Here is a 72,089-nt window from a genome sequence, read left to right on the forward strand (position 1 = left end):
AATACGTAATTTGACTAAAAACTACCAAATTAACATCTAAATTAACTAAAGACTAAGCTAAAACAATCTAAATTAATCCTAAAAACCCTATATAAATGGGAGCTATCAGTGTACGCCTAGGACGCCACGCGTAAATCCTAACCTACGGAACCACCAAGTCCAGGAGCTCAACTGTGCGGGGCGTAGTCCCGAAGACGCCATGCGTAAGGGCCATCAACGAGCGTCCCCAAGTTCAGAGACTCAAACACGCGGGGCGTACTACGCTGGAGACTGCTTCTCCTCCAAGTTCTCACCATGTAGGGGGGACCATTTCTACTCTTAATAATTACTATTTTGTCATCACTCCTTATTTACTAGACTACCATTATTCCCTAGCCTTCCCATCTTACCCTTGTTCCCATGCTTTGTTAAGAAACCCTATTCAATGGTCTTTAGTCTTTATTCACATGTTTAGAGGAAGTATTTAAGCCTCTCTTTTTGTAATGTTGGGCAACTTTTGATAATATTGAGTTTGGAAGCCTCCATTAGAGCACCAAGGTTCATCCTTGTGGGTTTATTCAACCTTCTAGTTAAGCTAGAGAAGTTTGTAATCTTTGTTGGTTTACGATTAAAACCTTCACCGACTTCAATCTACATCAGTTGGTATCAGAGCCAAGTCGTTTTCCTTCCCGGAGACTTCTTCTCGGAAATGGTTCAACCACGTATCACAAACGAAGCCACCGGATCCATGGAGCAACGAGTAGATGCACTAGATGTCATGGTGGAGCATCTAACGGAATCTCTAAGGGCGTTGGATGAGAGATATGCTACGAGTACCTGAGATATCCTTCTCGCCATTGAAGGCTAAAGCTTGAGGGTCGAAACAGTCAAGCTCTCCTCACTGGAGAGCCTCACCGGCGACATGAGGAGCAAATCCGCCCCCAACTTGAACGACAACCAACACCACCCCCTAGAAGAAATCATGCACCACAATCAATGGACCTTCAGGTTCAAGAGGTAAGACGAACTAATCCCGTGAACATTAGAAATGTTGATAGTGATAGCGATGGAGATTTATTTGATGATTTTGAGATGCCTAGGATTGCTAGGAATATGAGGATTAGAATGGATGATGATGTTTTGAATGATAGGCATAGGGATAATATGCATATGAATGATGTTGTTGGTCCCACGCATGTGCGTGCCGGGAATATGGATATTGTGCATGATAATGTTGTAGGTGGGTATGAGAGGGAGAATGTTGGTTTGAATGACCCGTATGGGGGTCGAGGTAATGATAGAGGTAGATATAGGGGGGAGCCGAATTTGAGAATGGCCTATGGGGGAAACTATGAGAGGGATGATGCCTTCAAACTAAAAGTGGATTTGCCAACATTTGGGGGAGAACTCGACATTGAAGGTTTTCTTGATTGGTTGCTAGAGGTGGAACAGTTTTTTGATTATGCGGGAATACCATAGGACCGAAAAGTCCATTTAGTGGCTTATCAGTTGAAAGGAGGAGCTTCAGTTTGGTGGGATAACATGAAAGAAGGAAGAAGGAGAGGAGGAAGGGAGCCGATTAGATCTTGGCTTAGAATGAAGTCGATGTTAAGGGAGAGATTTCTGCCACCCGACTATGAGCAATACATCTACAGTTCCTATCGGAATTGCTCTCAAGGTGCAAGGAGTGTGCACGAATACACCTCGGAGTTCTTGTGGATTTCGGCTAGGGCTAACTTGTCGGAAACCAAAAGCCAAAAGACTTTAAGGTATCTTGAAGGATTGAGGTACAACATCCAAGACCGGATCGGAACACAAATGGTGATTCGGATGCAAGACGCCCGCAATTTAGCATTGAAGGCCGAGTCACAGTTAAGTGTGAGGGGACGTGAGGGCTATAGAAGAGCCGGGGTTGATAATACTTATGGAAGGAGAGGAGCTCCCAAGGTGATTGATAAGGGCAAGGGAATTGCAAGTTCAAGCGATCCCAAGGCTCCAAGTGCGAGAAAGGCACCCAGTGGGGACGTGAGGCCTTTTAAGGCAACACAACCCCCTAAGGGAAACAACCCCTATGCGAGACCGGCCCCATTCAAATGTTTCCGATGCAATGAGCCGGGTCACCATTCCAATGAGTGTCATAAGAGGAGAAGTGCCAACATGGTTGAGCGGTATGACGATGATGAGGAGTACGATGATGAGGGGGATGTTTGTTGTGACCCGATTGATGATGATTATGAGGGAGAGTATGAAGGTGGGCAAGCCATATATGTTGTGAGAAGGCTCTTGATCTCGAGTAGAGTGGAAATCGACCAAAGACATCAATTGTTCCGAACCCGATGTCTAGTGCAAGGGGTGAAATGCAATATGATTATCGACAGTGGCAGCCAAGAGAACATCATTAGCGACACCACGGCTAAGAGGTTTGGGTTGGTGATTGAAGCGCATCCTAGTCTGTATAGTGTGGGGTGGATCAAGAATGTAGGGGAGATGAAGGTCACCCACTGATGTAAGGTACCTCTTGAGATAGGGGAGTACCGGGACGAGGTTTATTGTGACATTGTGGAGATGGATGCTTGCCACCTATTGTTAGGACGTCCGTGGAAATTTGATAGGGATGCTACCCATTCCGGAAGAAAGAATACCTATCGGTTTTTGAAGGATGGGGTTCGTTATGTGCTCACACCTCTTGTAGGGGAGTCCAAGGCCAAAGGAAAATCTACCTTGATCGTTTGCCCAACTCACAAGGCGTTTATTAACGAGTGTGAGGAAAGTCAAATGGTCTATGTAGTGATGGTGAAATCTAGCACACCATCGGAGGGGGTAGGTAGCGAAGGTGAAGAAGTTCCGGAAGAAGTGGGAAATTTGCTTAATGAGTTCTGTGATGTGTTCCCGGAGGAGTTACCATATGGGCTACCACCCCTACGGGACATCCAACACCATATCGATCTTGTGCCGGGAGCTAGTTTGCCTAATCTTCCTCACTACCGGATGAGTCCCAAGGAGAGTGAAGTGATGAAGGAGAAAGTGGATGAGTTGCTAAGTATGGGTTATGTTAGAAAGAGCATGAGTCCATGTGCGGTGCCGGCTTTGTTGACACCCAAGAAATATGGTTCGTGGAGAATGTGTGTGGATAGCCGAGCCATCAACAAGATCACCATTCGGTACAAATTTTCGATTCCCCGACTTGACGACATGTTAGACCAATTGAGTGGGTCCAAGGTCTTTTCTAAGATTGATTTGAGGAGTGGGTACCACCAAATTCGGATCAAAGCGGGAGATGAGTGGAAAACGGCGTTTAAGATGCGTGATGGATTGTATGAATGGCTAGTGATGCCATTCAGGATGACCAATGCACCGAGCACTTTCATGAGGTTGATGAACCAAGTCTTGCGTCCGGTGATTGGGAAGTTTGTGGTGGTTTACTTTGATGATATTCTCATCCATAGTAAGACGTTGGAAGAGCATGTGGAGCACTTAAGGACCGTATTAACCTCACTCCGGGAGAATCAACTTTTTGCCAATACTAAGAAGTGTGACTTTTTGATGGAGAGTTTGGTGTTCCTCGGGTATGTGGTCAGTGGGAATGGAATCCGGGTTGATGAAGAGAAAGTTAGAGCTATTCAGGAGTGGCCGACTCCGAAGACCGTTTGGGATATTAGAAGCTTCCATGGGTTGGCTAGTTTCTATAGAAGGTTCATCTGGAATTTCAGCGCTATTGTTGAGCAATTTCCGCAAGTGCACGGTATACGTTTGTAGTAATAAAAGATATCGAACCCACAGGGAACGCTTTTTAACTAAAACTTTATTTAATTCGGTTTAGTCACGTGTTTAGGTTTAACAAAAGAATATCGTTTAATTGATTAAATTGGTTTTGGTAAATTAGGATTAGATAGAAGGATTATATTGAGTTTAGAGAACAGTTCCGTCTTTGTGGTTTTGATTACAAGACAGATATTTCCGCAATTGGAATAAAATAGAACTTATTTTCATAAAGCAAAGAAAACAACTTTAACTTTGTAAGATTATGGACATGTAACAATATAGCGATTTATTCAATTAAATGGCTTCGAACCATAGAAATCCCCCTGATGTTGAGGTGATTCCTACCTTAATCAAACTAGTATTTTATGTCTGATAAGCCGCGATCAGCGATCATGTCATCCATAAAAACTAAATCTGTCAAGTGTTCAACAAAGTTCTTATATGAATAAGATGGAATAGAACGTTTTAATAAAAACACCAATTTATCATTTTGAAAATCATTTTGTCAGAACGATATCAAAATAACAACAGTAAGAATTTATTGAATAAATAAGTATATCATTAATGAAATGTGAATTTTCACAAGTTAACAGAGAAGTAGAAACTTGGATAGCATTGTAACGAAAACTTTGAGATCCGGGTCGTCAATCTTTCTCTCAAACTCCGTAGGTTCGTCAAACCTCATGCGCTTCAGCCTTCAATTCTTCTCGCTGGATCTTCGGAATAGAGACTGATCTCGTCCACTACCAGAATGAAAACTAAACTAATACTGTTTATAACTAATCTAATAACAATTCGTGTACAACACGATTGTTTACATAGAAATGAAGTCTAAACTTTCTGATTCTTTTCTGAATCAGAAACTCAACATAATAACTTTCTTCTCTAATTTCTCTAACTTTTTCCAACCTTGATTTCTTGAAATGGATCACTTATTTATAGTTGTTGAATGGTTGTAAATGACGGGTCGTGTCCACTGGTGAAGGGTTGCTTTTATCCGAACGAACAGACGCGTTTTTCCGATTTAAACATGTGTTTTGTGTGCAGAAGGGTTCGCTGTCGCGACTGAGATTCTGAAAATCTCAGTCGCGACAGGGGGTATAGGGACGAGTGAAAACTTCATTTTTCTCCCAAGCTGGCCTCCGCAAGTCGCGACTGAGATTCTCGAAATCTCAGTCACGACAGAGAGATGTTTCCCTGTCTCTCGACTGCTTTTCGTCCTCCTTGAGCGTTCTTCTGACTGATATGCATTCTTGGTACGTTTTTTAGGTTTTTCCTCCATTTTAGCTCCGTTTTGGCTTCGTTTTCGCTCCTATTTGGATTTAACCAAATAATTAAATACCTTGCATCAAAGAATTAAATAAAGACGTAAAAGTATTCCAAATGAATATAATTAACATGATTTTAATGTAAATTTAACGTATTTATATATGATATTTTAGGTATATTTTGGGCTTAACAAACTCCCACACTTAAGCTTTTGCTAGTCCCGAGCAAAATTTCACTGAATTTATTCTTTAATCAATCTCTTTATAAATAGAATATATATCCATATATTCCTCTTTGAATTAGTTAAACCAAAAGATAAGCTTTTCATGGTAAATTTATACGCAAAGTATCAAACTAGCTTGTTTAAAAGAGATATATTACTCGTCTTGTATTTCAATTTTTATATTGAAGTATTCGGGACGGTGTAAGCACGCATGTTTCTGAATCTTTCGTCTCAAGGCATTTCTAAGCACAAAATTTCCTTTCCAAACCTAAACTATTACAAATATAGATTTATTAAGGATTTAGGTTTAATATATTTGCTTAGTTACGCCCAAGATAATGGTGGTCTCGATCGTAACTTTATACGCATTAATTTGATTTCATGTTCGTTTAAGAGGTACCGACCATGCCATGGGTGGACGCAATCGTTACTTAAAACTTTAAACACGTTTAATTTTTGCTTTAATTTTGAACGTTCCTTTCATACCTCGACCGTGATAAGGGTGGTCGCAATCGTGGCCAAAAGTAAACGGTACTTATTGTTCTTCCCTTTCATACCTCGATTGTGATAAGGTTGGTCTCAATCGTGGCCAAAAGTTAAGAATACGACTACTTGATTTAATTAACATGAAAATAAAATTGGGAAAGAAAAATAGCACATTCATCCTATATTGACTTGAAATTCAACATGTATTATGGCTAAAGTTTCCTTAAAAACTTCAATTGGTTTTTAATGTAAGACGAAAAATAATATCGAGCTAAAAAGCTAAAGTTGTTAGTTTGATTTATGCCTATAAACCTAATTGAAAATTGAAAATAAGATTTATATTTATCATGAATTCATGATATAAAGTAGAGAATTGAAACTAAAGAAATTTTACTTATATACATTTACTCGAGACGTTTTGATAAAATCGTATCGGAGATTTGTAAAAAATATTTGTAAAAATATAGCCCGTATAGAAATATTATTTCTACCAATAATGATAACCTTAAAATATGTTTAACATTATTGTGAAAGTTAAATTGTTTGAAACATATGAAATCAAAAATATATGTTTATGAAAAATAGCTATTATTTTTGAAAAGTGTTTGCACATTATATGAAAATGTTGCAATTGTTTTTGAAAAAAAATGTTGCATATTATACTTGAAAATTGAATAAAAATTGAATAACAATATGCATTTATACTTAAATAAATAGCATTCATTCGTACTTTAAAAATGTTGCATATTATACTTGAAAATTGAATAAAAATTGAATAACAATATGCATTTATACTTAAATAAATAGCATTCATTCTCATTCGTGGCATTCATTCGTACTTTAAAAATAAAATGAATATGATGAAATACCTCCTCCCACACTTAATTTGGACCATGTCCTCATAGGTGCAAAAAGCGATAAAACACGAAAAATAGTACGAAATAAACCATACGAATTAGAAATGAAAAATACAGTACCATAACATTCAAACATAATAATAAAGAAAATTGTACCAAACATAATTTTAAATAGTGTACCAAATTGAACAAGACATAATAATAATAACGAAAATGAGTTAAAGATGGAAAGGATAAAACCGATCAAGGTGAAGGTGGTGGAGAAGGCGTAGTCTCAACTCCTTGGCGTCGGAAGAAAGAGAGCAACCGGCGACGAGTAGATTTGTGCTCACGACTCAACGTAGTGATCCTTGAACTCATTTCGGCATTGGTGGCAACGACTTCATCTAACCGCAAATTCATGTGACGGTTATGCTCGTTCATTTGTGTCAAAACACGTTGCCATCCAACTTGTTCTTCTTCATTTGGTTCCACATTTGCTTGCTCGGTGGTATTAACATCAACATGTTCCTCCTCCTCCTCCTCTTCTTCAAATTCCTCTTCATCCTCCTCATCATCATCTTGGGCACCTAAACCTTGAGAACCCGAGGCTTCACTACTCATGGTAGCAAAAACACGTCTTGTGCGATCCGTATAAGAGATAAAGGCGGGGGGTCCTAATTTCTTCAATAAATTGGCTCTTTGAAGTGCCGTGAGATCCAATGAAGGTAAACCAACATGAGGCATATTTTGATAATCCGCTAATTCACCTCGAGCGCCCAAAACAATGCCGGTAATTAAATTACCCATAGGCACTTGCTTATTGCGGGACTTGGAAGCTCGAACTAAATTAGTAAATATCATCTCAATACTATCAATTGTCAAACCCTTAAAAATAGCATCAAACACAACCAAATCACGAACTTGCACTTTTGAACTTTCAACCCGACCAAATAAGGAAAATGATAAAAACTTGTGAAAGAAGAAGATACAATCATCCTTAATTAGCTTACTAGATGTATTCTTTGGACTAAAAACATCTAAACCGGTTAAAGTATTCCAAACCGTGTGTGAATCAAAAGGCTTTGGTTTGGAATAAAAATTCCGAGTAGGAAAACCAAACCAACGGTTCATGGCCGCATACCCAACATCATAACGAACTCCATCACTACGAAAAGAGATAACTCCTTTCTTCTTGTCATAGGTTAGAGTAACCAAAAACTCAATAATATGCGATTTAAGACTAGGAAAACGCATACTAGCAAATCGTTTCCAACCAAGAACGGTAAGAAATTCATCAATACGCTCGGTAAAAGAAAGTGTGTTTACCGTGTCGGTATCAAGAAAAAGCATGTCGACGAAATCTATTTGGACATTAGAAAATCGGCGATATTTGCGTCCTTCGGCTTCCGTCGCAATATCAAATGGTGCTCCATATTGAACCCGTAATCGATTGATCTCGGTTGCCTTGGCTTTGTTTGCAACGGTCTTTTGTTTAGGCATAGTGATTTGTTTGTGAAATTTGTGAATGGAAAGAAGAAAATACGAAAGGATGAAAGTTAGAATAAAAGATAATGGTGGTGAATTGAGGAAGAAGAAGATGAATAGGGTAAATATTTATGGGGAAGATGAGTGAATCTTGATATTGGGAAAAGAAAAGATGATGGATTGGTGTAAAAAGAGGTGATTTAAATAGGTGTAAGTAATAGGTAGTGATTAGGATAGTTGAATAGGTAGTAAATAGAGTAGGAATAGGAAAGAGAGTGAAATTTCGCCCAAATCCCGTCCCTGTAAGCCGCAAGTCGCGACTGAGATTTTCAAAATCTCAGTCGCGACAGCAAGTAGGGAGAGGAACGAAATTTTGCTGAAAAATTTTTCCACTGCTGTCTCAACTGAGAATCCGAAATCTCAACTGAGATTTTGAAAAATCTGGGTAAAATTGGGACTGTTTTTTATGATTTTAACACTTCAAAACCAATTCCTCCGTGAAGTAAGTGACATTAATGTGAATATTAATCCCTGAAACTGAGATAAACAAAACTGAAATATTAAATTAAAGGAAAACCAAAGGTTGTTCCTTAAATGAAAGAAATAAAATAAGGAATTAATGCACTTTTATTCACTATTATAAACAATATCATAATATATATTTACATAGAAACATTATGAAAACATAAATTACAATCAAACACTCATATATATATTAAAAACAACAGACAGAAACGCATAAAATATATCCCTAAGTAGATGACAGACGACGTGCATTGGCTCTGTTAATCTTCGTTTGAACGAAGACTTGCCTCTCTGGTGCAGAAAGGAATGTTGGACCAGAACGGAAAACATTAGAATCTTCGAGGAGTTCACTGAGTTGCCTTAGAAAATGTCGCCCAACACATAAAGATCAGTATCTTTCACAACATTGCTACTGACTCGACCAAAAAGGCTATGACAGAGGAATTTGTGCAGATACAGCATGGAATTAGAATTAATGGATTTGCTGAAGGCAAGACGTGGATTGAATTGCCAAAAGCCTGTTAGCATCCTCCATATGTCTCTAGAAGTCATATCCCTTCCAGGATGGTGTTGAGTTGTGTCTCGGGGTGGAAATCCAAACCAATTATGTAGTTCTGGATATCCAAAAGTGAATACCTCCCCCTCACAACGAAAATTGAGACGAACACGTCTCTTGTTGACGAACCTAACGGTGGAGAAAAATTCCAGAACCCAATTTCCAATTATAGGAAATTTCATAGAAACAAATTTGGTCCAACCCAAATTAGTCAGATAGCGATCAATGTCTTCGCTTATCCCGAGTTCCTCGTTCAGAAACTCGTCCAGATACATCATGCCAAAGAACTGAGCATATCTGAATTGCATAAAGCGTTTCCCCTCATCATGGTTATAAATGGGAAACCATGCACCATATCGATCGGAGATATCAACTTTCCCTTTTTGAGAAGAAGTGTGGTTTTGAACATGTTTCAGAGACTTAGTCATGTCTGTGAGAGAAAAGAAAATGAAGTCTGTAGGATTTGAGAATTTGAGAAAGAAATTCAGAAAGATGAAATAAAATGGAAGAAGTCTGATCCTACAGGAATATATAAATCCTATAAGTGAAAGGTTGTGTCTGTTAGAAAGAAAAAGGTGTCAAAGTGATACCTCTTTGATTCAACTGACAGAAATTTTAAAGAAGGAAGACTGTAATCCCTTACAGTTATTTCAATTGTAAAAAGACAGAAAATCTCAACTGAGATTTTCGGAATCTCAACTGAGATTTCCAAATCCTGGAATATGAAAAAATCTCAACTGAGATTTCTGCATATTTAATTTCTCAATAACACTTAATACTTAATGAAATCATTTTCAAAACATGACTACATTAAAATTTTAATGTTAACAAAACTCATTCGTACACAAAAAATAAATATATAAAAATAAATAAAAATTAAAGTAATTAAAATTAAAAATAATAAAATAAATAAATAAATTAAAATTACGAACATAAAATAAAAAAACTATAAATTAAAACATGAAAACTAAAGAAATTAATTTTCATAAAATTTATCCACGGATTCAATTGCTTGAATTGGAGCTCCGTCGAAGTAAATCTTGCAACGATTACCATTGACCTTAAATCGTTCGCCATTAGACTTTTCTAGCTCCAATGTTCCGTAATCAAATGTATTAACAACCAAAAATGGTCCAGCCCATCTAGATTTTAGCTTACCTGAAAATAATTTTAATCTCGAATTAAAAAGTAAGACCTTATCTCCAACATTAAAGTTTTTAATTTTGATTTTGGCATCATGCCACTTTTTAATTTTCTCCTTATAAATTCTTGCATTTTCGTAGGACAAATAGCGTAATTCATCCAACTCGTTTAAGTCAAACAAACGCTTTTTCCCTGCGCTTTGCAAATCATAATTAAGGGTTTTTATAGCCCAATATGCTTTATGTTCTAATTCAACCGGCAAATGACAAGCTTTACCATAGACTAATCTATAAGGTGTCATCCCGATAGGCGTTTTAAATGCAGTACGGTATGCCCATAATGCATCGTTAAGTTTATGTGCCCAGTCTCTTCTAGAAGACGAAACTGTTTTCTCAAGTATCCATTTGAGTTCTCTATTTGAAATTTCTGCTTGACCATTCGTTTGAGGATGGTACGGTGTAGAGATACGATGGTGTACTCCGTATTTTCTCATAAGTGACTCAAAAGCTCTATTTACGAAATGGGTACCACCGTCGCTTACCATAACCCTAGGAACTCCAAATCGACAGAATATTGAATTTAAAAACTTAACAACTACTTTAGAATCATTTGTCGGGGTTGCAATTGCTTCAACCCACTTTGAAACATAATCTACGGCTACTAATATGTAATTTTTGCCAAAAGAAGGAGGAAAAGGACCCATGAAATCAATTCCCCATACGTCGAAGATTTCAACTTCCAATATGTTCGTAAGAGGCATCTCATCTTTCCTTCCTATATTCCCTGTTCTTTGACACTTATCACAGCGGATAATAAATGAACGGACATCTTTAAACAGAGTAGGCCAAAAGAATCCGCATTCAAGTATTCTAGCTGCTGTTTTGCTTACACTATTATGACCTTCGTAAGCGCTAGCATGACATTCTAACATTATAGAGTCATATTCAAACTCACTAACACATCTCCTAAATATTCCATCGCCGCATGTTTTGAACAAGAATGGATCTTCCCAAAAATATTTCTTAACTTCTGAAAAGAATTTCTTCTTTTGCTGAGAAGTCAATCCATCTGGCACAACATGTGCGGCTAAGTAATTGGCTATATCCGCATACCATGGAGCTATGACACTTTGTACTTGCATGAGATGTTCATCGGGGAAATCATCTCGAATGCCTGATGTTTCACCGATGGGACCGTTTTCATCCTCAAGTCTTGATAGATGATCGGCGACCAGGTTTTCAACTCCCTTTTTGTCTTTAATCTCAATGTCAAATTCTTGCAATAGTAAAACCCATCTAATAAGACGTGGTTTCGCATCTTTCTTAGCAAATAAATATCGTAAAGCTGCATGATCAGTATAAATGATGACTTTAGATCCTAACAAATAAGATCGGAACTTATCACATGCAAAAACTACTGCTAACATTTCTTTTTCAGTTGTGGTGTAATTTAGCTGTGCACCGGACAAAGTGTGACTCGCATAATATATAACATGAAGTTTCTTATCCTTCATTTGACCTAATACACTCCTATAGCTAAGTCACTCGCATCACATATAATTTCGAAAGGTAGATTCCAATCGGGTTTCGATATTATAGGTGTACTGACTAAAGCCGTTTTCAAAGTATTGAAAGCTTGTAAACAATCTTTATTAAAATCAAAAGTTGAATCCTTCATAAGCAAATTAGTAAGTGGTTTGGAGATTACAGAAAAGTTCTTTATAAACCTTCTGTAAAAACCTGCGTGACCTAAAAATGATCTTACTCCCTTAACAGTGGTTGGTGGGGGTAATTTTTCTATAACTGAAGTCTTTGCTCTGTCCACTTCTAAACCTTTTTCAGAAATCTTATGACCTAAAACAATTCCTTCGTCTACCATGAAATGACATTTTTTCCAATTTAATACTAAATTCATTTCCTCACATCTAGACAATACTTTATCTAAGTTCTGTAAACATGCATCGAAAGAATCTCCATAAACTGAAAAATCATCCATGAAAACTTCCATTATGTCTTCAATGAAGTCATTAAATATTGCTGTCATACATCGTTGAAATGTTGCTGGTGCATTACATAGACCAAAAGGCATTCTCCTATATGCAAATGTTCCGTAAGGACATGTGAAGGTTGTTTTATCTTGGTCATCCGGGTAAATGTAAATTTTAAAGAATCCGGAGTAACCGTCTAGGAAACAGTAAAATGCATGACCGGCTATCCTTTCGATCATTTGATCAATGAAAGGTAGAGGAAAATGATCTTTCCTAGTAGCTTTATTTAGGTTCCTATAGTCTATACAAACCCTCCAACCAGTGGTGGTTCGTGTAGGTATCATTTCACCTTCATCATTTCTTACAACAGTTATGCCTCCCTTTTTAGGTACACAATGGATTGGACTAACCCATTCACTATCCGAGATCGGATAAATGATTCCATTGTCTAAAAGTTTAGTAATCTCATTTTTGACTACTTCTTTCATGTTCGGATTTAAGCGTCTTTGCCTATCCGCTTTAGGTGGCTTATCCTCTTCTAAGTGAATTCTATGCATTACTATACTAGGATTAATTCCTTTTAGGTCTGAAATTTGCCATCCAATACTTCCTATCCTATTTCTAACAACTTCTTTCAATTTTTCTTCTTGATCGCTTGTTAATTTGTTAGAAATAATTATAGGTAGAGAATCGTCTTCGCCTAAGAAAGCGTACCTCAAATGATTGGGTAACTCTTTAAGTTCTAATTTAGGGGGTGTTACAATTGAAGGCGGAACTGGTCCATCTTCTCTAATCAAAGGCTCTGGGTCCTTATCATCTAATTCCTCATCTATTATAGGTTCAATCATTTCTTCACTTTGAATTACATCATTGACACATTCCTCGACTAAATCAAGTTTCATACAAGCGAATTCCTCCATATGGTATTTCATCGCTTTGTTCATGTTAAACTCGACCTTATCTTTTCCTATCCTTAAAACTACCTTCCCTTCTTACACATCTACTAGAGCGCGTCCCGTGTTTATAAACGGTCTACCGAAAATTAAAGGGCAATTTACATCACATGCAAAGTCTAATATAACAAAATCGGTAGGAAAAATAAATTTATCGACTTTGACTAAAACATCTTCAATTATACCATACGGCCTTTTAGTGGTTTGATCCGCTAATTGCAAAACCATATTGGTACGTTTAATATCTTCTTCTAAACCTAACTTGTTAAAAATAGACAATGGCATTAAGTTTATACTTGCTCCTAAATCACAAAGACAACTTGGGAATTCAATATCTCCCAACTTACACGGAATAGTAAAACATCCGGGATCCTTGAGTTTAGTGGGCAAATTACTTGATACTATTGAACTACAGTCTTCAGTTAACAAAATGGATGAAATTCCTTCCCAACTGATTTTCTTTGAAATCAAATCTTTTAAAAACTTACCGTAGTTAGGAATTTGTGTGATTGCATCCATAAATGTCAAATTGATGTGAAAATTTTTAAGTTTATCCAAAAACGTTAGAAGTTGTTTATCATAGTCCTTATTTCGGACTTTGTGTGGAAAAGGTGGTTTGGGTACAAAAGTTTTGGTACCTGCGTCAAATGGTGAATTATTTATGTTTAAGATATCTTCTTTGGACTTTGGTAAATCAGTTCCCGGAAATGTTACATCTTTGGGCATTTCAGGCCCTTGATAATTTTTTCCTAAACGAAGAGTAATAGCCTTCACCTACTCTTTCGGATTTTCTTCCGTATGGCTGGGAAGACTTCCCTCTTTTCGGGATGGAATTGATTTAGCAAGTTGACCAATTTGAATTTCCAAATTATGGATGCTAGATGAGTGGTTTTTAATAAGCTGATCGAATTTATTTTCGATCCGTTTAAAACCATCGTCGTGATTACTTATTTTTCCACTGATAGCATCTATAAACTTGTCGATTTTAGAAGATAAAGTGCTAATCGTATCTCTTAACTGATTTTGATAATTAGTGGTACGATTTTGATTAGCACTGGCATTATTGTTACTGTTATCTTTCCAGTTAAAGTTAGGATGATTCCTCCATCCAGCATTATAGGTATTAGAATAAGGATTATTAGTTTGGTTTTGCCCTTGGACAAAATTTACCTGTTCGATCTCACTCATATTTTCGTAGTCCATATCCGTTTGGACTGGATTACCATTGGTATCGCGTGGTGCCATAAACTTGTCAATTTTGTGCGATAAAGCAGAAAATTGGGCTTGTAGCATCGCGACTGGATCAAGTTCAACTATACCTTTAACTGATGGTGTGGTTGAGGATGATGGTTTTGCCACCGGCATATGTCCACGTTCCGCGGGCCACATACTGCTGTTGATTGCCATTTCCTCCAAAAGTTCTCTCGCTTGGGCTGATGTTTTCTTCATAAATAGCCCTCCCGACATAGCATCTAATGAACCCCTAGTTGTAGGATTTAGTCCATTGTAAAATGTTTGCATTAAAAGTTCAGCGGGTAATTGGTGGTGTGGGCATAAACGTTGAAGTTCTTTAAAACGTTCCCAAGTTTCATAAAGAGTCTAATTGTCATTTTGAGAAAAAGATGTTAACTCCTTTATGACTCTTGCGGTTTTTGCTAAAGGAAAATATTTAGATAAAAACGCTTGGGCTAATTGTTCTCAAGTGGCAAAAGTTGCGGTTGGCATAGAAGTTAACCATTCTTTGGCTCTGTCCTTCAAGGTGAAGGGAAAGAGGCGAAGTTTGATTGCTTCTGCAGTCACATCTGGAATTTTAAAAGTGTCACAAATTTCAAGAAAATTTGTTAAGTGGGTGTTAGGATTTTCGTTAGGTAACCCGTAAAATGTTACATTATTTTGCAACATATTAAGCAAAGCTAGCTTAATTTCAAATTGGTTTGCGGTGATTCTGGGTCTAACGATACTATTGGTTACACCGGCCACACCTGGCCTAGCGTATTCCATAAGTGTTGGTGGGTCTGCCATTTTTTCTGGCTCGGTATATGTTTTTACTGGGGTCTTATTTTTGTTTTTCTTATTTTTCTTGTTCTTCCTAATGGTTTTCTCAATTTCTGGGTCTATAGGGTCTGGTACAATGCCTGAACTTCGAGAACTGCGCATGAACCTGAAATCTTGCACGAACCGAAACTACCTACAAAACAGAATTTTGAAAAATAAATAAATTAGTAAATGAAAACTATTAAATTATAAAAGTTAAAATAAGTATGTTTAAACCTAGATTCGAAATAAAACACGAAAAATTTAAAATTTTGTCAAAAATTTTGGCGTTCCCCGGCAACGGCGCCAAAAACTTGTTGAGCGATTTCCGCAAGTGCACGGTATACGCTTGTAGTAATAAAAGATATCGAACCCACAGGGAACGCTTTTTAACTAAAACTTTATTTAATTCGGTTTAGTCACGTGTTTAGGTTTAACAAAAGAATATCGTTTAATTGATTGAATTGGTTTTGGTAAATTAGGATTAGATAGAAGGATTATAAGACAGATATTTCCGCAATTGGAATAAAATAGAACTTATTTTCATAAAGCAAAGAAAACAACTTTAACTTTGTAAGATTATGGACATGTAACAATATAGCGATTTATTCAATTAAATGGCTTCGAACCATAGAAATCCCCCTGATGTTGAGGTGATTCCTACCTTAATCAAACTAGTATTTTATGTCTGATAAGCCGCGATCAGCGATCATGTCATCCATAAAAACTAAATCTGTCAAGTGTTCAACAAAGTTCTTATATGAATAAGGTGGAATCGAACGTTTTAATAAAAACACCAATCTATCATTTTGAAAATCATTTTGTCAGAACGATATCAAAATAACAACAGTAAGAATTTATTGAATAAATAAGTATATCATTAATGAAATGTGAATTTTCACAAGTTAACAGAGAAGTAGAAACTTGGATAGCATTGTAACGAAAACTTTGAGATCCGGGTCGTCAATCTTTCTCTCAAACTCCGTAGGTTCGTCAAACCTCATGCGTTTCAGCCTTCAATTCTTCTCGCTGGATCTTCGGAATAGAGACTGATCTCGTCCACTACCAGAATGAAAACTAAACTAATACTATTTATAACTAATCTAATAACAATTCGTGTACAACACGATTGTTTACATAGAAATGAAGTCTAAACTTTCTGATTCTTTTCTGAATCAGAAACTCAACATAATAACTTTCTTCTCTAATTTCTCTAACTTTTTCCAACCTTGATTTCTTGAAATGGATCACTTATTTATAGTTGTTGAAGGGTTGTAAATGACGGGTCGTGTCCGCTGGTGAAGGGTTGCTTTTATCCGAACGAACAGACGCGTTTTTCCGATTTAAACATGTGTTTTGTGTGCAGAAGGGTTCGCTATCGCGACTGAGATTCTGAAAATCTCAGTCGCGACAGTGGGTATAGGGACGAGTGAAAACTTCATTTTTCTCCCGAGCTGGCCTCCGCAAGTCGCGACTGAGATTCTCAAAATCTCAATCGCGACAGAGAGATGTTTCCCTATCTCTCGACTGCTTTTCGTCCTCCTTGAGCGTTCTTCTGACTGATATGCATTCTTGGTACGTTTTTTAGGTTTTTCCTCCATTTTAGCTCCGTTTTGGCTTCATTTTCGCTCCTATTTGGATTTAACCAAATAATTAAGTACCTTGCATCAAAGAAGTAAATAAAGACGTAAAAATATTCCAAATGAATATAATTAACATGATTTTAATGTAAATTTAACGTATTTATATATGATATTTTAGGTATATTTTGGGCTTAACAGCTATTGTGGCCCCTATGACCGAGTGTTTGAAGAAGGGTAGAGGCTTCAAGTGGGGAGATTAACAAGAGAGCAGTTTTGCCTTGATAAAGGAAAAGCGAAGCACCGCTCCAGTTTTAGCATTTCCAGATTTTGATAAGTTCTTCGAGGTTGAGTGTGATGCGAGTGGAGTAGGAGTTGGGGGGGTATTGATGCAAGAGAGGAGGCCCATTGCATATTTTAGTGAGAAGTTGTGTGACTCGAGACAAAAGTGGGCCACCTATGACAAGGAGTTTTATGCGGTAGTGCGGGATCTCAAGACGTGGGAGCACTATCTCATTGGAAAAGAGTTTATGTTGTATACCGACCACCAAGCCCTCAAGCACTTGGGAAGTCAAAAGCAAATCCGGAGCTCCATGCATGCTAGATGGTCCGCTTTTGTGGATAAGTTCCCTTATAAGCTTCTCCAAAAAGCGGGTCAACAAAACAAGGTGGCGGATGCCTTGAGCCGGAGGGTATCCCTTTTGAAAACTGTAGCTTTGGAGTTAGTGGATTTTGAGCATATCAAAGGAGAGTATGATGAGGATCTGGACTTTGGAAGTGAGTGGAAGAAGTGTAAGAGCAGTGCCGACAGAGGCGAGTATCAGTTAGTGGAGGGGTTTCTCATGAGGGGTAGCCAATTGTGCCTTCCGAGTACGTCCATATGAGAAAGGGTGATCCGAGAGCTACACGGAGGGGTGTTAGGGGGACACTTTGGAAGGGACAAGACCTTTGAAGCGGTTAGTTCCCGTTACTTTTGGCCTAGGATGAGGAGAGTCGTGGCATACATCGTGGAGTGGTGTGAGACGTGCCAAACATCCAAGGGGCATGCTACTAATGTCGGACTACGCATGCATCTCTCGATACCCGAAACCATTTGGGAGGATCTCTCCATGGACTTTGTATTGGGGCTACCAAGGACACAGCGGGGGATGGATTCCATTTTCGTAGTGGTGGACCGGTTCTCAAAAATGGCTCACTTTATTCCATGTAGAAAGACGAATGACGCCACCACCATTGCCAAAATGTTCTTCCGAGAGGTGGTGAAGCTACATGGGGTTCCAAAGAGTATAGTGTCGGACAGGGACACGAAGTTCGTTAGCCACTTTTGGCGGACTCTTTGGACCATCCTCGGAACCACTTTGAAGTTTAGTACCACGGCTCACCCCCAAACGGATGGACAAACTGAAGCGGTAAACCGGACTTTGGGAAATTTATTAAGAAGTAAGTGCCGAGACAAACCCAAGATGTGGGATTATATGCTCGCCCAAGCCGAGTTCGCCTACAACTCCGCCGTGAGTTCTACTACCGGGAAGTCTCCTTTCGAGATCGTGTACACCAAGGCACCCAACCATTCACTTGATTTGGGGGAGATTCCCAAGGGGGAGAAGAAGAGTGTAACCGCCCACAACTTAGCCAACGGCTATCATAGAATGCACCAAGAAGTCCGGCATAGCATTAAGGAGAAAAATAGCAAAATTAAGGCCAAAGTTGATGAGCACCGGAGAGACATACATTTTGAGGTTTGGGATGAGGTGATGGTATACTTGGGCAAGGAGCGGCTCATGCATGCCCCAAGTAGCAAGTTGAGGCCGAGGAAGTATGGACCCTACCGGATCACGAAGAAAATTAGTGTCAATGCTTACCAACTAACCTTCCCCAATTGGCTTGGGAAGATGTCTTCTTCTTTTAATGTGCGGGATTTGAGCTTGTGGAAGCCGGATGGGCCATTACCAACCAAGGGATCCGAGACAGAGTCCGACTCTTTCAAAGAAGGGGAGAATGATGAGGGCATCTTGTCCGCAAATATGAACCCGGATACTAAAGACGAGGCACGAAAGGAACCATTGGAGGAAAGCAAGGGCAGCAACGCTCAACCAAGCATGCGGGTGTGTCTAAAGGCGTGCGGAGCGTGAAGACCCCTCTTTCCGAAGGGAAGCCCAGCGACTCAGCCACGCGGGGCGTCCCAACTAATACGCGGGGCGCGGATAGTAGTTTCGATCAAGAATCATCCCAAGAGGTCAAGTACGCGGGGCGTACGCCTAGGACGCCACGCGTAAATCCCAACCTACGGAACCACCAAGTCCAGGAGCTCAACTGCGCGGGGCGTAGTCCCGAAGACGCCAGTGTAAGGGCCATCAACGAGCGTCCCCAAGTTCAGAGACTCAAACACGCGGGGCGTAACTCTAGGCACGCGGGGCGTACTATACTGGAGACTGCTTCTCCTCCAAGTTCTCACCATGTAGGGGGGACCATTTCTACTCTTGATAATTACTATTTTGCCATCACTCCTTATTTACTAGACTACCATTATTCCCTAGCCTTCCCATCTTACCCTTGTTCCCATGCTTTGTTAAGAAATCCTATTCAAGGGTCTTTAGTCTTTATTCACATGTTTAGAGGAAGTATTTAAGTCTCTCTTTTTGTAATGTTAAGCAACTTTTGATAATATTGAATTTGAAAGCCTCCATTGGAGCACCAAGGTTCATCCTTGTGGGTTTATTCAACCTTCTAGTTAAGCTAACGAAGTTTGTAATCTTTGTTGGTTTACGATTAAAACATTCACCGACTTCAATCTACATCATTTTTAAAGTCATTCTATTATACATCATGTCTAGTGTATATATGTGCATCCAATAATTAAGAAATAAACATCTAAATAAAATATATTTCAAGAGATAAGTGTAAATTTTACTTTAAATTTACTCGTAAAATTTAAATCATCGTTATCATATAAAACGGTCCAATGTTATTCCTATAGAAGAAATTCTAAATTAATTTTATCATTTTTCAACACTAATTATCATCAATACATATTTAGAAAATAATAAAATTCAATTAATTTTTTTTATTATAAAAATAATAATGAGTTATTTTATAGGATAATTAAGGATACAATTGATTTTGTCTAATAATTTTATAGCTTAGTTAATCCGTATCCCTTAATTTTTAATAAACATGCACCTAGTATATAATAAAAAGTTCACTATATTTGAAATTTGCAAGTCTCTTAAGTCATAACCTCATTCATATATTGTTTATTCAATTTCGTTAGAAAATTCTTAAGGGTTTGATCAATTATAACGGCAACACTAACTAATTTAATTCCAAGTTTGAATAATTGGAAATAAGATATATGAATTATAGGAAGCCAATATATCTGAAAATAAGAATATATAAATATTAGCTTTTAGTATATGCAGTAACACCGGACACCAATGGGAACTTGGAATTTCAAAATTGACCAATTACTCAAACTCAAACTCGGGGATGTGTAATGTAATAATATTCATTAGTGACCATTTTTATATTTATTTAAATAGAAACATTGTAATCAGATTATGTTAAAGTATTTTATTTTGACTAATTAGAAGTCTATATTCAAGCAAACCGTCAATTACTATGAGAATTACAAAGAAAAATAAAATTGAGTGTCAATTTTGACCAAATGAACATCACCCAATCATCCTACTACCAAGTCTTATAATAATTTTCACTTTTCCTATTAAATTGATTTACTGAATAATATATTAAATCATATCCTAGTTCTGCCATTGATTATATAGGGAAAAAAAGAGAGTAAGAAAATAAGAGGTTTTGAGATTGGAATGTTTAAATATTTTTTGTTAAAAGTTAGTTGGTCTTTACTAGTCGATTGAAATAAAGTTTTGTCTATTAATTTAGAGTCTCATTGTTCCACCCGTTAGAATACAGTTTTCGCCGTTAGTTATTGCAGTTAACTATTTTTTCACTTCAATGGTTAGATTTTTTTTTTGAAAGATACCTTCATTAATGAATCAAAGAATTACAGAAGTTCAAAGCAGATAAGGGAACAAAGCTCGAAATAATATCAAAAAAGAATGGACTAGCATATTGTGAGGCTGCTCTTGCAAAAGCATGGGCAAGGCCATTTGCTAGTCTGCGGATAAAGCGGATTGAGAAGCCGCTATGAGTCGTTAACAAGGTACGGATCTGTCCAATAATATCTCCAAATTCTGACACGTCAGGCTGGTTGGAGTGTACGGCATGTACTGTCACTTGAGAGTCACTTTCAAGAATAATGTTCGTTTCGCCTCTCTCAGTAAGCCAATGAATGGCCTGGAGGATAGCCAAAGCCTCTCCCTCGCGGCTGTCCATTAGACCGTCAAAAGTATTCGTTCTTGCTAATATGATGGAACCGTCCGAGCGCCTGAGTACCGCACTGCAACCCGACTTGCCCAAAATAGTGAACGTACTAAAGTCGGTACAACACGACAGCACCACTGAACACGAACGATGCCACTGGTTTGCACACCTGGAAACAGGCGAGCTGCTAATGGTAGTGCTTCTTCGACGCTGAGCTAGTTGCCATTCCTCAAGTGTTCGTCGACCATTGCTAACGATGTCAGCCGTCTGACTGTGTGTCTGCTTCCAAAGTAGCTCATTCCTCGCGCGCCACCAACACCACAGAAGGACCATAAAAAATTGAGCGCGACCTGGGCTCACAGACCTGCAGAAATTAAAGAACAAGTGTGCAAAATTGTCCGCATCAGTTGCCAAGTTATTTAAATCAGCATACATCCCTGCTTCTTGCCATAACTGCTGGGCTTTTGGGCATAGCCATAACAAATGCCATACATCTTCAACATCGAGTGAACACATCACACAGTCGTCAGCAAGGTCCACCCCCCTATTCCTTAATCTGGCTCGAGTAGGAATGCAATTACGGATCAGCCTCCAGCAGAAGTAGCGAATTTTGAATAGAACCTCAGCTTTCCATATCCCGTGCCAATCTCCTTCAACCCGGTAACTCCGAGAAATCTCGCCCTCCCTCATGGCCATCCAATATGCGCTCCTAACCGTGTATAGTCCCTACTTAGACTCGTTCCAAATAAGTTCATCCTTCCTGTTCATGGCTCGAACCGTAACTCTACTGATAGCAGTGATATCAGCTTCAGAAAATAACTCCTCCAACAGTTCAATGTCCGAATCGACCGAATTTGGTATAAATAAGTCGCTGACTTTTAATTCCTCCAGGCCCTCAATTCTAGAAGAGGTGATTTTTCCTTGCAGCTCGTCACGCAGCCATCTATCATTCCAGACATTTATGGATTGACCATTTCCGATTTTCCATCTGCTCCCTAATTTGAGCAAAGATTGAGAACTCCAGATACTCCGCCAAATGAAGCTAGGAGAGTGTCCTAATTTTGCTTCCAAGAAATCCTCGTTAGGATAGTATTTGGCTTTGAAAATTCTACTGACAAGAGAATTTGGAGATGACTGTAGTTGTCAGCCTTGTTTTCCCAACAGAGCTAAATTAAAAGCAGTGAAATCCCGAAACCCCAGGCCTCCCTCTTCCTTCGCTACACATAATTTCTCCCAGGCCATCCAGTTAATTCCACGACCCCCATCCTTCTTGTTTCCCCACCAGAAGGAGTTTAACATGCGCTGAAGCTCCTCAGCCGTCGAAATTGGTATCAGAAAGACACTCATGTAATAAATAAGGATCGCCTGTCCCACAGCTCTAATCAAAGTTGCTCGACCAGCTTTAGATAGGGGCTTATTACTCCATTGTTGCAGCTTTTTCCACAGCCTGTCTTTCAATTGGGCAAAAATTGCTCTTGTCTTCCACCCCACAAGTGATGGGAGCCCCAAATAGCGTCCAGTATCAAGAGGCTGAGTAACCCCAAGAATGCTGGAGATGCCTTCAAAAACCATTGAGTCAACGTTGCTACTACATAAGATGCCGGATTTTGTGTAGTTTACCGCTTGCCCCGAAGCTTCCTCATAGACTGAAAGAATCATTTTTACCTCCCGACATTCCTCAAAGCTAGCATTAAAGAACAGGAAGGCATCATCAGCAAATAGTAAATGGGAGACAGAAGGAGCCCGACGACAGACTCTGACTCCGTGTATCCTGCCTAACCGTTCCGAGTGAGAGATAAGAGCTGAGAGACCTTCCACATAGATCATGAATAGATATGGAGATAACGGATCCCCTTGTCTCAGACCCCTTTTGGGAGATATGGGACCGACAATCCTGTAATTCACCTTAATCGAATACCTAACCGTGGTGACACAAAGCATCATGTATTTAATCCAGACCGGATCAAAGCCCAATTTTTCCAGTAAAGCAGGTAAATAGTCCCAATTGACCCTATCGTAGGCCTTACTGATATCAATTTTGAGTGCCACCTCCCCTTTCTTCCTTGTCAGATTCCTTTTCATACTGTGAATTACCTCGAAAGCAATGAGAATATTGTCATGGATAGAGCGGCCTTTGATAAATGCTGATTGATTCTTAGAGATCAAACTGGGAAGAACTCCCTTCAGACGGTTTGCGAGCACCTTGGAGATGATTTTGTAGATTATATTGCAGAGAGCAATTGGTCTGAGATCCTTCATAGTACTAGGATGCTCGCACTTCGGGATCAAAGAAATAACTGTGTCGTTTAATCCTGGAGGGAATGTGCCTGACTCAAGCCACATACAGCTAGCCTGGAAGATTTCGGCACCCAACAGATGCCAAAATTTCTAAAAAAAACCTACATTAAAACCGTCCGGGCCGGGTGCCTTGTTTGGACATATTTCAAATAGGCCTGCCCTGAATTCCTCAGCAGTAAAAGCTCGTAATAAGTGCTCATTATCAGCTCTAGTCACTTTTGCAGTAATCAAATTTGTGACGACTTCGACATCACCAGTACCTCCATCAAACAGTTCGGAAAAGTAGTCATAAGCGATAGTACAAAGCTCATCTGGATCAATAACCTAATCCCCTCCCTCCCTGCGTAGTTTACTGATCTTATTTGTCTTACGTCGTCCGTTCGCCATAGTATGAAATAGTTTGGTATTTGAGTCACCATCAGTAAGCCAATCAACTTTCGCGCGCTGGCGCCAATGATCCTCGGATTTAAGCAGGCTGTCAATAACTTGCAATCTGACCGTTTCGTATTTGCTCGCTGACTGAGGCGAGGAGGATTCACGTAACTGTGCTAGACGAGCCATATCAAATCTAGTGTCAGCCAGTTCCGCCCTTAGCAGACTTCGCCCCCAATCATCCAATTTTCCAGCCACTACCGATAGCTTGTCAATGATAGTGAGATTGTTTGCCTCTTCCCACCCCTGCAATACTGTGTGTTCCAGTGCTTCCTCTCGAAGCCATTTGTTTTCGAACTGAAAACGACGACAAGGATTAAATTGAACCTGTGAATCAGTTTGAAATATGATTGGACAGTGGTCAGAAAGGGGCACGCTGATAGTCGTCGACGAACCCTGAGGGAATTTATTCTGCCACAAGCCGTTTACAAACACGCGATCAAGCTTCTCCTGAACCTCGTTAGGCTTGCCCCTGTGCCTAATCCATGTAAATTGATAGCCATTTAGAGGGAGCTCAAATAACCCGCTATCGCTTATAGCTTCGCGAAAGCCCCTGAAGCACCAAGCCGGGTGGTCATGGATTCATTTCTTATCATCGGGCGAGAGGAGGTCATTGAAATCTCCCAATATAGCCCAAGGCAACTGAGATGCTGATGCAAGGCCTCTAATCATATCCCACGACACTCTCCTTCTGCTTCTTTCCGGACAGCCATAAAACCCGGTAACCCTCCAATTACCATTAAGCGGATCTGACACTTCCATATCGATGTGGTTGTTTGAAAAGGATAAAAGAGAGCACAGGCTAGCTACCTTCCAAAAGACGCACAAACCACCACTATGCCCAACACTGTCGACATTATAACATCCTTCATACTTTATCTTATTCTTCAAAAAATCAATACGAGACTTGCAAACTAAGGTTTCAAATAAGAAAATAATATCTGGTCTGTGCACCCGTATCAGGTCACAGAAAACCGGAACTGCCCTGGCGCTCCCCAGCCCTCGGTAGTTCCAACTCAACAGCTTCATATATGTGGGCAGACCCCTCCATTCGGGCCTGCCTGTGTTCCGTTGTTTGGATCGGACTCCAATACTGTGTTGTGAATATCATTTGTTCCTGCCTCCTCCTGCAAAATTTGCGTGTCACAAGCCATAGGGCTAGCGTTGTGACTTCCAGGTATATGATCACTGCTCTCCTCCCTACGTCTTTTTCGCTCTTCCTATAACACAAGGCCCTCATCAGATTTCTGGTTTCCTTGAGCTTGCAGAATCACATCATCCAAGACTAGATTCCTCCCTAAATTTTGGCCCAGTTTGATGACGTGTGAAGATTCGGCTCTCTCAAATTCACTCTCTCTTGCCAGGCTTCCCAATCTTCTGTGTTGTCCCGCAGCCATCTCTCCCCTTCGAGGGGATTGGATTTCCTATTTGGAGCCCTGACAGAAGCGTCCCAAGCCTGAATTATACTATAAAGAGGTTGCTCAAAATACTTCACACAATGCCGATCAATATGGCCGATTAAACCATAGATGAAACAAAAAGTCGGTAGCTTCTCGTATTTGAACTCCTCTATCAGCCAGCTGCCTCCCGCTCGCCTGACCTTTTTTGATTTTTGCAAAGGAAGCCAAATATCTATACAAACCCTAATACGGAAGAAAGTTTTTGCCACAGACCACTTGTTCCTGGGGTCGAAAGCCACAAAAGTTCCAATGAAGTTTCCCAAGGCTTTGCCGACTTGTTCCATGAAGAAAGGAGCCGTAAGACCGTGAACTTGGACCCAGATGTTGGTCAGGTGTAGAGGGACCGTGCTAGGATCGCTACCCGGTGTGATTACTTGCAGTGCAAGCAAGTTATTGTCAAAGGTCCACGGGCTGCCTTTCATAACCCAATGCAGATCGTGTTCGTGATAGAACCGGAACAGAATTAGTTTGTTGCCAAGGTCAGTGATTGTTATACCTTTGCCTTGCCGCCAGATACTCGCCATCCTGCTCTTGAATATATTGAAGTTAAAAGGCCTGTCCGAGATCAGCATCCCGACTAGGCATAAGTTATATGGGTCTGAAGCTGGTAGGGTAGCTTCCTCAGTGAATTCTATACCATCATCGATATGTTGCGGAGTTTGAATCTGGTCGTCCATGGTACCGTAGCCGTCGTCACCGCCGAAAGAGAAGTCGAAACCCTAGAAACCTTTACGTGGAAAGGACGGCTCTCATGAGGAGCAAAAACCACTTCAATGGTTAGATTTTAACTGATTGATAAGTATTGTTTGTAGAAAGAGGTGGCTCTCCAACATTTTAGAAGCCTCAAGCCGTTAATTTTTACACTATTTTTTACATAAAAAAAGTGATTTGGAAAAATTAAAAAATATGCCTTTATAAATTACTTTATATATAGAGTAATTTTTACAAATTAACTAAATCATAAATATTTGTTAATTTAAAAACTGAGTCCGAATCTTTTTAAATTCAAGTTGCATAAGACACAAATTTCAAATTTACATCAAATCTAGTGTTTGAAGATGATTTATTGGTCATCCACCTTATATCTGAGCTGAGCCAGCAACACCAAAGTAACATCCACTTTGATTGAACTCCACTGTAACACCAAAACTAATTAGCAGTGAACATTGTTTTTCTTGTTTCGTTAACATCATAGAGAGAGAAGTTCAGAGATAGAGAGAGAAGTTGTAGAGAATAAATGAAGGATGGAGAAAATTGAAAGGAAATAGATAAGACGTACCGGAAATATAAAATTTTATCTATTTTCTTTTTCCCAATATCTGTTTATCTTATTTCATACAAAGAGGGATTTTATTGACAAACTATCTACCGTTGCAAACGAAATACCCACGAGGATATCAACCGTCAATCATGGTCACAAACAAAAACAAAATTGAAACGTTAGTAATCAACCAATTAAACAATCAAGTGTAGATTGTGTCTAAAAGTATCCATACAAACTAAGAAACGAATAAACTAGAAGGATAATTTTTCGAGTGAGGTTTAGGAAGAATTTTCTTCTCTGGACCACTCCATCGCAAGTCAACAAGGATCAAGCACGACATCATAACTCGCAAGTGGACACGACTAAATAATAAATAAAAAACTTTATAATAGATACATATATATATTTATTTCAAAGTTGACATAAGTATATATATATAAAAAAATCTAACTTATTTTACTTGAAAAAAAATTGTATTTAGCTCTCCATGAACTAGAAACAATAAGATCTCTCAATACAATATTCTCATTATTTTATTAGTACGAATGTACAATATCATTTAAATTATTTAACAAAGAATAAAAAAAATGATTGTAGAATAGAAATCCTATTGAGAATAATAATAATAATGTGTTTTGTGAAAATACAATAGGGTAATAATTTTGTCAAAATAAATAAAAAATCGTCAAATGTTTCAAAACACGTGCTTTTTCGTGAAAAACTCTAAATAAAGAGTTGTTTCTATAAAAAAACAAGCTCACTGTTATTTTATAAACCTAACCAAATAAAATGTTACCTGTTGTTTGGAATGGAAAGCTAAAAATACTCTGAAAAGTTAAATAACTACTTAATGCAGTAACTTAAAGACTGGAAATGTGTAAGATAGTTGATTTTTTTTATATAAAATCAGGAAAATCCAAGAGAAAGAAGAAGATGAAAAAAAAAATTGAAGAGTTGAATGCTAAGTAGGAAAGAGAAAAGCTGCTTCGATGTTATATATATATATATGGTATCTTTTTCATATCTTTAGTCTTACAAAATAATTTATGATATTGAGTGAATTAGAACATATTTTAAACATTGCACCTTAATTTGAGCAAAGCTTCAAGAAAAATAAAAGATTCACATGATTTGCATACCAAACTTCAAGAAAAGTAAAACATTCACAAGATTTGCATACAGCTATATTCAAAATTTGATAATGCTGGAAAATGAAGGTTTACCATATTTTAGACACACATGATACATGCCAAGATAATTAGTGATCATGCATACTACTACTGTATTTCAGAATATTAAATTGTTTTAAAGAAATATTTAGATTTTTGATCAAGTATCTTTGACAAAAAAAAAAAAGATAAAGAAAGCTACACATGTTAAATGATTTTAATATTTACAACTACTTGTTTAATTAGCAATCTGCTGTCCCTTGATTGCTGTCCCCTTCCCTGTCCTCCAATCAATTAATTACAGGTAATCAGTATTTAGACTCCTTGAATGTGTTAACCATGGTTTAACTCTTATTATTCTAACAGATCTCACGTTTCACAACCTTCTCTTTCATTTCGACTTTCTCTCCTTTCTTTTTTACAGTTCTATTTCTCTCATTCTTCAAGAGCAGAAAATAAGCCATTGATGTTTGCTGTTGGAATTCGTGTGGTTTTCTTCAAGTTTCTTTCTCTTCCTCTTCCGATTACTAATTTTGGGAGCAGAAACAATTTCCGTTTTTCATAATTTCTTTCTTTTCAAGATACACGTAACACCTATCTCTCTCGCTTTCTTTCAGTTCAGTTCTTCCTCAACTAGATTGCTCTCTGATTGGAAATCTGGTGTGTGAAAGAGGCATTAGAAGATTGTTCTTTGTTAATTCTTTAGTTTGAAACAGAGGCACATACAGTAAGAGAAGAAAATCTGTTTGAATTCTAAAAACGAGGCACGTATATATGTTGTTTGAATTCTGGAAACAATATCTTGTTCCAGAATAAACATCAATAGAACAGGAGATAAATTTACAGCTAAAATAGAATATCTATTTTGAGATAAACATCAATTTGTTTGTTCGTGGGTTCCTAAATCTGTCGAGTATGAATCGTGACATTACATTTGGAAAGCAGATACATAATTGAGTCTTGAAACTGGGTTTTGATAGTTGTTGTGTCCGTGTACAATCTGCATTGGTTGACATGTATGAGAAATGCAAGGACATTGAAAATTCAGTATCCGTGTAAGTTCTTCGAATACGACTTTAGATTGTTGTAAAGGAATTTGAAGTCTCTGGTGTACTACACATTGTTGATGATGTGATTTATGTTTTTTTGATTGTTGAGGAAGGAACTGGACTCGATGGGATACATTTTCAACCACGATGAAAACATTATCAACTTTGGATTTTATATGCTTAGCAAGCTGCAAATTGGTGCATTCTTTTGTAATAAAATTATAGATTTTATATGTTTCAGTTTCATGTTCTTAATGAATGTGTATTTGAGGATCGGTCATGTTCAACTTTCATAGAATTTTTTTAGTTCGTAATCATCATATGTAGTTACTAGTAAAATCAAAATCAAAAGCACTAGGAATAGAGATATTCTTGTTCGTTTTTGGCCATCCATGTCCTAAATGGTCCTAAACCCGTTTCTTGTGTTTGTGTGGCTTTGGCTTTGGCTTTGGAATAATAATATCACATTAACCTTTATAAACATTTGCAGAAATGCCTATAAATGCCATTCTTCTCATGCCTTTGTGCCAAGAATGCTGTGACAAGGCCTGGTGTCGCCAAGTGTTTCTAGGCAGGGAAAGGAAGCAAACAAGGCCTGGAAAAATGTTGTGACAAAGCCTATTATTGCAATTGTTAGACAGTTTCTTCACCGTGTTACTTCTGTGGGGAATAAAAGAATATGTTGCACCATGTCTTATCTCCTAAAATTTACAATACTCACAACTTTTGAGATTCTTAGTTACTAACTATATGTACGCTAATGGAGTTTTATTGACGATTTGAATTGAATTACTTATCAATAGAGCCATTATTTTGTATACACTTTTGATCTAAATAATTACTTTCTTCTACTAGTTCTATTTTTGGATGGAAAAATATTAACAAATAAGATTAAAATTTTCAATAATTAGAGCATTGATCAAGAGCTGTGAATCTTATTCACGAATGAAATGAATAATTGTAGAATCCTTTGAAAAAAAAAAGCAAAAATCATGTTATAATATGTAGATGAAAATGTCACTCAAACCATATTATTCAATTTTGACAGAAAAACATCAATAGATCAATAGATAATTTACAACCAGAAATAGAATTTGGGTCTCCTATTTGAAGTCATGAATCCCTTTATAGCTCCAGCCTTGTTGTGCCTGCTTGTTTGCTGATGGTGCTTGTTGGGCTTACCCCAAGTAAAATTTATGAAATAAAGCCCTTTCTAGTATCCTTTCTAGTGTCTTTATGTTTTTTCAAGTGAAAAACATCCCACATTGCTTTTAATAATTTTAATATTCTTTTTTATTAATTTCGGAAATAATTTTTTATTTAATTATTTACATTTTGATCCAGTCTTTGTGAACGTTATTCACAACGTCTACTTTGCTCTGAACGTGTCTTCACCAACCCAGTCTTCCTGATTTTCCTCCTTCACCTTCTCCATGAAATCAGAGCTCTCAACAGCTCTTTTTTCTTGTATAAATAGGTGATGAGAGACTGCCTTCAAAAACAATTTACTTTCATTCATTCTTTATTTTTTTTCGAAACTGAGCAAGTAAACTCATACAGAATGATTTTCGTACGGTGCAATACGAAAATCGTATTTAAGAGGGCTGTTTTATCCTGGAGGCGACCGGAGTTCATACTGTTTGCTAAATTCCGGCAGTTCCGCGAACGTCTTAAAGAAAGCGACATTGTCCGCGACTTTGCCCATTTAATTTTGTTCGTTCTGTTCCTATTTTCTGAGTTCGAGCTACAACAATTTTAAGACGATACGATTACTGCTGATGGCTACCGAACAATCAAATGGGATTGCTGAGATTAACAAACCATTCCGGTTTGAAGGAGCTCATTTCCGAAGATGGAGACAGAAGATGCTGTTCTACCTCACAACAAAGAAGGTAGCTTCTGTTCTGACTTCGGAAAAACCAATTATTCCTGAAGATGGTGACGAGGCAGATGTTCGTGCTGCTATTCGTGCTGCTGAGAGATGGACAGAAAATGATTTTCTGTGCAAAAATTATATACTCAATGGACTGACTGACGATCTGTATGATTACTACACTGCTGAAGAAAAAACAGCAAAAGAAATTTGGTAAGCTCTGCAGAGGAAATATCACACTGAGGAGGCCGGATCGAAAAAGTACGCTGTAAGCCGCTACCTCAAATTCTTGATGACTGATGACAAGTCAGTGGAAATTCAATCTCATGAATTACAGAAGATAGCACATGAAATTATTTCAGAAGGTATGCCTTTAAACGATCAATTTCAAGTTGCTGTCATTATTGACAAATTGCCTCCTTCGTGGAAAGATTTTAAAAATATTTTGAGGCACAAAACAAAAGAATTTTCGATGGAAAGTTTGATTACTCGCCTCCGAATTGAGGAGGAAGCTCGAAAACAAGATTTAAAAGAGGAAGTGCTTATTGTTTCTAATAGCACTAAAAGGTCCACTGCGGTTCTGAAACCCACTCAAAAGAATTTTAAGAATCAGAACCGCAAACCAATCCAAAACCGCAACACCCGAGTTAATTTGAATTGGAACCTTCAAAGGAACCAAAATAGGCCACATCAACTACCACCTAGAAATGATGCTGCTTTCCTATGCTTTAATTGTGGAAAACCAGGTCATATGGCACGTAAGTGCAGGAACAGGCCAAACACTACTCCTAGTGTTAACCTGGCTGAAGAGCAACATAATTTTGTTGCTATGATTTCCGAGATCAACCTCATAGGTGGATCAGATGGGTGGTGGGTAGACACTGGTGCTTCTCGCCATGTCTGCTATGATAGAAGTATGTTCAAAACATACAGTGCTGTGACCGAAGATAAGAAAGTGTTATTGGGTGATTCCCATACCACTATTGTTGCTGGAATTGGTAGTGTGGAATTGAACTTCACATCTGGAAAAACCTTAACTTTGAAGGATGTGATGCATACTCCAGAAATGAGAAAAAATTTGGTTTCGGGCTATCTTCTCAACAAGGTTGGTTTTACTCAGACTATAGAAGCAGATTTATTTACTTTGACTAAGAACAATGTATTTGTAGGAAAAGGTTATGCTACTGAAGGTATGTTTAAGTTGAATGTTGAGATTAATAAAGTGAATGCTTCTGTTTACTCCTTGTGTACTTTTAATGTTTGGCATGCTCGTTTTTGTTATGTTAATAAGCGAATCATTAAAAATATGAGTAACTTAGGGTTAATTCCAAAATTGAATTTGAATGAATTTCTTAAATGTGATTATTGTAGTCAGGAAAAAATCACAAAAACACCTCATAAATCTGTTGTTAGGGATTCTGAACCTCTAGATTTAATTCATTCAGATATATGTGAATTAGATGGAAAGTTGACTAGAAATGACAAACGGTACTTTATAACCTTTATTGATGATTGTTCTGACTTTACTTTTGTTTATCTTATGAAAAATAAAAGTGAAGCGTTTGACATGTTTAAGTTGTTCATAGTTGAAATAGAAAATCAATACAATAGGAAAGTCAAGAGACTTCGTAGCGATAGAGCACAGAATATGGTTCTAGCCTGTTTATTGATTTCTATAAAACACATGGTATTATACATGAAACCACAGCACCTTATTCACCAGAAATGAACGGAAAGGCTGAAAGGAAAAATAGGACACTTACCGAATCTGTAGTAGCTATTATGCTTAGTTCAGGTGCCGCCTCACATTGGTGGGGAGAAATCCTTTTGACTGTTTGCTATGTGCTAAATAGGGTCCCTAAATCCAGAAGCAAAATCTCTCCTTATGAGATCTTGAAAAATAAAACACCTAGTCTATCATATTTTAGAACTTGGGGTTGTTTGGCTTATGTTAGGATTCCTGACCCTAAGAGAGTCAAACTTGCTAGTAGGGCTTATGAATGTGTGTTTATTGGATATGCTGTGAATAGCAAAGCATATAGGTTCTATGATTTGAATGCGAAAGTCATATTGGAGTCGAACGATGCTGACTTTTATGAAGATAGATTTCCTTTTAAGTTGAGAAATAGTGGGGGTGCATCATCTAGTAGCATACCTGCTACTAGACCTATAGTGCAAAAAGAGATTGAGGAATCTGAACCTAGGAGAAGTAAGAGACCTAGAGTATCTAAAGACTTTGGTTCTGACTTTTATGCTTTCACAGTAGAAGAGGATCCACTTACCATACAAGAAGCCTTAACATCATTAGATGCTGACTTATGGCAAGAAGCCATTAATGATGAAATGGACTCACTTGAGTCAAACCAAACTTGGCACTTAGTAGACTTACCACCAGGTTGTAAACCAATAGGTTGTAAATGGATCCTTAAGAAGAAACTGAAACCTGATGGTTCAGTAGATAAGTTTAAGGCTCGCCTTGTAGCTAAAGGCTTTAGACAAAGAGAAAATGTTGATTTTTTTGATACTTATTCACCTGTCACCAGGATTACGTCTATACGTGTTTTGATTGCTATTGCTTCTGTGCACAATCTAGTGGTGCACCAAATGGATGTTAAAACTGCATTTTTGAATGGTGAACTAGAAGAAGAGGTTTATATGGATCAACCTGAGGGCTTTGTAGTCTTTGGTCAAGCCCATAAGGTATGTAAGTTAGATAAGTCTTTATATGGGCTAAAACAAGCACCTAAGCAATGGCATGCAAAGTTTGATAACTTGATTATTTCAAATGGCTTTAAGGTGAATGAAAGTGATAAGTGTATCTACTATAAATATGAAAATGGTCTTTGCACCATTATTTGCTTGTATGTTGATGACTTGCTTATTTTTGGATCTAATATTCATGTTGTGAATGCTGTTAAGTCAATGTTGTGTGAAAACTTTGACATGAAAGATCTAGGAGAAGCGAACGTCATTCTTGGCATTAAGATAACTAGGTCTGAAACTGGAATTTCTTTAGATCAATCTCACTACGTTGAGAAGATACTAAAGAAATATAACTACTTTGACTGTAAACCTGCATGTACACCTTATGACCCTAGTATAAAACTTTTTAAGAACACTGGAGACAGTGTAAGACAATCAGAGTATGCTAGCATAATTGGCAGTCTTCGTTATGCCACTGATTGTACTAGACCCGACATCGCGTATGTCGTAGGACTGCTATGCAGATTTACTAGTAGACCTAGTGTGGAGCATTGGAATGCTATAGAAAGGGTCATGAGATACCTTAAAAGAACCATGAAACTTGGATTACATTATCAAAGGTTTCCAGCAGTCCTTGAAGGATATAGTGATGCTAACTGGAATACCTTATCAGATGATTCCAAGGCTACTAGTGGCTATATTTTCAATATAGCTGGTGGTGCTGTTTCATGGAAGTCTAAGAAACAGACTATTCTAGCTCAATCAACCATGGAATCAGAACTGATTGCACTAGCTGTGGCTAGTGAAGAAGCAGGTTGGTTGAGAAGTCTGTTAGCTGAGATTCCCCTATGGGAAAAATCGATTCTAGCTGTATTGATCCACTGCGATAGTACCGCGGCTATTGCTAAGATTCAGAATCGTTACTACAACGATAAGAAACGACAGATACGTCGTAAGCACAGCATTGTGAGAGAGCTACTCACTAAAGGAGCTGTTAGAGTGGATCACATACGCTCAGAAGAGAATTTAGCCGATCCTTTGACGAAAGGATTAGCTAGAGAGAAAGGCCATAATACGGCAAAGAGTATGGGACTTATGCCCCTACAGTGATGAGTTACACACAATGGTAACCCAACCTATAGACTGGAGATCCCAAGAAATAGGTTCAAAGGGTAATAACAAGTTGTGTTGTAATATGAGTCAGATCATGCAATTAGAAGCATGAATATCCTGAAGCGATTTGAGGTTGAGATAATAGAAACTCTTAATGAAGTCTATACTCCATTTGGAGTGAAGTACATAGCTACAGGAGTACTTTTGATAGACTCACCTATATGAATGTGGAAGTGAGGCCGCTTCCTATGAGTTTAGGGCAAAACTCTAGAGCATTCATTAAACCGGGGTAGACGTGCAAGGCCATAAACGCACGGGCTACTAGAACTACACTCTGAAAAGGTTATGGCGTGATATACGTCAGAGATAGAGTTCAAGACTACGAGTCACTCTAGTAAAATCTGAACTATACTCACTACGCAAAGGTTCAAATCGAAAGATACCTTTGTTTATGTCTGACCTTATGTAACTGCTCAGTAAAACGTTTTCAAAAATTTTAGTGGGGGATTGTTGGGCTTAGCCCAAGTAAAATTTATGAAATAAAGCCCTTTCTAGTGTCTTTATGTTTTTTCAAGTGAAAAACATCCCACATTGCTTTCAAAGCACTTGGTGGAGATGTTTATAAAGAAGGTCCTCACATGTTTGGGGTGTGCCCCAAGGGGTATCCACTTTTGTGAAAGGGTGAGGACCTATCTCTTTGGTTGACCACCACACACGCGCGCGCCGTCCGTCCGACCGAACCGGGCCGGGCCGGTGTGGTGTGGTGTAAAATGTATAATTTTTTATTAATTTCGGAAATAATTTTTTATTTAATTATTTACATTTTGATCCAGTCTTTGTGAACGTTATTCACAACATCTACTTTGCTCTGAACGTGTCTTCACCAACTCAGTCTTCCTGATTTTCCTCCTTCACCTTCTCCATGAAATCAGAGCTCTCAACAGCTCTTTTTTCTTGTATAAATAGGTGATGAGAGATTGCCTTCAAAAACAATTTACTTTCATTCATTCTTTATTTTTTTTCGAAACTGAGCAAGTAAACAGAGAGTGTATACAGAACGATTTTCGTACGGTGCAATACGAAAATCGTATTTAAGAGGGCTGTTTTATCCTGGAGGCGACCGGAGTTCATACTGTTTGCTAAATTCCGGCAGTTCCGCGAACGTCTTAAAGAAAGCGACATTGTCCGCGACTCTGTCCATTTAATTTTATTCGGTCTGTTCCTATTTTCTGAGTTCCAACTACAACAGTGCTAACCTTACTGCTGCAATAAGAGAATCTTCTAAATAAATGATATCATGGTGCTCTTCATATTTTGGCACAGCCCTTTAAGTATTTGATAGAATCTTCAATGGAAGGTTCAGGTACAAATCTTTTCTCTCCTTTGTATAAATCTATTCTTTCCTTCGTCTTTTTGTAATATTCGTATAAATTTTCAAACTTTTCCCTACAATTTTTTTCCCACTCCTTTGATATCTATGCTTTTCCGACATTTTTCTAATTCAAAACAAATTCATAATTAGAACAAAAATAGAAGCAACACATAATATTGAACTCTAGAGTGAGTTTCTATGGCATTGAAAATTTGTATTTAACTCAATTTAGCATGCCTTAGTACAAACTTTTGCTAAACAAAAATAAAAACTTATGGGTATTTGCTAATAAAGGTTTAAATGCTACTTAATTATTTAATTAAGCAGGCATAAGGCGAGCCATTACACATTTTTAATTGGGAAAAAAGAGTAGAAATGGAGACATACAACACACATATATTTATATATATATATATATACAAGCAGTTCCAAAAAAATTGAGGCAGAAAAGATCAATAATTAAGCAATGAAGAAACAAGAAAATAAATAGCACTTGAGCATCAGTCTGTGATTGAACAGTCATTTTCTTAGTCTGTAACTTTTTTCCTTAAAGTTCAACAGGAATAACAAAATTAACAATCTGAAAGCCAACCCTCAGTTACTACAATCGTTTAACAAATTCAAATAAAAATCCTTTTAATTCATTCTAATTCTACAGCCAACCAAAATCGTTTTGATAATTCCATATAAAAATGAAATTATGAAAAACGGAAATTGTTTCTGCTCTCAAAATTAGTAATCGGAAGAGGAAGAGAAAAAAAACTTGAAGAAAACCACATGAATTCCAACAGCAAACATCAATGGCTTATTTTCTGCTCTTGAAGAATGAGAGAAATAGAACTGTAAAAAAGAAAGGAGAGAAAGTTGAAATGAAAGAGAAAGTCGTGAAAAGTGAGATCTGTTAGAATAATAAGGGTTAAACCATGGTTAACAGATTTAAGGGGTCTAAATGCTGATTAGGATAAAATTTACACTTGTAATTAATTGATTGGAGGACAGGGAAGGGGACAGTAATCAAGGGACAGCAGATTTTTTTCCAAATGAATCAGTACATGTGATTCAATATCGAGATTTAATGTGATACTTTAAAAAAATAAAAACCTCCATTCATAAAATTAAAAAAAATGAAGAGAGATTCATAATGAAACATAATTATTGTAATAATGTAATATAATTTTGAAAACTAGTTTTGGGTCGAGAGCAAATTTAGCCCTTGCGTTTAAAATAGTGCAATTTTACTCTCTAACGTTGATACTTTTAGATGTTAGAGGTAAAATTGCACCATTTTAGACGTTATGGGTAAAATTGCTCCTGACCCAAAACGTTAGGGGTATTTTTGCACATTAACTTTATGTTACGTTTTGATAAGGAACAAAAAATACTACAAATTTTAATATATATTTCATTGTTTAATTTTTTTGTAGGTTTGTGTTCTCCGATCACGAATGCCATCTAGTGTTCTTGAATCTCAATCATAATTTGTGATTGTTTTTCTTTATATTTTTTTTAAACTCATATTGAGTATGTCATAAAGCCTTTTTTTCTTTTACGCTATTTATTCTATGGACATAAAATGAATAAAACTCGGCTCAGTCAAAATTCGTCAAAGCTCGGTACTAAATAACTCGTTAATGATCCAAAATTCGGCTCGATTCAGCTCGTTTACACCCCTTTCACCCAACCCCTCAATTTCTATTAGTGTCACCCCAAAGCCAACAGTATTCGGTGTGCAAGGAGAAAAAAAAAAGGTTGAAGCTTAAAAAGTTATCAATAAACCTCTTAAATTGATTCCATCACTGCAGGTTAGTATTGTCAACGGGAAAGGAATGACTTTCTTGTCCCCGTTAAAGATCCGTCTCGACGAAGATGGAAAATGCTTGAAATTTTTTTTATCACGAGAGAAGTATGAGAATTTTTTTTGTCTCTAAATTAAGACAAAAAATACCCTCCGCACATTGTGGGATCCAATATCCAATTTTTTCAAAAATCCCAAATTATTAATAAAATCATATATACATTCTTTAAATAATAATATTAATTTTCTTGTACTTAATAAACACAATTATCTCCCTACAAAAAAAAAACACAATTATCTCTAACATAATACATATTATGTGTACTAAAAATGTTAGAATTATTATAATTTTCTTCCATGAGAGCATCATCTTACATTAGCAACACATCATAAGTATCATGGAACGTCATCTTGCATCAACGACATATCATAAGTATGAGAGTCGCAGTATAAAACTCACTCAATAAACGAAATTTCATTAGACTATCCTCATTTATTCTAGTGGTTAAATTCTATAACCACTTCATCAATCATATGAAACTAACCAATTAATTTAAAAATATAGCATATTATTTCTTAAAAAAAAATTAAAAAATATGTCAAAGCAATTGATGAAAGGTTAAGGTCATCAAACTCTCCCGTAAAGAAGAGTCGGGTTAATAAGCTCCTATTAACTCTTATTCTCTAGTGGAGATGCTCTTAATATAATATTTTATTTTAATAAATCTAACTTTTAATTAATATTTAAAAATAACAAACAAAATCCCAACAAAAAAATCCAATCCCCATGGGGACTCTGACAGAATAAGGACAGAAAAAGATTTTTCTCCAATTCATATATGAAAGACGGAGATAGAGATTCCTCGAAATATTTGGAAACGAAGATAGAGGAACCATTCCCCGTCCATGTCTCCGTCCCTATGACCATTCATTCAAAACAAAGCGAATCATTACAACTAGAAATAAATATACAGTTCTAGTCTCTTCTTATTACAAAGTGTTAGCAAAAATCAAGACAAGAACAATCTCCATCCTTGAAATGATGAAACCTATTTCTATCCCCTTATTATCACCTGTCTCCCATATACCTTTGGTTGGAGCTTAATACTTACATGGCAATCACTACATATACGAAGATTCTTTATTATTCTATTTGGGGCACTCGAATCACTCACCAGAACAGCAAATGCAATGGCCAGCTTTTCACTATGGTATGACAAGGCATCTTCTTTCTCTCCCATGATGAACTTCAACATCAACTAAACTACTACCTGGCTTTTTTATGATTCCATTGTCTTTCATCAATTTTCTCACTTTCTTCACATCTTCCCATTTATTGTTGCTCGCGTATATGTTCGACAAAAGAACGTAGTTTCCACTTGTTTCGGGTTCTAGATTATTTAGTTGCTTAAGAGCAATCTCTGCAATCTCTAAATTGCCATGGATTCTTGCAGCTCCTAATAAAGACCTCCATATTATTGCATTTGGCTTCATAGGCATGTTCATGATCTTTTCTTCAGCTTCTCCAATTCGCCCTGCTCGGCTAAGAAGATCAACTATGCACCCATAATGCTCAAGTGTTGGTTCAATACCATAAACCTCTCTGATAGACTCAAAAATCTTACAACCATCCTCTACTAAGCCCACATGAGAACAGGCAGACATTGTGACAATAAATGTTACGATATCAGGAGTTAGATCTTCATGTTTCATGTTCCTGTAAAGTTCCAAGGCTCTGTCTCCTTCACCGTTTATTGCTAATCCCCCAATCATCGAATTGTAACATAATGTGTCCCTTTGAGACATTTTATCAAACACCTGATATGCTAAATCTGCACACCCACATTTTGAGTACATTTCTACTAAAGCAGTACCCACATGGCAGTTCAATCTCAGGTTGTTCTTCAGTATATATACATGTGCCCACACACCTTGACTAAAAGCACCCAAATTAGCACAAGCACTGATTAGAGCTACAAAAGTAATTTCATTAGGCCTAATTAAAGAAGTTTGCATCTCACTGAACAAATATAACGTCTCTATTGATAAACTACAAGCATCTCCATTATCAATGCTAGCACTACGAGCATAAGCCCCTAAAACAGAATTCCAAGTAGGCAAATCCGGTTTACTCATTTCATCAAACAAATATCTGGCAACATCCAATTTGCCAGAATTCGCGTAGTAATTAAGCAACGCAGCCTGAACAAAGTGATCATAGTCGGGTGCAAGGAATTTGAAGATATGGGTATGAAGAATTAAGCCGTATGGAACCCATGGGGGCAACCCGCAAGCTTTGAATAGAGAAGGGTAAGTGTAAGCATTGGGTTTAACAGTGTTGTGAAACAGAATACTCTTGTAAAGAGAGAAAGCAATATGGGAATAGTTTTTGTGATTGACAAGGGACGAAATGACAATGTTGAAGAGGAAAATAGTAGGATTTGGAATTTGATTAAATATAGAAAGAGTGTAGGTAATGTCGAAGGTGGAAGAGATAAGGAGGAGTCTACTAAGAGGGTAAGTGTGGAGGGTAAGACCAGTCCCTACCATTTGAGCATGAACTTGCTTAAGTGTGGCTACGGTTTTGCATTTTTGTAAGATATTTAAGACTGGGTGAGTAAATAAAGGGTTTGAAGATTTCATAGACTTGAAAGATCTTCACAAAAGCGGTAATTTTACACTTCCATTGCTGTGACAAGATTGCACACCTAATAGAAGGAAAATCAATTATTAAAAGAAAAGCAGGAAAGCATATACAGGAAAACACTAAGCAAAGTACTATAAAGAGCATTGAAGATATAATGATGCGAGTATAATTTAATAACACATTAAAGAGTTAAGTATCTCATACCTCAGATCTCCTATCAAACTTTAGGCTTCCATCATAAATCCCTCCAGGAAAATCCAGATTCTTCCCTCAAACTGTTGTGCTTCTCAAGTTTCATATCAATCAAAGCATTCAGATTCTTCTGCAAAGTACACCCCACTTAAACAGTCAATAATCAAGCTTTTTCAGATTCAGAACACACACACATGTGAAGGCAATTAGATTATCGGCACCATAAACTGTTCACAAGCAATCATGTTGTTCAACATTAAATGATCATAATTAATTAAGGCAGCAATCAAACTCATTGCACCAAAAAAAGTAAATTAAGTAACTAGAACAACAAACTCATTTGTATCTTTATACCCCAAATTCCTTTGACCATACAAAATCATCTTCACACCTGATGTAACCATAAACTATATAAATCATCAGTTAGGAATGACATTTCCCACTCAGTAAGTACAATTTTGATCACAATTTTTTTACAACGTAAAGATATGTTCAATTCCAAATAGCCTAACTATGGACTTAGCATTATAGCATGTTATCCTTACTGCAGAATAAAATTATATCTTACACAATGCAAATGACAGCTCCAATATCACAGTTGAAGATAATTCTTCAAAGAAAGGCAGTTCAGAGAGCATACAAATCAGACACAAATACATAAACCTTTCACTCAAATCACCATCACAGGGCAGACACATAAAGTATGTACATATGAAATTATACTCATTTTGTATAAAACAGAGCTTAGTAATTCGGATAACTAGCATATATATGACTGCTTAAGAACATGGTAGCAGTAACAATAGTATTAAAGCTACTCCTTACATCAGAAGGCACCTATGTACCAGAACAATATCACTTAAAAATAAGCAATATCCGAACTGTTTTCTGTGTAGTATTTATATTCCCCCCTCAACTTTTACAAACACAAGGAAGATAAATGTGATTATGAAATAAATAAATGAGCAAAAGAAGATAGGAATGTTAGAAGATGGGATAAAATAGGAAGGTTTAGTAGTGACTCAGGCAGAGGGAATGTAACCCAAGAATGTCAGTAATCTCAGCAGCATATGCATTGAGAAGATCTTGGTTCTTATGAAATACAAGGAGCAGTGCATCTCACAGCTCATCCTGAAACTGATGACCATTGAACGTCCCAAAATCAAGGTCTCTCTTCAGCTTCAAGCATCATACAAAACATTTTTTTATGCCTTGTATTGACTATAAACCAACCTGGAACACTGATTTACAGGGAACGAACTAAAAGATACAGAAACCTATCCACTTAAGTGATTACATGACACTGCTAAATTAATGTTCCAGCAAGCTTCAAAGCAATTCATAAAAAGTATATGGGAATTAAAGCAAGAGACTGCAATCACCCAAATAAACGTGTAGCACTAACGCAAAAGGAATAGACAATTACCTAAGAGATAATCCGTTCCTCGGGAGGATGTGAATCCAATTGACCTTTAACTTATATGCAAAAACAAATCCAACTTAGCTCAAAATCGCATTCGAACCACCGGACTCAAGCCACTAGAATTTTGATTGCCGGAGAATCACTATCAAAGTTTTTGTTAGTGACCGGAACATCATGGGAAGAATGAACCAACACATCTGGTTGGTTGGTGCTACTGTGAAGAATCCATTCATGAAAGTGGAGTTCCATTAATCAAACAACTTCGCCGGTCTGAAGTCACGGAGATGGACAGTGACATAGAGCAAGCGGAAAAAGAGAAAGGAATAAGGGATAAAGTGGAGGCGTCGGCAAGATTTGATGACCGGAGAAGAAGCAGAGGTGAGAGACGGGGCTTCCGATAAGTATTCAAACATAATAGCTTCTAGGGAAAATTACAGCAAACGACCTGTTGTTAATGTGGCATTTTTTGGTGTAAAAAAAGTGTGTGCGACTTTGTTTTACTTTGTTAATTTTTACCATTGGTGATTTGGCTCCCTAAATTAAATTAAGGCTTCAAAAATCATTAATTATGATTTTAAATTAAGTAAAATTTATTAATTGAATCTTTATTCTTAGAAAAATCATCAATTGAAGCCTCATCGAAAATCATTCATTTGAACAATTTCAAATCCTTTTCCCCAAACTCATTTTGAACCGGCATAGAGATTATTACAGTTTATATCCAATAATTACAGTTTCTCATTTTAAGATAGAACGTGAACTCAATTAATGATTTTTGCTTAATTTAAAGACCTAATTTGATAAAGTTGTTATTGGATGTGGGTTTAAGGTCCATAAGGCGGCTTCCAAGAGTTCCAACTGAGTGCAGTCCTAGAAAGGAAGAAACACATCCCTAGATGTAACTCAAAAACGACCCAACAAATGTAACTCAAAAACGATCCAGCAAAAGGTGACCACGTCTTCATTACTCAAAATATCAACATATCTTCACGCATAAAAGTATGCTATGCGAAAATGCGGATGTTCTAATAACAACTTGACACGTGAAAACGTACTAACAGAAAACGGTTACAAAATGTGACTTTAAAGAGCATAATATTATTTTTTTTAAACAAATCATCTTTAATTTAGACTTTAAAGAGCATAATATTAGTAACCTCTAATTTAAGAGTATTTTACCCTCTTTTTTTTTTAAAGAAAATTTTACCCCTTTTTTTTTTGTTGTTGATACTTAATAGTATATGCTGACAAGTCATATTTTCACTGTAACAAATAAGGCATAGACACAATACTTAAATTACAAGTTGAAATGTATATATCAAAATTTTGGCCAAACATGAAAATGAAGTGTCTCTCTCATGTTTGTATGGAATTCCAGTTTCTACCAAGTCAGAGTCAGTTACATACAGTTCCTTTTGAACTGCATTCCACAACCATTTCTTCATCTTATTTACTGCTGCAGTTAGCTTTAAGACACTGTATTTCATTATTCTATTTTAGACCATTAAACTATACAACTTCGATATCTTTTTACCCATTTTGGCACTTTAATTCCAGAACTTCAAACTTTGCAATCTCCAACACCCACTTCTCTCCACTGGTACTATTTCATCTGGGTCTTTGAAATTTGCCTTCTCGCTTAATTCTTCGAACGAATCCACAAGATTCTGAAGCCTCGCAACAAATTCAATCAAAAGCGATGTAAACGTAGCTAGACTCAATGCACTCGCACTTTCATATGTTTTTGACTCCTCCAACTGTGGCGGCATTGACTCACTAAATGAAAGGCGGGCCGGAAAGGAGGTCTGTTTCTTGGTCATCTTGGGCGTGGCTCCGGCGGGGGGAACTGGTGGAGGCAACACAGGCTTTATGTCCTTGGTATTGGTACGGCTATCCCAATTATTTGGCAATGATCTGAGATCCAGCACAGCTTCACTATAGGATTTGTGTTGCAGGAATCTATTTTGATCCTCAATATGCAGAGATTCTTGGCCATCTCCCAAATCATTTATTGAATGTCCAATTTCCCAACTCTCGGAATCAACAAGAATGTAAGATTTCTTGTCCACCTTGGTTTGCAAATTTTCTGCTGCCTCGTGCACCTGATAAAGAATATCAACTCTGCCTAGTTTTTCCATTTTTTTCACTTTGGTCCCTATTGCACGCAACAGTTTAGCCCCTTCAGCTCCCACATTTTGCAGCTCCCGACGGAAAACTTGTCGTCGCTCAGGAGGAGCCTACACAATCAAAGATTAGAAATTTAGCAACTAAATAAGGCTGAGTTGAATAAAGAAATACGAGCATACAATTTACAAATCAAGTGGGCTATGGGGCAGGATATAGTAGGGGCAGGGTAGGGATATCAATGGCAGTAACTCAACCCCTAGGCTATATCACTTCCACCTTATCAGAATTCCTCAATAGCCACCATGTAAAAGTTTTTCTTTTTCAAATTTATACAACATCAAATCAAAATGAAGAATTAAAAGAAAAAATCCAAAGGATAATACAAAAAAAAAAATGCAGGTTATTGTAAGGAAAAAGCTTCAGATGTTTCCGTGTTTCTGAAAAAAATTTAATTCAATGTTGGCTGTCAAATTTTCTCTTCATTCTTTCAATTTACCGAAAAACAAATAAGAGGAAGCCTCAATTAGATTAGTTGTACCAGTCATTCAATTGAGGTTTTCTAAATTCTAAGTCCACATAAAAGAGGAGTTCCAATAAAAAGGTGAAAACAAGCACAAGTTTTCACAATCTAAAAGGTCTTCTGTTAAAGGAAATAATTAACTAAAAAGGATAATTTTATATCATATTCGGTTTCTGTATATATCATCAACACCATAGCTATACAACAAATTGATAATTTTAACATTATAATCAATTATATTATCTTAACATCTCCGTTATGGTTAGAAGAGGTTACTTACAAATAATATCATTTTACAAACAATATCGAAATGATATAATATGAGTAAACAATTCAAGAATCCATGAATTGTTTAAAAGAATCCAAATAATATTTGATCAGGAAATGAACCATTTAAAAATTTAACTTAAAATATTGTAATGAAAAGGATCCTTTCTACTTTTTTATTGAAAGCAGGAATATCTTCAACTTAGTGCAAATAGCCAATAACGCAAATAATGTCAGAACTGTAACACCTAACTCCATAAGAATATAGAGGCAAAGGTTCTATTATAGTCACGTTGGAATAGGTGTTAGCAGCCTCAAAGCATATGGATTATACAAATATCCTATTCATACCAACGAAGCCCGAGATGGAAAAACTTGCGTACCTGTATCTCTGAAAGTATACACCCATGCATTGCCATGACCATGAATGCACAATGCCTAAGTGCGCCACTTACTTTGACATAATTCTTCCAAGGGTACGCAAATGATTTATAAGGACCATGAGGTGGCTCCCAAATAGCAAAACTTAACTACAACCAGAAAAATAAAAATATTAAGATAACGAATTGGAGACAGCCAAACGCATATGTATTGCTTTTGACATGCAATATGTTGCGATCAATAATACCAGTGCATCCTCTTGACTCGTAGATTCTACAGCTGCTCTGTAACCACTATAAAGTGGGTCATCAGAGGCTTGGTAGGTAAGGATTTTTGAAGGGATCCTTTCATATTCGACACAATTCAGGTACCCATTAACACAACCTGAAGATAAGCTCATACAAATTAGTGAAGCCCTAAAATGAAGCTCAAAGGTCAGGGCCTTTCTAGTAAGCTTCCAAACAGTCAAACCAATTATATAACAATAAAAAAAAAAAAAAAAAAGGGCGGCCCGGTCGCATTACGCGTCCCCGCTGAGCGAGGGTCCGGGGAGGGGTCCCACCACAAGGGTGTATTGGGGGCAAGCCTTCCCTTGCCAATTTAATTGGCAAGAGGCCGCTCCTAAGACTCGAACCCGTGACCTCTGGTCACACGACAACAACGTTTTACCGTTGCGCCAAGGCTCGCCCTCACCAATTATATAACAATAAAGCGAAAAAATTCATAACAAATTAACCTTCCAACGAAGTTGCCACACTCATGAAATTTTTTGCAACCAAATTGTGCAAATCCTCGCCAGCCCAAATGGGGTAAATGCATATATTTACTATCAAACCAACAGCAGCGCCCAATGCAATAAGCACAAATCGTGTAACAGCTGTATGAATAAATTCCCTGGTCCTATACCCAGACATCATAACCATACAGTATGTCAACAAGTATACTCGAAAGCCATATTCATAAGGCTTCATAGTTGGGTACAGTTTTGTATAAGATGCAGCAAAACCTAGCAACCAAAGAGCATATCAGAAAAGGAAAAACTTGTAGCAAATAGGGTGGGTTTAGTATGAAGGATGGGTGGGAGGGAGGGGAGTCAGGGTGGGTTAAAACCCAAGGCATGTATGTAAACACAAACCATCCTTCATACCAAACCCACTCTTAGTCTTGTACATGAAACAGTACATAGCATTTGTAATGATGATTTTGAAAACACACCCATGATGAAAATACTGATCACAATAACAATTTCTTCATATTCTCCAGCTACTTTAGACAATTCTGCCACACCCAAAGCAAGGCCTCCTGCTGATAATGTTCCAAGAGCGCGATTAAATCCTTTGCTAAGTGTTGCTCCTGAAAATTAGGACATCAATTTGTTCATAAAGAAAGAAAAACAGGTAAATCTAAGATATCGATGAAGTGATACACCCATGTGCAATGACAAAATTGTAGCTTAAATGCATCGTACCAGAGCTTAATATACAACAAAACTTACCTAAATTCAAAGAAAGCAACTGAAATGAAAAATATGCATTTGGATCATTCGCATATAAGCATACATTAGGAATCCTTTTCATTGAAAAAATGATTGTCCTGAGAATGAACAATAACATCTGTGGTATTTCATCCAAATAATAATTGGAACATCACCATTTTAATAAGAATGCTCTGGAATGTAGAAACTTGTTATCTTCTAATGTTAAGCCAACTAATAGATTCATGGAAGTTCGTTGGAAAAATAAGAAGACACTGATTATTGTTAACATCCGTTACAAAAAAGAGTGTAAAAAGCTTAATCGTTTGGCTTTTCATTATATATATGAGCAAGTTGTAAAGCAAAAGAGTCTTGTTGAAGCTCCCCGACAACAACTTCAGTTGGATCCTTTAAATCTGCTACTCTTAGAAGAGGAAAGCGCTATGTTGTCTCATCTTAGACTTTTATTGAAGAAGAATCTTTTTACATTCAGAAAGCTCGAATTGACTGGGTTCAACTTGAGGATGCAAATACAGTGCTTTTCCATAAACAAGTCAAAAGCAGAAGGGATGTTAATAGAGTAGCTAAACTGACTCTAGATGACAGATTAATTCTTACTGGCCAAGATGAGATTGGGTATGCAATTGTTTCCTTCTATGTGTCTTTGTTGGGGACTGAGGGTGAGAATAGGCAATTCTGTGATTCTTCAGTTTTGCAGCAGGGAAAAATATTTCTTTTAAGATGCAGCCATGTTGAATTCTCCTGTCACTAATGATGAGATAAAAAGAGCTCTTTGGAATATAGGGAATGACAAAGCACCTGGTATTGATGGTTATGGTTTTTTTTTACAAAAAGTGCTGGAATATTGTTGGAAGGGATGTGATGGAAGCTGTTAGAGATTTCTTTGGCACTGGTAAACTGCTGCATCAAATCAATATGACTAATTTAGCTATTATTCCTAAGAGAGCAAATGCAAAACGATTAGGTGACTATAGGCCTATATCGCATTGTACTGTGATTTACAAGATAATTACTAAAATCATTTCTGCAAGACTAAGTCGGGTTTTGTCTGTTATTATGGATTTGAAGCCGTCTGCTTTTAATCCAGGGAGGAAAACTATTATCCTGCTCGCTCATGAACTTGCTGATCCTGCATCAGATACTACTGCCTGCCAGTGCTTGGGAGGTGGTGAAATCTCAGGCTTTGGATCTCCAGAAGCAAGGCTGTATTACCTGACAGCACTCTAAAATTGGTAAATACACAATTTTCAGTGCTTATAATCATCTGATTGTCTCTAAACCTGAAGGTTGTTGATGGAGAGTCATGTGGGACTATCCTTTTATTCCTAGATATAGTTTTATAGTTCGGCTAGCCATTTGCAATTGTTTAGCAGTCAAAAAACGTACTGCTAGATGGAGTTTGGCTTTGGATAAACAATGTGTGTTGTGTAATTGTGGAGAAGAGTCAGTAGAGCATCTGTTTTTTTATTGAGTTGCTACTATTGATGTTTGGAAGTATGTTCAAGATAGATGCCACATCCCTTGCATATTAGGAAATGGAGTCGTATTATCAGTTGGCTATCTAGGAAAGCCATTGATAAATCTGCTACTGCAACCATGAGATGGGTGGTTTTTCAGCAGCTGTTTACTGGGTTTGGAGGGCACGCAATGATTGTATTTTTAATGGGATGGAACTTAATGTGCTCAATGATATAGCTAAGGTTTCTGCCAATGTAAAATTATAATTTTTTGAGTAGGGGGGAGTCTCAGAGATTGTCCTGGGTTGGTTGGCCTTAAGCTCCTCGTCTTTTTTTCTGGTTTTTCTTCTTGTATTCTGGTTTTGGTTCAAAGTCCTTACATTCATCAACAGAGAAAAAAAAAACACTGTGCTAAACGGACAAACTAAGCAAATACAATTAACAAAACAAACAACTTGAGACAGAAAGAAAATGGATTTTACCCAAAATACAGGTTAAGTCAATTTCAAGGCTAAACAAGTTCTAGTTTGATATGAAAAAGAGAACCTCGATTTCACTGCTTTGGAGTTGGGTATCATGAGACAGCATTGCAAATAAATAAAACGGTAGAAAAGCTGGAAAAATGGCAATTAATACGCGCAAACACAAGTTTAAGAATGGGCGAAATACCTATACTGAATTCAAAGACAACGACAACGGTAAGAACAGCCCAAACAGAGTTGCGACTGAGGTCTTTAACAGGCTCTTTCCAGTAAATGAGCAGGGAAAGAAGCATCAAAGAGAAACCCATCTTAGCCGCGAAAACAATTTTCCTAGGATCAGACTTGCCCATGTTATAACCCTTAACTGCAACATCCTGTACGCTTCTACAAAAGGCAACGAGCTTATCGCAACAACAACGATAGCTGCAGCAATTGCTGGGTGCATAATCTTGATCACCCATATGCGGAAACCCAATCTCAGAATAACCCTTGTAATGGTGCCTCTCTCGTTTCTCTAAAAGACTACTTCTAAACGAACCCATTTTCTTAGCCATTGCTCACCTTTCTCCTTTCTCCTTTCTCGTTTTCTCGTTTTCTCGTTTTCTCTCAGTCACGAAGAGAACTGTAATGGAGATTAAAATAATAATGGAGAGATGTCGAAGATTCTGTCAAATCTGAATCTGATAACTCAATTATTAATTTGAGTAAAAGAAGAAACAAATAAAAAGGAAGAAATTGAAGATGAAGAAGTGAATCTATATATTATGGACCACAGTGCAACCGGGAAAACGACACCGTTTGCAGAAAAACGGGTGAGAGTGACAAGCAGATAAATCTTTATCCAATGGCCGAGAAGGTGACACGTGGAAAAGTAAGAGGTTTAAGCTTTCATTTAAGAAATTTCTTTTTTCTTTTTTTTTTTGAGAAATTTCATTTAAGAAATTTCAAATTTTATTTGAGAAGAAGTAAACAAGATTCATGGTGTGCCTGCCGATGATGGACCCGCCTAAAATGTTTTTGCTTTGCTCACCTTGCACACTGAAAAATATAAAAATTAAAAAGTCCACCCATTATTTTCATACTTATTGTATGATTGATTATTAATAAATTATGAAATTTTAATTTCACTATACAAAAAGAAAAAAAATACATAATCAGTTTTGAATTTGATTAATTCAATTCAAACTTTTTTATCTTTTATTCCCTCAATTTAGCTAATATTGTTCATATTCTTTTTTTCATCTTAGGTTTATTCTTTGTAGGAAGCTGTAAAAAATATCTATAACGTTGACAGTCAGTAACAATTTTACTTTTAACGTTTAAAATGGTACAATTTTAAACCTAACATTGACAAGTTAGTCCAATTTTAGACATAACTAACAGAAGTTTCTCTCAGTTAAATATTATGTGATCTTATGTATAAGTGTACATCATATCAGTAGTTGTGTTGGACAAATTAAAAAACACAAATATCATAATCAGGTCTTTTGGATGATGAACATATAATAACTCTGATTGAATCAAATGGATTCCCCATCAGGATAAAAATCACGAAAACATGAAACAATTTAATGAAAAAAATGAATTCCCAATTTACCTTGATTTATTTTTCAACTACAGCCCATGCTATTAGGTATATTTGATTCATTGCATCGTCCCCTACAGCCACCACTAGTAGTTGTCGTCCCCTACAGCCACTAGTAGTTGCCCTTTACAAATATCTTTCAAAAAAACAACCATCAAGGCCAATTATTGGTCTACATCCATTTTTATGTCCTTCCTTACATGCATTAAAACATAAATATATGGGGATGTTTGGTTGCTTCATTTTCACTTCAAAATGAAGAGTTTTAGGTGTTTAGTTAAAGACATCCTGTTTGCGTTTCGCACCTGAAAAATAGCTTTTTACAAAAGCATGGAATCCCTGCTTTTTGAAAAAACAGCTTTTTCTAACAGCAAACAATAGGTAAACCAAACGGACCCATAATCTACAAAATATTCGTTTGCCAACTTTGATTCCTTCTCTTGAAAATTGTAAAACAAATGTGTTACCAGGATTAGTTATACTAAACTCATTCACATATGCTTCCAAACATGAGTACTCTTCCTTGTATCCTCCATCCAACTCTTCAATGATCGCCCTCTTAGCTCTTTTGCACATGCTGAGTGTCACTTTTAACTCTAATGCTTCATTCGTATGATCCTTCATATCTCTAATTGAATACTTAGGTTTTTCCCTAAATAAATCTCTTATGGTATGGCCACATGACACTTGAAGAACAATTTGTTCAAAACTTTCTACAGCATTGGCACACTAGACACTTTTTTGTGCAAGCTGCCCAAAATATCAGTATTGATTGGATGAGAGAGAACCCAAGACCCATCCTTCCACACCTCACTAAAAGTAATATGCTTAGCAATATTGATAGGAATGTAAAATTAGTAGAGTTTTTAGGATCTTTAGCTTAATTTAAGTTTATATTTATATATATATATATATATATATAATCTGAGTCAAATGCATGTTTTGTTCTTATTTTTATTGATTTTTTATTTTTTTATTCAATTTCGATTAATTTCAATCATTTTCGTATAGTTTCAGTTTCAGTTATCAATTTTTATCGGCTTTTTACTTAGCATTTTCATTTAGTTTAATTTAGTATTTATTGTCTTTAACTTTTTCTTAAGTTTAATTAGATGTAAGATAAATAAGATTAATTAATTTCAAATTTTAATTAATTAAACATGTGAGGATTCTAGTTATTAGATATTTATTTTTAAAATTTAACTGTTGAAATTATATTTGATTTATGGTTGGAAATTGTGAAAATCTCCTTAGATGCAAATTTAAAATGAGAGAGATTTGAGCTTGATTTTAGAGATTTCTTCTATTGAAGATAGTTGTTGAGAAGAATTGTAAAAATCTACCCAAACTCGTCAGCTTAACTAGTTAACACGACATGTCAGCTTTGCCAACACGTCATGTCAAGCCAGCAATTGGGAATGGATTCATTTAAGAAGTCTCAACACGACATGTCAAATACTCAATACATCGTGTCAAGAACCAGCAGTGAATGTCTTCGTCCCAACAATCTGACAACGTCGTGTCAGCTTGATCAAGCTCCTTTTGTATTGCAATCATCCAGTACTCATTACTTTATGCTTCTAGAAAGTTCTTAGGTTCCAGATAGGAAACAAATGCAACACTACTCAGAAGTCGTCTTAGTTGACTTTTGGTCTTTACGTTGTTCTGGACAGTGTCAATTATGTTCTCTTCAGAGTGGCCTTTGTGAACTCTTACTTCTCTTGGAAGAGTATTATCTTCTGCTATAGGTGTTTTAACAATACATGCAGAAAGATTTTCATCAACAAATATAATTTTATATTCAACTTTACCTTCAGAGGTTGCGATTGGATTTGGTTCAGCAGCTTGGTTGTTCTCAGTAGGTAATGAGGTTGGTTCTACTTTTGAATCATTGATGAGTTTCACTATAGGGCTAGTGTTGTCGAACTCAACATGTATTGATTCCTCAAGCACATGAGTTTGTTTATTAAAAATCCTATAGGCTCTACTGTTTGTTGAGTAGCCAAGAAAGATGGCTTCATCAGCCTTATAATCAAATTTTACAAGATTGTCTTTAGTGTTTAATATAAAACATTTACAACCAAAAGCTCTGAAGTAAACTATCTTAGGCTTTCGCCCTTTCCATAGTTCATAAGGGGTTTTCTTCAGTATAGGTCTAACTAGAGCCCTATTGAGAATATAACATGATGTGTTAACAGCTTTTCTCCAAAAATACTTCGGAAACTTATTTTTATTTAGTATTGCCCTAGCCATTTCAACCAGGGTTCTATTATTCCTTTTAACTACCCCATTCCGTTGGGGAGTTTTAGGAGCATAAAAGTTATGATCAATGCCTCTGGTTTCACAGAATTCATCAAACAATAGGTTTTTAAATTCTCCACTATTATCGCTTCTGGTGTGAGCTATTTTCAAGTCATTCTCATTCTTAATCCTCTTACAGAGTCCCGAGAATGTCTCAAATGTTTTATCCTTGCTACTGAGCAAGATGACCCATGTATACCGAGAATAGTCATCTACTACAACTAATGAAAATCTTCTTCCGCCTAGACTCAAAAATTAAACATGGCCAAAAAGATCTAGATGCAGTAGCTCAAGTGGACGTTTGGTTGAAACAAGGTTTTTGCTTTTGAAAGATTTTTTAGTTTGTTTTCCTGATTGACAAGCATTACATAGGTGATCTTTTTCAAATTTCAGTATTGGGAGTCCTTAAACAAGTTGCTTTGTTGCTAATTTGTCTAGAAGGTCCATGCTTACATGACCAAGTCTTTTGTGTCATAGCCAAGAAATTTATTCCTTTAAAATTAAGCATATTTCTTTTGAAAATTTATTTTCCATATTTAGCATGAAAATGTTATCTATCCTAGAGCGGTAAGGATTAAGGAATTTGTCTTACTGTTGATTATTTGACATCTAGAGGCATCAAAGATAACCGGTATGCCTTTATCACAGAGCTGAGCCACACTCAGTAGGTTCCACTTCAGGCCTCTAACTAAGGAGACTTCTTCAATAGCTGGTTTTGTTCTGATGGATCCAGAGCCAACTATTCTTCCTTCATTGTCATCTCCAAAACTTACATTTCCTCATTTTTTTCGTTCAAGTGTAATGAATTGCGTTTCATCACCTATCACATGCCTTGAGCATGCATTGTCTATATACCACATTTTTTACTGCTGTGCACATCTTAGTCTTACTTGTAAGAAGATCAATTTTTCTTAGGTACCCAAGTCTCTTTGGGTCCTTTAGGGTTAGTCTTAACATGTCTTATGTTTTCTTGGTCATAATACCCATTTTTGTGCCAAAACATTTTGGTGGCATGGCCTCTTTTTCCACAGAACCTATAGCTAGTGTTAGACGAGGTGCCGCGGCCTAATCTCCCGGACGGACCGGGGGATGGACAACCTCATGGCGACGTAAGCGGTGATTGGCGCCGAAAGCAACCAATCGTGGAATCAAGCTGCTCGGCAGGACCGGAGCTCGGAGATATGGAAGAGTCGCCACCCACGAATGAGAAAATGAACACCGATCCCTTGCGGGAGACCGGTCTGGGTTCGGAAAACTTAGGTACGAACCGAGAAGGCTAGCTCCTTTCCGGAGAAAGGCTACTAGGCACCCCGACATCGCCCGGTTATGAACCACCGACCTCCTACTCAGCATGTTAGGCGATAACGGACTAATCGTATACTTCTTTAAGTTTAAAATTCATTTGAAACCCTTTTCTTTCTCTTTTTGGAAACCGTTTTGAGCATATGATATTGAAAAGCCATATCAGTAAAGAATCACCCATTTATGTTTATACATACACAGAGAGGGGGGAGAAAGAAGTGATTTATTTACAACCGTATTTAAAGGTTATGTTGTGTGTCTATTCTACATTAACTTACTTCCCCAAAACGGATTTATTTACATGGTTCGCACCTTAATCGTCGTTGGAACGATTTAGGTGCGTTTTAAAACCCCGTTTGATGAAGTTTACCCGAATCGCCGTTGGAACGACTCGAGTATTTGAAAACGTTTGAGATGAAAACCTTTTAATGAGAAGACATGGTTAAACATACAAGTCAATTTTACTTTGTACAAATTCTTTAAGAAAACGATTCAAAACTCCTTATTTACAACGAAAATGATTTTAATTACAATGTTCGCTTAATCCGTCGTTGGAACGGACTAAGGTTTTAAAGCGTGGTGTTTTGAAGACGATTTAAAATATCAACAAAAATGACTCTATTTATCTACATTAGAAATCTAAGAAAGCTCATTAGCTTAAATAATTTAATTGAAAACTCTCTTTTTGTGATTTATTTTCCCCACTTATTTAATGGACTCTCTAACTATTATAATTATATTAACAACCACATTTAAGCCCAAAATTAATTTTTCAAAGTGAAGCCCATTAGAAACATGGACTCATAAATGGCCAAAAGAGATAAAGAAAATAATATAGATATATATTTACACATTTTAGCCCAAAAGACATAAAATAAGAGTAAAAGAAAGTATACTATCTAATACATATATAAGAAAGAGTAATGAAAATAATATATTTATACTTTAAATATATGAAAATAGCAGATGAAATTCACAAATAAGAAAATAGCATTTATCACTCAAAATAACTCTATTTATCAATAATTAACATAACCCAAATGTTCCCAAAACTATACATATATATACATAATTAATATAGTTCAAATACCAAAAATGACATATACTAATATCCATCCATTATTTCTCAAAATATCAAATAACTAATATTTAAACATAGCCTAAGTTAAGAAAAAGGAAATACCTATATATATATATTTATACTTATATTGTAAAATAGGATAAAAATGATATATAAACATTCTAAAATAAATATATATACTAAAGTTCTAAAACGATTTGAAAAACATGTATCACTTAACTATATATATATATACCAAGGATTAAAAGTCTAAAAATTAAGAAAAGGGGACCGAAATGGCATTTTTTACATTTTGGCAGATTTACCGACGGAAAATCCGTTGGTAAACAGCCTTTAGTGACAGAATTGGCAAATTACAGCAGCACTCCAACATTTTCCAGATTTGTTCAAAAGCATTAAATTAAATCTAATTCAATCGTTTTGGACTTCCGAACTACCAAAGATGGATCATAGTCGAAAACGGAAGTTCCTAAAACGATGTTTTTATTTTAAAACGTTATTTGGAAACCTCTTTTAAATAAAAAACTTATAATTACAACATTTTTGATACCCGAACTACCTTTTTATCAGATCACGGTTCGTATTGGGATATCCAAAACGAGGTTTTTATTTTAAAACAAAACCGAATTTTATTTAACACGAAACGAAAATTAAATAAATACGCTAACTAAATAAAACGTGACAAAATAAATAAATGACTAAAGGAATAAAAACTATAGCATAAAAAAATAAATAGAAGGAGAGAAATAAATTAAATAAAATAAAGAGTCTAGTCCTCGGATAATACCTTTGATTCGGTATCTGACAGTCGAAGCCGATTGATTCCACGAACCGCGAGCTCCCGATTTTAATAAAAATTTAGTAAAAATTGAACTTAGGAAATTTAGAGATTTTCAATTTTAGGAAAAAAAAATGTTTTTTTCCCAAAAAATCCACTTCCTCTCTCTAGAAAAATATCTAGTGTGAGAAAGCTCTCTCCCAAAAAATCCTCCTCCTTTACCTTGGGATCTGTGCCCTTATATAGGGAAACGGATCCCGGAACAATGGGCGACGCCCAAAAAAATTTAGGCGTCGCCCATTGTGGTTGGGCGGCCGCTCGCACGTCGCGGCCGCCGAACACGCGCCTCGCGCTGCCAGGCACTTGTGCTCAACGGCCCACGAGGGCGCGCACCGCCAGCGGTCCCAGGCATTGCTCGAACGTCGAGAGCGTGCCACTCGCGGTGCGTCCGACGGACGCCGCGCGCACGTCTCGAGCCGTCAAGCGGGCGTTCGACCATCGTCGTCCGCGTGCGGGATGCCGTTGCGTGCCCGCGCCGTGCCGTTAATTTTCCTCAGCTTATTATTCTTTATATATTTTTCAAAACTTCCAGAATCAATCGCTTCGACCGTCTTGTTTCAGGTTTTCGTCACAGGTCCTCCGACTCGGTGTCTACAGCTAGCTTCTGATCGAGTTTTCCATCCTTTTGTATTAGAAGCATAGCTTTCGGAGGGCTGTTGATAGTGACCATAGCTCTTCTGAGTCATGTGGCTCCAAAGTGATATGAATTCGTTTTTTAGGACTTTGGATTCCTCATGGACTTCTGTGACAAACTTCGTTAAGATTTTAAGATTTCCATCTTGACGAGTGTTGTCTTGAAGAAGATATCGAATGTCTCCGAGCTTGATCTCTTTAATTTTTTCACATCTTCTGCTTAATGCCTTTATCTTTTTTATTACACTTTTTACAAGTGAATAGACATCGCACAAGGCATTAACCATTTCATTTCAGAAGACAGGAAGAAAAGTTACCTCAACATTCTGATCTTCATTATCAGAAGCGTTGAAGAGCTCAGCTTCTTCATGAGCACTTGGCTCTTCTATCTCCGCAGCCATAAAGCATATGTTGGTTATCTCTGTAGCTTCACATTCGGAGGATGAAGATTCATCATTGTCACTCCATGTAGCTACCATGGCCTTCTTGTCATATTTCTTATCTTTCTTTAGAGTTGGACAGTTCGACTTGATGTGCCCACGCTGATGACATTCAAAACAGGTGATAGGATTTGAAAGTTCCTTTCTGAACTTATTATCACATTGTTCTCTTCTAGGTTTGTCAGACCTCTTATATGGCTTTTTGTATTGGTCATTCTTTCTGAACATCGATTCATTTTGCGGGTGAACATGGCCATTACTCATCATCAGTAGTGCTCTCTTTTGAAGAGTCAGCTTTCAGCACTATTGATTTTTGCTTTCTATCTTCTAACTTCTCCTTTGTTTCAAAATTCTTCATGGAGATTTCATGCGTTAGAAGGGATCCAATGAGAACATCGTATATGTACGTTGTAAGATCATGAGCTTCTTTTATGGCCATCTTCTTGGCCTACCAACCCTTTGGAAGGCTTCTGAGGATTTTCTTTACATGCTCCTCTTTTGTGAATACTTTTCCCAGTCTTTTGAGCTTGTTGATTATACTGGTAAATCTGGCATCCATGTCAGAGATGCCTTCACCATCTTTCATCTTGAACTTCTCGTAGAGTTTCATGTTCTGATTCATCTTTGACTCCTTGACTTTCCTGGTACCTTCATAGGTGACTTCCAACTTGTTCCATATTTCCTATGCTAATTCACAGCCTGAAATCTTATTGTACTCTGCAGCATTCAGAGCACAGTGAAGCATATTGATAGTCGAAGCATTATTTTGTAGCTTCTTTAAGTCTTCTTTTGTCCATTTGTCCTCATACTTCAGGACTTGAGTTTCATCAACCATTTCAAATGGTTCATAAGGGCTTCTAATTATTGCTAACCATGTGCTCATGTTTTGTTCTTGGATAAAATTCTTCATTCTGTTTTTCTAGAATGTATATTTCTATCCAAAGAACAGAGGCGGTATAGTGGTGGACAATCCTTCTGGGAGGATTTGAGTTGTCTCCCGGAAGAAAATATATGCTATTAGATGCCATTTAGGGATCTAGCTTAAGATAGTTTTATCTTATGAATAGAGCTTAAGCTCTGATACCACTTGTTGGTCCCTTGTGAGGCAGAATTAGTTTTAAAGGAGGGGTGAATGGAACTATTGGTTAATTTTAACCTTTTGTAAATTCTTCTCACTTTTAGTTCAATATCATAGCATAGAAGCAAGTTCGGAATCATAGGCAAGTTTAGTTTACTGAGTTAATCAGACAACAAAGCTTGTTTCTGCTTCTGACCTTCTTACACAGAAGATAGCCCACACATAAGAGCTTCTATATAGACTTAAGGTTTATGATCTATTGATGCACAATAGTTAGAGCTTTATATATAAGGTTATAAGTTCAGAGCAAGCAAATAACAAAAGTAAGTAAAGGTAGGGTTATAAAGAAGTTGCTTATTGTTTTATATTGGTTCGACCTCCTGCATACATCCAGTCCCCAGAATACCTTCTTCGGAGTTTTAATCCACCATTAAACTTTTTATTAGTAGAGCACAAACCTTTTGATTAGCAGAGCACAAACCTTTACAATAGATACAGAGGTTCTGTAAAGTACCGTTCTTTACACTCCACACTCAGATATCTATCTCGCTGGTGTTTACTTAAAACCAAAGTAAACAGAAGAGCTTTTGATCTTTTTACAATAGATGATTTTGTTCTAATCTAGAACACAGATGAAGAACTGTCTCTCAATTAAATTACAGAAGTATGAACAATGAATGTGTATTTTGCTTTTGTACTTTTTCACTTGAATGCCTTTTAATCTCTTTTTGCGTTGATGGATTAGCAGTAAAAATGAGCTTTATGCTTGGCTTTTATAGTGGAAGCTTGAGGCAGAGATGTTTGAATTTGAACTTGCCCATTGGAAGGAAAACTTCAAATGGCTTTTTGTCTTTTGCCTTCGCTTCTGACTTCCAAAGGCCATAATACACAAAGTTGTTGATGAAATCAGACTTCTATCTGGTGTTGTCCAGCATGTCAATGGCAGCTTCTGGTTTCTTAGCGTTGCAGATGATATATGTTCTTTCCCAAAATGGTGATATGAGAGAGACGTTTGGCTAACAATAGCTTCTGGCTTCTGGCTTTTTTGCCAATTCTTGAAACGCATGTATATTGACTTTGATTTTCTTGAATCTTGTCTTTTAGCTTCTGATTCATAATCAACGATTATGTTGTTGGACCTTTGATATTTTTAGGGCCTTCTAAGGCTATTGGGCCTTTGACATTTATACTTGAGTTTATATTTCAACACTTAGCAAACTCATTAGTATAAAATAAAACTAAATTTAATTTTTCAAATTAAATATATATGGGGATTTAAATCCTTAAATGTGATTTTTGTCATAATTAAAAACCTTAGTGGAAATTGTGTTTCAACACCCAGCCTACCTCTCATCGAGCGTCTCTTTAGTAGGTCATTTCTTTCCTTATCTTCCTTGTCTCTACATCGATGTTTGGGTTCCTACACTCATTGTCGCTCCCGTCCTGCTTGCCTTTTGGGAATTTATGACGTTAGATCTCTATAGTAATCACCTTTGTGTCTGAACATTGGCTCATGGAGAACAACATTATATGTCTGCCTAACGGATGGAATATGGGTCCTAAAATGTTGCCTCAGAGGTGATAGGTGATAAGTGTCCAATTCAACGTTCAAATGTCCACTTTAGTGCTAGGTTATTTAATTAATTTGGTGTTATTTTGGATATTATTGCTTGTTTTGGTATGATTTGCCTCCACAGGACTCAAATGATTAAAAGAAGTAGAATTGGACCTAACTTGAAGCAAATTTGGACTAGAAGGGAATTTGGAGCTGATTCGGAGGAGCTGAAACGAAGATAAAGTTAGTCTTGCCCAAGACTAAGGATTTCGGGAATTGCAGATTCCAGAATTGATCAGGACTCTCCCTTATTCTATCAAGAATGAACCTGGATAGTTGGGAATGACTAAGCATGCACGAAATTAGGAGATATGACAGATTAGAAAAGATATTGATTGTATTTTAAAAAAAATATCTTTTTGTTAGCTAATTTTTAGGAGAGGCTTTTCTCTACAAAAAGCCTGATTTACGTTCTTGGAGAGAAGTTCTTTTTAGGTTTTATTTTTCAGCAATCATTTGGTTCTTTTCTTGAAAGGAGATACAGATTGTTCTTCCATGGCTATTCGTAGCTAAACTTCTATATTCGGTTAAGGGTTAATTCAAATGAGGTTTTTCTTCATTATCGTGAGACTGTTGTGCTTTAATTATTCTTATTAATCTACCGTTTATTTGTTCATTGTATTTAGGGATTTATTCTCAATTGATTATTCAATCTTCGAATAATAACTGCAGGTCGTTCTTTGAATTGGATTGTCATACGACTGAATTGGTAAAGTTAGAGTTTTACCTAATTGAACCAATCATAGTAGCAATCGATAATATAAATTAAGTTGGTTTTGTATTTGAAAGAATAGATTCAGATTTGACAACCTGAGATTGTCTTTCATGTGACATTAATACAAAAGTAATTAGGTTTATTTGAGTCGAATGAACAAGTAATTTAGTTTCTAAATCGTCGACGCTGGGTATCGGTTGGCTAAGGTCGGGTTCTTCTAATTCATCAGGCTGTCAATAGATTAAATCTTGACCGCTGAGGAAGGATTATTTATTGATTAGGAACTAGTTATTCGCCGTGCTTGACCAGTTTAATATTAAGGAAGAATACTCCAAACCAATCTGGTATGTGTATAAGAGTCTATTTTATATGTCTGTGATCGATACTGAGTGAATTACCTACCTGCGAACCCCCTTGATCGGATTTCTCCAAACATTGTTTACACAATCATATTTACTCTTGCTCATTTTATTTAATTCGCAGTTCTCTTTGCAATTGGTTAAATCTTACAAATCAAAACCCCCTGTTTATTTACTTTATTTATTTATCAAGTCATAATTGTTTTGAGTCAGTAATATTCCTTTGGGTTCGACCTTTGCTTACCCTTTTTACAAATCCATATTTCGGTCAAGTAAAGTTATATTTATCTTGCGACACCCATCAATAGGCTCCTCAAGTAGTGGCCAGAATGTCAGAGGGAATATTTCTATGTGGCACATATATTCTCTCAGTTAGCATGGTCTATGGCCTCTTCTGCCAACTTATAGTTTTTCCTTCATGACTGCCATCTCCAATGCATGCCCTGTCATAATTTCATCCATAATCCGTTAAACCTGGGTGAGATTACAGATGAACTGTCTGCTGATCTCGTCGAGGAACCCCTGATGTTGGGAGTCCATGGGTTCCTGGTGGTGTTGGTGGTGGGAGACCTATAGATAATTTTCTTGAGATTTCACCACCCCTTCTTCCTAGATTATAAGGCTTTGAGGTCTATGATAGGTCCATATTTATACACTTTTTTATATCTTATTCCCTAGACTTAGTGTTAGTTTAGTTGTTTATGTGCAAGTTTATTTTGTTTTCTGCTTTGTAGATGTTTTTAAGACTTAGTTTCAAAATTGATGGTTAAAATGGTGATTATATGGAGGTTATGTAGGAAAATAGACAAGCCTAGGCATAGCGGAATAATAAAATTTTATCTATTTGATCTATTTCCTTTTTCCAAGATCTGTTAATTGTTATTTCATATAAAGAGGGATAGAAAGTAATACCTTTACTGATGAACTATCTACCGTTGCAAACGAAGTGCCCACAACTTGTCATTATCAACTCGTGAACCACGAACGTTTGATTCAACGCAAAACAAAAGATAATCAGTAATCAACCTTCAATGAATAGCAATCGCAATGATTGCCTCTAACAGAAATCGATACGAGATCAAAAAGAGAGTAAGAAATTAAAGTAATTAGCCGAGACGATGACGGAACGATTCCTTGCTCTCCTGAATAGGGTTGGCCGAAATCTGGGGTTAGGGGGTCTATTTATAGACTCCTCAAAACCCTAATCCCATTTGTGTCAGGAATTTAATTAATTGGAATCTTATTCTAAATAGGATTCCTAATTAGATAATTAAATAAACACTTTAATATTATCTAAACAATAACTAATTATATTTAGATAATTATTATTAATCAAATTAATAATCAATTAATGTTAGGGATAATTAATTAGAGTTCCAATCACATAAAAACTTTTAATTAATATTATCAGATAATCTTTCTAATTTAACCCATAATTATAATCAAATTATAATTATTAATCAAATTAATTTATCCCCTAATATATATAAATTTCGGCCCATATAGTGTGTCTTTACTAATTACATTTTCGTCCTCCGATTCCAAGTCCCATATGCGACCCATTAGGTTCTTTATTGCCACTAGCCATATATATCCTTTGAAATTATTCGTCACGATTAATTCCAACATGTATATAACGGAATACCGTCACGAGCTGTTACTAGCAGAACCTATGATATTCCCCCAGAGCAATTAAGAAGTCAGGTTGATAACTGACGTTAACCTTTCTGTATTAGGTACAGTATAATACGATCCTTCATCAACTATATCCTGTCGGTCAATTCCTTATAACCATGGAATGTGTCAAGGTTACATATAACGAAGAGTCCGATTTTACTTGTACAGGTTGAATTTACTCTGAAAAGATAAGTTAAGTGAAATGTTTATTTCTACTCTTAACTGTATCACCTTGCAAGGATTTCAGTAAATTCACCACAAGCGGCCATTTGGATATATCTCCCACTTATCGGGAGTGACGAATGCTCAATCTGACATTAACCATTCTGCAATCACTTTGCGTGATACCCAACCCTGCTCTCACACACCCTAGGCTCTCACCTATTGGATCGTGCTCGCACAGAATCAAAGTACCAGACTCCATAATCCAGAATTACTAATTAACGAATGTTTTAGTCTGGGGATTAGTTATACCTACTAACACCAATGAGATGAACAGTTGACACATTAGATAAATCAATCTATTCTGTTATCTCAAGTCGGGTCCCAATCCTAATGAACTCCTTCACCGGATCCATGTAACTGTCTAGATATCCGAATATCTAAATCTTGTGAGATCAGCTTTCTGTCTCGATAGAAAACACTGTTACATGCAAGTCTCAACAGTAATATGCCAACCCTTATAACATATTACTTGACTTGGGTTTACTTTAAGTTTATTAGTCTATTATAAAGTACAGTCTCACTTCATGCTTGTATGAACACTTTATAACTACTTAAATAAACTTAGGGTTACTTTCTTTATGAAAGATTATTGCCGTTATATATAGTTACATTTTAATGTTATATATCTGATTAAACAAATGATCAAATAAACAATTTATTCATTAATATTAATATCCCAAAATAATTGTCTTTAGGACACTAAACTCCAACATTCTCCCACTTGGACTAAAGCCAATTGTTTCTGAAACTAATACCAGAAGAACTAATATGTCTATCGTGGGCTCTTTGTGGTAATGGCTTGGTCAACGGATCTGCAACGTTGTCCTCAGTGGGCACCTTTTCTATTCTCACATCTCATCTGGCTATGATCTCCATAATGAGATGATATCGCTTGAGATAATGTTTGGATGCATTATGAGACCGTGGTTCCTTTGCTTGTGCAATGGCTCCATTGTTATCACAGTACAGAGTAATGGGATTCACAATGTCATGCACCACTCCTAGTTCTGTTATGAACTTCCTAATCCAAACAGCCTCCTTTGCCGCTTCTGCAGCTGCTATGTACTCTGATTCAGTTGACGAGAAAGCAACGCTTCCTTGCTTGGAACTCTTCCAACTAACTGAACCTCCATTCAGGATGAACTGGTATCATGATTGGGATCTATAATCATTTTCATCAGTCAGATGACTAGCATCTGAATATCCTTCAATTTTCAATTCTCCTTGTCCATATATGAGGAACCTGTCTTTAGTTCTTCTAAGATACTTAAGAATGTTCTTGACAGCAATCCAGTGATCAAATCCTAGATTCCCTTGATATCGGCTCGTCATACTCAATGCGAACGCCACATCAGGTCTAGTGCAAAGCATAGCATACATGATCGAACCACCCACGCTGGAGTAAGGAATTACAGCCATGCGATTCTTATCACTGTCCGTTTTAGGACATTGACCATTAGATAACTTGACACCATGGACCATTGGTAAGTTACCTCTTTTCGATTCATGCATGTCGAAACGCTTTAGGACTTTCTCAATATATGTAGACTGGGATAGTCCGAGCAGTCTCTTTGATCTATCCCGATAGATCTTAATCCCTAAGATGTAGGCTGCTTCTCCCAAGTCTTTCATGGAGAAATTACTCGATAACCAAACTTTTACTGTTTGCAACATTGCAACATCATTTCCCATAAGTAGTATATCATCAACATATAGTACTAAGAAAATGACTTAGCTCCCACTTGTCTTCTTGTAAACACAAGCCTCTTCTGAGTTTTGTTCGAAACCAAATTGTTTTATGGTTTCATCAAAATGTTTGTTCTAGCTTCTAGATGCTTGCTTGAGTCCATAAATGGACCTTTGAAGTTTGCAAACCTTGGTTGCATTCTTCGACGTGAAACCTTCAGGTTGCATCATGTATACATCCTCAAGTAGGTTTCCATTTAGGAAAGCTGTTTTCACATCCATTTGCCAAATCTCATAATCAAAATGAGCGGCAATTGCAAGCAATATTCTGATGGATTTGAACATGGCTACTAGAGAGAAAGTCTCGTCATAGTCAATACCTTGCCTTTGACGATATCCTTTTGCCACTAACCTAGCTTTGTAGGTACTAACCTTTCATCCATGTCTGTCTTCTTTTTAAAGATCCATCTGCTCCCAATGGGTTTTATCCCTTCGGGTGGATCAACCAAGGTCCACACTTGGTTAGTATACATGGAGTCCATTTCAGAATTCATGGCTTCAAGCCATGTTTTAGATTCTGGACTAGTAAGAGCTTCTTCGTAGGTTTCAGGTTCATCGTCTAACACGGGAACCAGTTCATCATCTCCCACTAGAAAACCATATCTAACTGGGAGTTCACGAATTCTTTGAGACCTACGAGTGGGATATGACACTTGTGTTTCATCTAGTGAAACGGGTTCAGGTTCAACTTCTTCCGCGTTTTCAACATGTGATTCCTCTTGAACTTTCTCAAGTTCAATCACGCTTCCATTCTGTGTTTCTTCCAGAAACTCTTTCTCTAGAAACACTACGTGTTTGGATACTATTACCTTTTGGTCATCTGGATGATAAAAGTAGTATTCCATAGTTTCCTTTGGGTATCCAATGAAGAAACACTTGTCAGATTTGGGATCTAATTTATCTGACATAATACGTTTGACGTATGCTGAACATCCCCATATTCTCATGAAAGAGAAGATGGGTTTTCTACCAACGAACAGTTCGAATGGTGTGGAACTGGCGGATTTGGTTGGAACTTGGTTTAAGGTAAATAGGGTAGTTTCTAAGGCATAGCCCCAGAATGATTTTGGAAGAGAAGTGGTGCTCATCATGGATCGTACCATATCTAGTAAGGTGCGATTTCTCCTTTCTGATACACCATTGTGTTGTGGTGTATAAGGAGGTGTCCATTGTGAGCATATTCCACATTCATTTAGATAACTCATAAATTCTTCAGAAAGATATTCTCCACCTCGATCAGATCGAAGTATTTTGATAGTCTTTCCTGTTTGATTCTCAACTTCATTCTTGAAGCATTTGAATTTCGCAAAAGCTTCTGACTTGTGCTTCATCAAATAGATGTAACCATATCTGGTATGATCATCTATGAAGCTAATGAAGTATCTGAATCCTCCTCTTGCTTGGACTGACATAGGACCACATACATCTGAATGTATTAATCCTAAAGTGTCTGATACACGCTGACCTTTATTGCTAAAGGGTGTTTTTGTCATTTTTCCTTTTAAACATGACTCACACATTCCCATCGATTCACAATCAATTGAGTCTATAAGCCCATCTTGATGTAGCTTAAGCATGCGTCTCTGGTTTATATGGCCTAAACGACAATGCCACAAGTAAGTTGAGTTATCTAATCTAAGTCTTTTGGTATCAATTGTGAAAGCAGAAACTTTATCATTCAAAACATAAATCCCACTCAATGATATTCCTGAAAAATAGAAAACTTTGTTTCTATAAAATTCGCAATTATTGTTCTTAACTGAAACATGAAAGCCATCTTCTACTAGACAGCTAATAGAAATAATGTTACGAGACATATCTGGAACATACAAACAGTTCCTTAACACTACTACAAGTCCTGATGGTAGATGTAGATCATAGTTTCCAATTGCGAGTGCGGCAACCCTTGCACCATTTCCATCTCGCAAGTTTATGTCTCCTTTCTTCAATTCTCTAGTCTGTTTTAGTTCCTGCATATTCATACAAATATGAGATCCACATCCGCTATCTAATACCCAAGATTCAGACTGTGAAATTGAGTTAATTTCAATATAGAACATACCAGAAGTTGAAGCACTGTCCTTTCCCTTCTTGAGAGAAGCTAGGTACTCCTTGCAATTTCTCCTCCAATGCCCATCTTTACCACAGAAGTGGCATTCCCCTTTGGGCTTCTTGACTTGCTTTCCTTTGGCCTGGGCTGACTTGCCTCCCTTGTTCTTCTTGGGATATTTAGGATTGGGAAAATTCCCCTTCCTCTTCTTTGATCCCTCAATCACAAGAGCGGGTACCACCTTATCTTTCTTCAGGTTGGGCTCAACAGTCTTGAGCATATTGGCGAGCTCTTCAAGAGAGGTGTGTAAGTCATTCATTTGATAGTTCATGGTGAACTGTGAATAACTATCTGGGAGGGATTGAAGAAGCAAGTCTACACTTAGTTCATGATCCATCGCAAAGCCAATACTTGAAAGTTTGGTGATATAGCCAATCATCTTGACACAATGTGTCATAACAGATGTGCCCTCTTGCATCCTGCAGCGAAACAACAGTTTTGATATCTCAAAACATTCGCACCGAGTTTGTTTCCCAAACAACTCCTTTAAGTGCATGACAATAGAATATGCATCCATTTTCTCATGTTGCCTTTGCAGATCTGGTGTCATCGATGCAAGTATGATACACCCGGCGTGTTCATCATCGGATTTATGCTTCTGATAAGCATCAATCTCTTCAATGGGAGCATCATCAGCCGGAAGAACGGGTATCGATGTATCCAGTACATACCCTATCTTTTCGAACTTCAAAACAATTTTAAGGTTACGAAACCAGTCGGTGAAGTTTGAACCATTCAACTTATTATCGGTAAGGATATTTCTTAGATCGGTTTTCGACGCGATTGTTTTTAGAGTAAAATTAACCTGAGAGTGAGAAAAGTGACAGATGTTATTCATTTGTTTAATTCATTTACAATTTAAATACGCTGGACTTTTGTGTTTTAAATTGCTCCCAATATTTTACCAAATTAATAACCCTCTATATTAATTCGAAGGATATTCACAATTCCTTTAGTGAGCTAGAATCCTAACTCCTGAAATTTCACCTTGAGTTTACTCAACAAGCTAATTTCATTCATTAGGTAGATTCATGTAATCAATCACATCAAACATGTGATTTCTAGGTTGTTGGGTTACTAACTACATTAGTAACTGATATGTGTCGTCTATCAATCCCAACCATATTGCCCATTAGGTTAGAACAACATGAGTTTACCCATCCAATTATTCTATCCTAATTTAAGCATTACCCCATATTCGTGAAAAGCGATTTTTCAATAATTCATGTGTTACCATAAGACCCCAAGCTTGAGTTTACTCAACAACCCAAAGGCCCCCAGTACTGCCGGCTGAATTATAATATTAGGGAGGGGCAACCGATTTTAATAACTTGCTTATTTACTTAACTTTTGATTAGTGAGGGATTTTATTTAAGTCTCATAATCTATCTTAGTCTTGATTTGCTTTAGCATATATCAAACATTCATACATTCAACATTAACAATTATGGACATATCTCTAATTTTATTCCGTTGAGCCAGAAACGGAATAAAGGGTCACCCTAGGGAAATACTAACTATTACATATTTCTCTTTGGGTCCTCCGTTTTGCTCCTTGGCGCCTTGAATTACAACAATATTCAATTTCAAAGAAACTTCAATTTACTTGAAGGGATTTGGATGAGAAGAGAAATACAATAGAGAGTAAGAGAAGGCAGGACACGCATGTCCTATTTAAATACTAAAAGACTAAATAACTATTAAAGAGGGTCTAGTATGTCTATAATGCCAAACATGCATAGACTCAATTAAATTAAATTTAATTGGTTGATTACACAAACTATTTATGTAATATTTAAGTTAATCAAATTAACAACTTAAATTAGTTTTCATCCAATTTCAATTGTTCATATCCTAATTAATTCGAATAATTCATTTAATACTTTGAATTACTTATATCAAATATTTAGGTAAAACAAACTTTTAAATAAATTGATTTTGATAATCAAAATAAATTATTATATTCTGAAACATATACATATATATATATATTTAAAACCCGGGCCTGCTTTTTTAAAAAAAACAATTTTTAAAACGGTACCCTTCGGGCCGGGCCGATTTAATCGGCCCGCCCTCCGTAACAGCTGCTGCCTCGCGGCAGCAACAAGTCGCAGGGGAACCGCTGCTGTTACAGCAGCGGCGCCCCCACTGTTGGTTGATGCGCAAGGCAGCAACCAACCCCGACAGCCACTCGGGGTTGCTGCCTCGCGGCAGCGACTCCGAACGGTTGTTCGTATTTTTTTTTTAAATATAAATATATATATAATTGTTCTAAAACAGTTTCAAAACAATTTTCAGAATATTAAAACAGTTTTATCTTTTAGATTTAATAAAACAAAACGTTTTAATTATCTAACTATAAAACTTTTAGGTTTTGTTTAAAACGATTATCAACCGAAATAATCAGGAACTATGCATAATCAGTTTTAATTAACAAGTAATCAAAATAGATTTATTGTTAAGTTAAATTAATTAATCGATTAGTTCAATTAACCTAACGATAAATCTATTCAATCTGATTGAAAAACTCTTTTATTTACATATATGAAATAACAGATTAACATAGGCTCTGATACCAATGTAGGAAAATAGACAAGCCTAGGCATAGCGGAATAATAAAAATTTATCTATTTCCCTTTTCCAAGATCTGTTAATTGTTATTTCATATAAAGAGGGATAGAAAGTAATACCTTTACTGATGAACTATCTACCGTTGCAAACGAAGTGCCCACAACTTGTCATTATCAACTCGTGAACCACGAACATTTGATTCAACATAAAACAAAAGATAATCAGTAATCAACCTTCAATGAATAGCAATCGCAATGATTGCCTCTAACAGAAATCGATACGAGATCAAAAAGAGAGTAAGAAATTAAAGTAATTAGCCGAGACGACGACGGAACGATTCCTTGCTCTCTTGAATAGGGTTGGACGAAATCTGGGGTTAGGGGGTCTATTTATAGACTCCTCAAAACCCTAATCCCAGTTGTGTTAGGAATTTAATTAATTGGAATCTTATTCTAAATAGGATTCCTAATTAGATAATTAAATAAACACTTAAATATTATCTAAACAATAACTAATTATATTTAGATAATTATTATTAATCAAATTAATAATCAATTAATGTTAGGGATAATTAATTAGAGTTCCAATCACATAAAAACTTCTAATTAATATTATCAGATAATCTTTTTAATTTAACCCATAATTATAATCAAATTAATTTATCCCCTAATATATATAAATTTCGGCCCATATAGTGTGTCTTTACTAATTACATTTTCGTCCTCCGATTCCAAGTCCCATATGCGACCCATTAGGTTTTTTATTGCCACTAGCCGTATATATCCTTTGAAATTATTCATCACGATTAATTCCAACATGTATATAACTGAATACCGTCGCGAGCTGTTACTAGCAGAACCTATGATATTCCCCCAGAGCAATTAAGAAGTCAGGTTGATAACTGACGTTAACCTTTCTGTATTAGGTACAGTATAATACGATCCTTCATCAACTATATCCTGTCGGTCAATTCCTTATAACCATGGAATGTGTCAAGGTTACTTATCACGAAGAGTCCGATTTTACTTGTACATGTTGAATTTACTCTTAAAAGATAAGTTAAGTGAAATGTTCATTTCTACTCTTAACTGTATCACCTTGCAAGGATTTCAGTAAATTCACCACAAGCGGCCATTTGGATATATCTCCCACTTATCGGGAGTGACGAATGCTCAATCTGATATTAACCATTCTGCAATCACTTTACGTGATACCCAACCCTGCTCTTACACACCCTAGGCTCTCACCTATTGGATCGTGCTCGCACAGAATCAAAGTACCAGACTCCATAATCCAGAATTACTAATTAACGAATGTTTGAGTTCTAGGATTAGTTATACCTACTAAGACCAATGAGATGAACAGTTGACACATTAGATAAATCAATCCATTATGTCATCTCAAGTCGGGTCCCAATCCTAATGAACTCCTTCACCGGATCCATGTAACTGTCTAGATATCCGAATATCTAAAGCTTGTGAGATCAGCTTTCTGTCTCGACAGAAAATACTGTTACATGCAAGTTTCAACAGTAATATGCCAACCCTTATAACATATTACTTGACTTGGGTTTACTTTAAGTTTATTGGTCTATTATAAAGTACAGTCTCACTTCATGCTTGTATGAACACTTTATAACTACTTAAATAAACTTAGGGTTACTTTCTTTATGAAAGATTATTGCCGTTATATATAGTTACATTTTAATGCTATATATCTGATTAAACAAATGATCAAATAAACAATTTATTCATTAATATTAATATCCCAAAACAATTGTCTTTAGGACACTAAACTCCAACAGGTTAAAGATAATTTGGAGAAATCTATCAAGTCCTAAGACGTGCCCATGCCTTTGGCTGTGCTGAAGAAGAGTTTTTGTGCTGAAAATATTGATCTGTCCTAACCCATACCCACGGATCAATATTAATCCGAATTAGTTTGAGTATTTAATTGAGAATGGATGACTTATGTCATGAGATTTTGACCATATATATAATATTTATTATTACTTTAGAATTTGGAAAGATAATTTTACGAGATTTTAACTCTATTAGGATTTTTTTAAATAGTCATAATTAAAGTTTAATTCTACTATTATTATGAGGAATTAATAAAAGTTAATTTTTCTCTCTCCTATAAGCCAATAGGAACGATCGTGAAAAGCTATAAGAAGAAATAATCAGAATCACTTTTTTACAAAGAACAAGAGAAAAATATTAAGTGTTCTTCATCATTCTTCCATGGCTTTTTCTTCCTCTAGGATGAACTAATTTTCAATTTCTAGCTGAAGGTTTTTAAGTCTTGAATAATTGAATTTTACTTATTTATTAGTAATCGATTTTTTCTGTTCTTATTCATATTGCTTGATTTAATCAAGTCCTGTTGATTATTTACTTGTAATTGATTCGCTATTTAGATGTTTAAATACATAATTGTTTATTTCATCTAATATACGTAGCAAACAACATATTTGATTGTGAACAAACTTTTGATTTATATTGTGAATTGGAATCAGTATGCTTTAAATAATCCCGCTTTTGTAATTGTTAAGTAGAATTAACATCTCTTTTACACTTTATGCTTTCGGTCAAATAAAATTTCGAAGCTTGTTTGGAATTGTTTGATTGACTAGGGATAATTAACGAACTTTTGTTAATTATCTAAACTTAAAAAAGGATAGATTATGGATGCTTTTCATATACAGTATGTTACGTAAAAAAATAGAGAATATGTGAAGTTCATATTTTCTATGATCGATGACTGATTCGTTAAATTCAAGACTTCAACTTAACCTATAGCTGGAATCACTTTATCCTCAATTTGACTACCTTGTTATTTAATTATTTATGTTATTTAATTATTTTCTATTATTTTATGTTTATCACAATCTACCAACAACCCCTAATTTATTTTAATGGTTAATTTGGAAAAGTTATAATTCAACCAGTCTCTGTGGATTCGAACTTACTCCATGTATATTACATTTTTGAGTCAAAGAGTAGGTATTTTTATTTTTTGTGAATTCAACACTCATTTGTCTACTAGTCATAGCTCTATGAACTATGTTGGTACCCGAAATCATTGCTCATTGGGAAGACGTGTTGATCTATGTTCACCACACCAGTTTAT

General features: G+C 36.5%; 2 protein-coding genes and 1 non-coding gene across 3 annotated transcripts; 1 reads left to right on the forward strand and 2 right to left on the reverse strand.

Moving 5' to 3' along the window:
* Positions 1-14,744: 14,744 nt before the first annotated feature.
* LOC136221313 (small nucleolar RNA R71) lies at positions 14,745-14,851 on the forward strand. The gene has a single exon (XR_010685086.1). It is a non-coding gene; the product is annotated as a small nucleolar RNA R71 (small nucleolar RNA).
* A 23,611-nt stretch (positions 14,852-38,462) lies between these two features.
* LOC136219663 (pentatricopeptide repeat-containing protein At5g43790-like) lies at positions 38,463-42,372 on the reverse strand. The gene is given in 5 exon segments (XM_066007144.1): positions 38,463-38,750; positions 38,752-38,941; positions 38,943-40,398; positions 40,542-40,659; positions 41,956-42,372. Coding segments are annotated over 3 exon segments (1,641 nt in total). The 5' UTR covers positions 40,334-40,398; positions 40,542-40,659; positions 41,956-42,372; the 3' UTR covers positions 38,463-38,690.
* An 898-nt stretch (positions 42,373-43,270) lies between these two features.
* Positions 43,271-49,398, reverse strand: LOC136219664 (aluminum-activated malate transporter 9-like). Its single transcript, XM_066007145.1, has 6 exons — positions 48,869-49,398; positions 46,463-46,600; positions 45,984-46,253; positions 45,495-45,631; positions 45,250-45,396; positions 43,271-44,189 (listed from the first exon to the last, which is right to left on the reverse strand). The coding sequence occupies exons 1-6, from the start codon at positions 49,233-49,235 to the stop codon at positions 43,500-43,502; spliced, it is 1,749 nt and encodes a 582-aa protein (XP_065863217.1). The 5' UTR covers positions 49,236-49,398; the 3' UTR covers positions 43,271-43,499.
* Between the last annotated feature and the right edge of the window lie 22,691 nt (positions 49,399-72,089).

Source organism: Euphorbia lathyris, chromosome 2 (assembly GCF_963576675.1).
Source record: "Euphorbia lathyris chromosome 2, ddEupLath1.1, whole genome shotgun sequence".
NCBI lineage: Eukaryota > Viridiplantae > Streptophyta > Magnoliopsida > Malpighiales > Euphorbiaceae > Euphorbia > Euphorbia lathyris.

Coding starts and splice junctions, on each gene's coding strand:
- LOC136219664 (XM_066007145.1), bottom strand. CDS start 49,235: ATGGCTAAGAAAATGGGTTCGTTTAGAAGTAGTCTTTTAGAGAAACGA. Junction 46,254..46,462: donor GATCAGTATTTTCATCATGG/GTGTGTTTTCAA, acceptor TTTGGTTGCTAG/GTTTTGCTGCATCTTATACA. Junction 45,632..45,983: donor TGTGGCAACTTCGTTGGAAG/GTTAATTTGTTA, acceptor GCTTATCTTCAG/GTTGTGTTAATGGGTACCTG.